Source organism: Scomber japonicus, chromosome 22, assembly GCF_027409825.1.
Source record: "Scomber japonicus isolate fScoJap1 chromosome 22, fScoJap1.pri, whole genome shotgun sequence".
In the NCBI taxonomy this organism is placed as follows: Eukaryota; Metazoa; Chordata; class Actinopteri; order Scombriformes; family Scombridae; genus Scomber; species Scomber japonicus.
The window spans coordinates 8,267,612-8,339,700 of record NC_070599.1 but is presented as its reverse complement, the minus strand read 5'-3'; the positions used below and the strand labels follow the sequence as shown (position 1 = coordinate 8,339,700).

At 40.0% G+C, this 72,089-nt stretch overlaps 3 protein-coding genes across 3 annotated transcripts in view; all 3 read left to right on the top strand.

The window, feature by feature from the left end:
* fgf11a (fibroblast growth factor 11a) overlaps positions 1-25,967 on the top strand; it is an 82,272-nt gene extending 56,305 nt beyond the window's left edge. Inside the window, exons 3-5 of the mRNA XM_053343000.1 lie at positions 1-66; positions 23,518-23,716; positions 25,825-25,967. The exon at positions 1-66 is cut by the window's left edge and continues 38 nt beyond it. Coding sequence (XP_053198975.1) covers positions 1-66; positions 23,518-23,716; positions 25,825-25,967 — 408 coding nt within the window. The remainder of the gene's footprint in view (positions 67-23,517; positions 23,717-25,824) is intronic.
* An 11,642-nt stretch (positions 25,968-37,609) lies between these two features.
* On the top strand, positions 37,610-64,414 carry chrnb1 (cholinergic receptor, nicotinic, beta 1 (muscle)). The gene is made up of 11 exons (XM_053343366.1): positions 37,610-37,670; positions 41,500-41,633; positions 44,445-44,489; positions 45,149-45,258; positions 49,000-49,108; positions 49,225-49,369; positions 49,668-49,853; positions 54,049-54,272; positions 59,804-59,979; positions 63,839-63,986; positions 64,268-64,414. Exons 1-11 carry the CDS (start codon positions 37,610-37,612, stop codon positions 64,412-64,414), a joined length of 1,485 nt encoding a protein of 494 aa, XP_053199341.1.
* Positions 64,415-68,555: 4,141 nt separating this feature from the next.
* chrnb1l (cholinergic receptor, nicotinic, beta 1 (muscle) like) overlaps positions 68,556-72,089 on the top strand; it is a 12,817-nt gene continuing 9,283 nt past the window's right edge. The window contains exons 1-4 of the mRNA XM_053343005.1: positions 68,556-68,646; positions 71,095-71,228; positions 71,507-71,551; positions 71,999-72,089. The exon at positions 71,999-72,089 is cut by the window's right edge and continues 19 nt beyond it. Coding sequence (XP_053198980.1) covers positions 68,556-68,646; positions 71,095-71,228; positions 71,507-71,551; positions 71,999-72,089 — 361 coding nt within the window. The remainder of the gene's footprint in view (positions 68,647-71,094; positions 71,229-71,506; positions 71,552-71,998) is intronic.

Genomic DNA, 72,089 nt, shown 5'->3' with positions numbered 1-72,089 from the left:
GCCATCCAGAGCACCAAGACAGGGCTCTACGTTGCCATGAACAGCGAGGGCTACCTCTACACTTCGGTATGTTCAGCATGAAACACATTATTTATTATATATTCTGATATTAGACTAAGATCTGTACTGTAACCTATACATACATACACAATGTAATTTAAATAAGATTGCAAACAATAGAAAAAATGATGACAAAGCTGCTCTAAAGTTTTTAATTCAAGTGTGATAAGCTTGATTTAGATTAAACCAGACAAATTGATGTACTGTATCAGATTGCCTTCATTATTCTTTATTCACAATAAATGTGTTTTATGATATTAAGTTTTTATGGCATAGAAATGATCAGCATTTAAAGAAAATCTGAATTTACAAACACACTGAATTAGTCTTCCACCTCATTAAAGATGAAGAAAATGCTGTAAAAGCAAATTTTTCAGTTCACCACATAATAGCATAACAGAACAAACTCAAAGGTTGAAATGATGAAACTTGTTATTTTAATGAAATACGTTGCTTTCAAATAGTTAATTGTCTCTACTTGTATGCCTGGTTGGTCAAATTTACCACATCTCTACATTTGAATAGGCACAAATACTTTTCATCTTACCACATATGCATTTATTTATTGAACATCATACAAACAACTTGATACAATATAACACAGTATGTGAGATATGTGCTGGATAAGATCTCACTATGTTAATCTCACTAATTGTCTTGTTGGAGCTTTCAGTCTGCTCATTTATTGTTATACATTTAAGTATATTTTAATACAGTTTTAACATCAGTCAGTGTACTGTAACAATTGTTTTTAAGTGTGTTTTGGTGACATCCGAAACTCTATGTAAAATCCGTAAGTGTCTGTACATGAAACTCTTCCACGGTCTCTGCGCTATCTCATGGAAGAGCTCACATAGTGCTTCCTGCCAGTTGTTTGGCGTTGAGAGAAGCAGCAGAGCCTCGCCACAGATTTGAGAGGTAGATGGAAAATAGATGAAGAGACAGAGGGATGGATCAGAGTGCACTCGATCAGGATGCGTAGAAAAGCTCTTTTTTTTCCCACCCTTTTTTTTTTTTTTTCCTCCTGGCACACCGGCAAAGTGTGGGAGATCTTGTTTGAAGTGCATCGGTGCGCTCACTTCAAAGTCCACCTAATGCTGCATGCATGCATACTGCCAGTATCGAGGAGAAGAGATTTGAGTTTTCCTATCAGGTGGAACAATGAAAATCAGAACAATGGAGATGCACACCAAATCCTCTCACATCACACAGCATATTACCTAATATCTGTCTTTAATTCTAGCAGCTGCTTACAGAATTCACAATTATTAGAAGTTCAAAGCCCGTCTTTTCCCAGAAATCACATAACATGACCCTAACCCTAACACCTTGGGTTCACCCCAAGTTGCACTTCCAAGTTTAGTTACATCATGTTTGTTGAGAAAAATGTCACAACAATTACAATATAAGAATTCCTAAAAGGTGAATGTACAATCTAAGAGCCTCATTTTCAATCTGCTCCTTGTGAAAATGAATGGTGTAGTTGTAACTGTCAAACTGTAGCCCCAATCCATATTTTTACCTAAATACTGCTACTATAACCCCAACCCAAAAAAAACTAACTTTTCCCCTAATGAGCCCCAGAAAATGGTCCTTGCACATGACTTTTCCAGGGCTTGGAACCCCTCTAGACAGTAAAAACCTTGCACACACACACACATAGACAGATATGGAGGTTATACTTACCCAGGTATTCTCCTGATAGAAGAAAGGTGACCCATTTTCACTAAGGGAAAAAACTACAGGGAGAGAGAGAGAGGGAGAGAGAGAAAGCAAATGTTAGAGAAAATCCCTCTGAGATGAGAAGAGAGGGAGGACAAAGGAGAAAAGGAAGATCCCCTCCCTCCTCCCCACCACCACCACCACCACCACCAACTTACCTTAAACTACCTGCTCTGCTATTGTTCTGCGCAAATGTGAGCGCTGGAGTGAAAGAGAGAGAGAGAGAGAGAGAGAGAGAGAGGCATATTTTGTGCTTGCTGCCTCTAGGGTCCAGAGAGAAGCGGTGTGGAGCGTAACACCCTGTTATGCAACTGTTCACATGTGCAGGGACCGATGCCCCTGCGCCTCCCCTTGAAGGAAGGTTTTTTTTTAAGCTTTATTTAATATAAACATGTACAATCCTCAAATTAGTCCACGTGTCATTTCAGGACATAGATACAAATAGCCTTGTGTTGCAAATTCTCTTATTTCCTGTTGATGTCTGCACAATCTCAGCAGTTAACCGTGGTGGAGACTGCACGGTGGGACTGTGTTGTTTCATTTCTCATGTGCCGTCTTTAAAGATTTATAATGTGGGAGATTTTTGAGATGATGGTTGGTGGATGGTCGGTGGTTCTCGGTTCCGCATTGCAGGGAGATGAGAGAAAGGTAAGAGCAGCAAAAAAAAGGTGACATGAATAGGGTTGAGAGGGGTTGACCATCCATGCACTGCAAGGTGATTAAGGTGAAAGGGTTGTAATGTTAAATTATACTGCTATTCTCATGGTCTGATCAATATTTATAGCCATGGTAGAGGTATGAATCTAGGGATGGTTTTATTGGTTGGTTTTCTACTTTTCTACTGCCACAACTTCTCTTATGGGGATGACTGAAATTTCATCTAGTCACCTAATCTAATTTAATAATGACATCTTCTTTGCAATGGTTCTAAATGTTTCTGTGACCTCGGGTATATCTTAAAGAAATAAAAGCTTATACATAGACACAAGGCAGTGTTTAGCTAGAGGCAATGCCAGGCAGTCTATAGATTGACATGTCATTTTGTACACCTATCCACAGTCCCCAGTGGATAAATCCCAATAACTGTAGTGATACCCTGACTTTTCCTCTAGGACCACTGGTCCGGCAGGTCCAAATTTTCACTTATCCTGTGAAATATCTCAACATCTACTTGATGGATACTTGATGGCAGTAGAATCCTTTACTGTTCCTCTAGTGCCACTGTAAGATTCAATTTTGTGGTTTTGAAAAAAAAGTTTCATTACTATTGGATGGATTGCCATGAAATTTTCAAAAGATATTCATGTAACCCTCAGAGTGAGTTGTAAAAATTTGGGTGATACCATAACTTATACTCTAGTGCCATTATCTGGTTGAATGAATACGAACAGTAACATTTTTATGACCTATCTGCCTCAGTTGTACTTTTGTTTTTGATGTTTTTGATGGCAATTAGCAAATGTTACTAATGCTAATCTAATATGGTGAACATGGAAAACAAAACACGATACCTGCTACACATCAATGTGTTAGCATTGTCATCGTGAGCACGTTAGCATGTTGTTATCAGCATTTAGCACACAGAGCTGCTAGCATGGCCTTGTACGGAAAGGCACTTTCTGATACTGATGATGTATTCTTTTTTTTTATTGTTAAATTTTGTGACAAGTATATGAGACCTCAATCGGTTAACATAGCCTCAGGTCTTTTAAGCAATTCTTAGTCAAGGTCAGTAATGCCAATAGAGAAATTCTGTGTCCTCCACGGGGAGGTCAAAGGTCAGTGGGAGCTATAGAGCAGCAGTCCTGAACTGTAGCTGGTAGAGATTTAGCTTCTTGCTCACTGATGCAGGAAAGGTTTGAAAGAGGGTCCACTGGTAGAAATCCAGTTTGGAGTCTTTATGACTGTGATTAAAAGTACCCACGATCACACATCCGATACACAATAAATATCTATGTGCATGGCGTTTGATTACTTTAGTTGGCACTGTGGTGTCTCCCCCTGCAAACACAGCATGAATTATTGATCACATACAAGTGCGGTAAATCCCCAACTGTCCTCTCTGGCTTCACTTAACCAGACAACACACTCAAACCTCTAGACGCGTTACACACAGAGGCAGTGAAAGCAGCTCCTGTGAGGACAAAGGCACAAAAAAAAATAAACATGAATTATTTCAGCTAAAGACAAATGGACTATTTTTTGCCTCTCTTGAGCATTGATTCACCTACCTTTAGTGAAGAATTCGGCTGCAAAAATATCCCACTTTAGCCCTGAGACATATATAAGTATCACCCAAGTAACACTTTGGTGCTTGTTTTAGCACTCAGGAGAGATGGAGGCAGAGGAAGAAGAGACCAAATTTTATGTGTTAGCACAAAAGTACTCCAAGTAACATCTTAAACTCATTGTGGATTTGTGAGTTGTTTTGGGCTAGATAAATAAGAAGGGATTTAAAGGCTGAATGATGGAGCAAATGTCCTTTTGTCCTTACATGAGCCTCTTGATTCGGGAGGATAAGACGACATGATAATAGAGGTGAGAAGGAGAACAGAGGACTGAGTCACTGCAAAGCATCGTTTTTTTGTGCATTTGCATAAGAAATGTGCAGGATGGAAATGGGAGTTTTGGTTCAAATGAAACACCTGCTGACAATGAAGCTTCACCGATTACAATATTAGGAATTTAACATGTCATTCTGCACATGCAATGTAAAGCTCCTTAGTATGCATCCATAAAAACACACACGCACACATGAGAATATCTGTATTCAAGGCAAAGGCTCCTCAGACTCCTTCTAGATAGGGGATAGCAGGGCAATTTGATTGACAGGACAGGCTGGATCTTCCCACTAGTAATAACAAAAAGGGCTGATTGTTGTCACTGTTTCAAGAGGAAGAAGACAAGAAAGAGAAGGGTTGGGGGGGTGATGGGAGGGAAAGGGGGAGTAATGGATGTTGGGAGGAAGAGAGGGAGAGAGAAGGATGGCCTGACAGGCTCAGACTCATAGCGAACATAACGTCTCCGCTGGGAGCAACAACCGCCGCCATGCTCATCTTTCTTTCACCTCCCCTCCCTCCCCCCCTCCTCTCTGTCTCACTTGTACAGCTTTTACTCGCCTGTCAGTCTGTCTTGCTCCCTGTCCAGCCATTTGTGTCTGTTGGCCTCTCTTGTGGTTTGTCTTTTTTCCTCTCCCCACTTTCCCCCCTCCCCTTTGCTTTTTTGTCACTTCGTGAACCTCTTTTATTCAAAAAAAAAAAAAAAAAAAAAAAAAATATATATATATATATATATATATATATATATCCCTGTCTTGATGTGTCCCTTATCGGTTGTCCTTGTCCTAGCTCTGTCCTCTACCCCTCTTATTCTCCCTTTCCCTCTCCCCCTTTGTCCTCCGCCTTCTCGTCCTCAAACCTTTCCCTCTCACAATCAGCTTTCCTCTCTTACTACCCAATCCCTTTTCTCCACTTTTTATTCTCACTTACCTTCCCCCTTTAGAGCCATCTGATTTTTTGAATATCTATTCTTGGACGCAATCCATGTCCTAACCCAATATGAACCGACCGTGATATAGACACAAATGGAGCAGTTTAACATTTCTGCTTGTTGTGAGTACATTTCTGTTCCAGTATATACTTTTTGAATTCTGACTGAAATGACAGTGAATCTCCCCAGATACCAATCTAGTGATGTTAGCTGATGTCTTCTGTGTTAATGCTGGCTCGACAAAACTGTTGTGGTGCCAAAATAGTGACAGCTGTCCCAGGTGAATGTTAATTGTTAGGGCAACATCCAGCAAGTAGAAGACACGTGTAGGTGGCATGCTTTGGGATAACATTATACAGCACAGCTCCAAATATGTGACTCAGATAAATAAGATACAGAGGATAGACATATTAGTATGAGCACCCGTACAGTCAGTGTTGGAAGTGGTGTGACGTTGGTGTTGCTAGGAGACACACTGTCAACCTTTGCGTTATGCTACTGACGTGAGAACATTGACGCATATAACTCAATTTAAGATGTCCCTTAGTAACACTGAATGTTTACCTTGTTAAAATTAGCACTGATTCCCACTTGATGCAAAATGTTCGTCATGTTATTGCAACTCCTGCACACTCATGATGCATCTGTCCCATATAATAGAAAGGAGGCATTCTAATCAAGCCCCCAGAAACAGCGCTAGGCTTTGAAGCCAATTTGACATAGTAGCCAAACTGTGTATTACAACATGACGTGATGCTATCGGGCCCAAAAATACTTCTCCCCCATCAATTTACATTGTGAAAGAGAGGTCTATAAATCAGTAGATACATTTTTCTGAGCGTCACAAACTCATTCAAGTTAGCTGGAGAGCTAACCGGAAGTAGCCTGCTAGGCTAGCTGAAGTCGCTGGTACGCTTGTTCTATGGGCCCAATGATGTGGAAGCTATGCTGAAGAGGATGAACATTTTTTGGCTTCATGTGCCACTAAGTAGCTTTCATAGGGATGAACAAGACCGCACCTCTGACACTATCCTGTTCTCTTTATACATCCATGGTTCTAGCTAGTGGCTAGCATTAGCTGTCTCTCTTTCATGGCTCCAGTTGTGTTGATGACAAGTGAGTATACTTTTTCCACAGCATGATGATATTGCAGCACAAAAACTCCCAATCTCTGTACATAATCAGTATTTCTGTATTAATGGGAGATGTGACACCTGTGTTCTGTAACCAAGCCCTTAAACTTGAGCTTAGCCAGACGGAGACACCATGTTCATTAGTGAGTTCTGCAATGTATTCATTATTTAAAAGAAGGTCTGCTTTTATAATTATGCTGCTGGAGGTTTGAAACACTCAGCTCTACTCACAGGTTCCCATACAGATGTCCATCTTATACATTTACACTTGAGTGAAAATAATGATCACTAATAACTGATGCCTGACTCTGTGATGTTAATATGCAAGAGCAGAAACATTTGCATCACAGCGCCGGATAGTCCAGCTGTATGAAGAGAGAGGCCAGATGGGCTGTGTGTATCCATCTGTCTTTAAATATCCCACCAATACACACCCTCCTACCCCCCCCCCCCCCCCTTGCCTTTACCTCTGTAGTACCTTTATACTCTCAGTCACTATGCATCCCTCTTTATTCTCTTTTCACCATGACTTACTCACTTACAAATCCCAAAACGTAAATACTGAGAAAGCATTAAGATGCAAATAAGAATCATCTGGGGTCTATCAGTCGTGGATCCATTTTATCTGCAGGAATTTAGGGGAAAATAAAGGGGTGTTGCGTTTTGTTATTATGCAGGAACAGGGAGCAGGTTTATGCAGGGGGCTGCACAGTGTTCCTGGAGCACAGGGACATTCGGGAGTTGCTCAGCAGAGGTTAATGGCGGGGGGAAACTCCTTGTCATGGCTCCATTGTCTGAGGCGCTGGGACCCGCTTACCTGTGGGCACTTCCTGAAAATTGCTTTCTGATAAAAATAGTGCTCAGCCGCGGACCTGGCCCACTTTATTAGTCGTGTGCTCTGGAAAAGCCTCCCGGGTAGAGAGATGGCAGTCGAGAGGGAGGGAGGAGGGATGTGGTGTGGATGATGGGGATGGGGGGGGGTTGCAGTATTTTGAGATGTAGTCAAAGGCACACACACACATACATACACACACACACACACAATAAAACCTATACACACACACTCTCACACTGCACACACAACACAGACACACGCAACAAAAAAAATGAACCTGTACAAACACATTCCCTAGTGCAATTTAGCCACCCTCCACATCCTCACAAACACACATGTGCAGCCAGGTATAAACAATCTGACAGAGGCAGGCAGACATAATTGGGCCGGACTCCGATACCCAGGACCAGCTCTGGACAAACTCTCCGCAGTTAACAGGGGAAAGTTGGGCAAAGTAAAACTTTACTCCACTGGATGACATTGTGGATCTACACTCAGAGGATAACAAAGAACACAGCCCCAGTTGCAGCCCAGTATTGAGTGGTGGGGTAGAAGTGAGGGGGAAAATAGCCCCATTTTCTGCCTCTTTTCACATGCAGTTTCAGGCGAGACAACATAGCTACTCAACAGTATATCAAAAATATGAGGGGCTTGAAAAGGTGCAAAGGGTAAAAATGTTCTATACTTAATAAACACAGTTGGTGAGAGAAGTTTAAAGGCAAAAATCAGACCTGTAACAATGTCTGTCTGAACAAGTTAGATGAAAGACAAATTCTCCCAGCCTTTTCTCCTGGCCCTTGAGTTTCGTTTCTCTCTCATCATCTTTTCTTAAAAACTTGGTCGTAGCATCATTAAATATAGCTCATTCATTTCAATGGAATTACCACATCATTTCGCTTTTCTGAATTGAATCCAACACTGAGCCGTAAATTCATGGAGTCCTGACAGCATTAACCTTTGAGCGTGCAGAGAACTCAAAATGAAGCAAGCTATCATCATCCTTTTTTGGCTAGTATAGTTTATACGCTGTGTTGCACCGTAACCACTTTAATTTAACCTCTTTCGGAGTATAAACTGCTTCCATAACTGATAAAAGGTTTGCAGACAGTTATTAGAGAAGAACTGTTGGTATAAATATATAAATAACTTGGTAGCCTCGATTAAACTTGTGTGAACTTACTTGTCTCATTTGTAGCAAAAAGTAAAGCAAGCTTGAACTTGCATTTAGCAGGCAATTAGTAAGCTCATTAGCTTGTAGTGTTTTTTTTCTTTAGTAATAATACTTTTCATTGACTGGCATTATGTGCAACCCCAAAAACAAAGTGCCAGAGGGACTAAACAGCACACATGTCCCTGTGGGGCCACTGTGGGCAGAAAATGTAGCCCAGCCTATAGGGTGGATGCTGGCTGTCCCAGTGGGGCATGCTGCATGCCCACAATGGGCCCCAGTGGGTGTGGATTGGACAGACAATACTGATTTAAAATACTATAAAACCAATTTCTTTTTATAAAACAGAACAATGGCTACATAGAACCACATTAGAACACAATAAGTACATAATAAATCAGTTTCCTCAGAGGCACCAGTGGATGTCTGCCATTTATCTTCTGGTCCTTCTGGTCTTTCCACTGTCCCAGTCTGTAGCATTGTTTTAATTGAAGCTTCCACTTCGGATGCTGTGGCTTGGCTGCTTTTTGTCACAGCAAGTGAGAAAGAAAACAACAATTGAAATGTAAATGTAAAAAACAAAACAAAGATTACCCAAATGTCAAGTATACACTTGTGTTTTCCCGACTGTTTCCACCTCAGGGAGTTTCCCACAGCACCAAGACTCTTTTGAGGAACTCAGGAAGTAAACCTGCATTTTGACTGGAGGATTTTGAGATTGTGTAACTTGAGTTCCTGGAGGATATTTCCAGGTGTTGTTTATTACAGTAATGTTAAAAACAAAGTTGGGCTTTGTTTTTGGCAGACAAAGATGGGGGTGGGGGGTTGAGTGAAGGAGCAGCATTGAGAGAAGACAGTGAGTGAATGATTGAAATAATACTTTATATAGAAACAAAGGTATGTAGGTAAATGTATGCTAACGGCAGCAACGATAACAACTGCTTGATAGCAGTCACCTCTGACTGTCATCTTTGAAATGTTGAATTATTATGTGCCATTCTGTTGCTTTTGACACAATAAGCTATAACATGTTATATATAGACTGTATTGTCACAGTAATAAGCATAGCAAGCATAGGATTTACTATTGCAATTTGACAAGTTGTTTGTAAGCTCTGACTCTATGTCCATGCATCAAAACTGCTACTAGGTATGTCAAAAAAAGTAATTACAGAATCAGAAATACATCACATCACCTCAACTCTACAGAAGAAGTAAGTTTTCATTTACACAACACAACACATGATTCATTTCAGCCTTCATTTCTTTGTAATTGTTCTGGCTTTCACTATCTTAGTAAACAGTAATTTTAAGTCCATCTCAACTGAGTCATCAATCTTCCTCTTCCTGCTTACATAAATATCTTAGTTTGTTCCAAGATAAAATTCACAAGTTGACATTTGGGTATTGCAGACTTTTTCTATCTTTGTGAATAAACCTCCCAACGTGTACAGATGCAGCCCAAGTGAACAGTGGAACATAGTTTCTTTGCAAGGACAAAAAGGACATTTATCACTCACTTTTTGATTAACATTGACTGCTACAATCCAATGCAAAACTCTCCACTGTGAGTCAGCTACCTTTCTATATAAAAAACCCTCCAAGCAGGTTTGACATCACATCCCAAGCGCAGATGGTCTCGCTAAGGTCTGTCAACCCAATTGTGCAGCATACTCCTATTTATACACTTAACCATCATTTCATACAAACATCATTATGTTCTTCCACAAACTCTTCCACTCAAACAAGTACGACTTTTCTCATCTTAAAAAGAACCTGTACAGTTAATGAACTGTGGTGAATACCAAAACAAGGAAAAGGATCACCTGTATGAGGCACAATCAAACCGTCACTGTGTTCATTCAACAGGAGGCATTTATGCCCAGTCAAACAGTGTTTCAAGTATTCAAGCAGCTTGCTGATGATCTGCACAAATCTTACTCCCAGGCCAGCTGCTTTAGCAGCTGGATTATCCAATTCAGGTCCAGCAATGTTCACTAAAGATCCAAAGGTTAGAATCCCTACCCTGCAGAACACCTCTGCAACTGCTGATGCTGCCCAGCAGGGGGTGTTCAAATGCCCTCCATGCACCACAGGCTCCCACAACAACTAGTATAAGAAGTCTCTTTGCATTATTCTCTCCTTCACCAATATTTTCCACACTGTGAAAACTCCACGGTAGAAAATTGACAAAGTCAGAACTTCAGAGTCCATAAATTTATCAGAAACGGTTGGTCATGCAGTCCTAGACCACAAAACTGTTGCAGAACTATGTGTGCCAGTGGTCTCAACATCATGCCTTTAGGGCCAAACCGCAGTCTCTTAATACACTGAAGGCAGAAAGCAGCACCTCTGCTGACCAAGTGTGTAAGCCCTCATCCTCCTCCTTCCTTTTGAAGAGAGAGAACAGTCTGAGGAATCCAATGCAATTCATCCTAAAAGAAATCAACCAAAAGAGCTTCAATTCATGAAAGCAAGTTTGTAAGAGGGTCCACACAAACATATCTATGCCGTAATGAAGAGGACACTAGATTGTTTATAACAAATGTCTTCCCTCTGTAAGCCATGCTTGGGAAGAGCCATTTCCACTATTTAAGCCAGCTTTTCTCACAGTTCTTTCTAACACAGGTTCTTCACCTAAAAACCCTCCAAAGTACTTTATCCCTCCTTCTTTCCAACTTAGCCTTCCTGGCAGAAAAAAAAAATCTAGCAACTTTTTCCCAACCATCACAGCTTACATTTTCCCAGTTCACCTCATTACAAGGAAATGTATTTAAAAAGGACTTACGTAGAAAATAGAAAGAAGCCCAAGAAGTGACTGTGACTGACTAGTATTCCCAGGTGGGTATTGTTGGAACCAAGTATTTCATGTTGTATGGATGCATTTTGTTGTGTCACTATTAGGTGTGACCAGGTGTCTACCTTCAACTTCATTACTGATCTCACCACGTTATCTTCATGATTATTCATTCCCCGATTGTCTTTAACTTCCATTTATCTTCCCCACTTGTTCCCCCGTACCTCTTATATGCTTGTTGTTCGGTGTTCCTCCCTTGTTTGTTCCCTCCACCTCCCTGCCTTTTCTCTGCACTGTTTGTGACCTCCTCTCAGTTGGGGATCCACTGGGAACTCCTTTTGAGATGCACAGAGGCAGAAATAGGGAACACCTCTGCTCACAAGGCCAACCTAGGAGAGGAGAGAAAGAGGGAGGGAGGGATGGGAGGAATGAGAGAGAGAGGACGTTATGATGCAGGAAGGGAGACGTGAGGAGGAAATGAGAAAGAAATGGGTAAGGGAAGATGTAGGACATGAGGGAGGAGGGAGGATTAAATCTCCACCTAAAATGCTGCAGCTACATTCAGAGCCAACACGATAGCCTTGCTGCATTTTGACAAGAGTTACAGCTGTCCCGTTGAGCCGAGAGGGTAGAGCTCCGTCATGCATTCTGATGAGTACTAACAATCCATAGACACCCGCACACAAGGTCACAGACGCACAATGAGATGCAGAAGCACACATATAGGTGTATTTGTTGGTAAATTTAATATGATAATTAATAGGATTAAAAACAGATTACATGTATGGAAGCAATCCAAGTTTTTACTGCAAATTCCAATAACAGAAGTTGGACTTTACGAACCTCCTGCTGTGGCATTTTGCTGCCTCGTCTTACAGAACTGGTTAATTGGGATGGATGGTCTTTGGTGATATAGAGAGTTACCACATCCATCATCACACTGTTCTATAACAGCGAGCAGTTACTTTCTCTGTGGAGACTGGCAGAGAGAAAGTGTGTGTGTCAGAGAGAGAGTGTATGAGGACACTCTCTGTTCAGGATATTTAGTTCAGAGTTGTTGCGAATAGTAGGTCACAGTATGCAGGACTTTTCACTCAATCTTTTAATTTTCTATTAACACAGGATAGAACACTAGTTATGTTAGCTAAAGAGAGGCAGTAATGTAGCCAATGTAGTCATGGTGACTTTTTGTGTTGTTGCAACAAAGCTAGCATGTATTCATCTACTGTTCTGTGTCACTATGACATTTTTTGGCATGCGCCACTTCCTGTAATGCGCCAACTTCGCCTAATGTGTTAGACATTCGCAGCAGCAGTTTGTAGCATTTTCGGGGACTTCTGGCTTGCGTGGTAACAACATTGTTTTCATTGTGCTATGTAGGACATCAGTGGTTGCCAACCTTTTTGGTATGATATACCCTTGCACAGCCCTGTCACATCGTCATCGACACCTACTGTCATTTTCTAAATGCTCCTATTTGAATTGATTTAAAAGAGGGTGGTGTTTTCATACATTTGAACAGTCAATATTCCGGTTGAATAGTTTTGCAGTTATACCAGGCCAACCAAATATTTTGACCATGTATCTATAACTTTTATCCAACTATTTTAACCGTTTACCCATTTACCCATACTCAAGTACTTTTAGCCAACTGCAAACATTTTACTAGTTTTTCACCATCCACACAGCATCCTCAAGCTAACCTTTTCAACTGTATGTTCCTTAAAAGTTTTCACTCACTTTAATTGCAACATGCAGTGCTTAAGTATTACAACAGTCTCAATGTGTGGATATATTTGGAAGTCCAATCATATGTTTTATTTTCTTCAAATTGAGTTGCTCTTTTCATGCAGTATTGCCACCAATCCTGTAGGTGTCACCTTTTCTAATGGCATCGTCTGCATCTTGTGTCACCTGTTTTCTTCTTATTTTTCATCTTCTAGAGTTTTGATGGATTGGTGATTGGCATTACCGTTAGTGGCATATGTGTATTGCATCACTTAGAACACAAGATACAAACAAAACAGGGTCCTGCTTATCACAACATTGCTTTATAGCATCTCAAGTGATGAAAAGCTACACGGGGCACCTTTAAGTTAAAAATCATAAGCTAAATCTCGTCATGTAGGACTTTAAGACTAAAAGAGAGGCCTCCTGTAAAAGCAAGAAATAGAATTGCATTAAGTTTAATCACACAAAGCAACACAAGTTGGCTGCTTGTCTTTTAAAATTAGTAACCATTTGGCTTCAAAAGCAGCTTCCTCTGCAAAAATGCAAGGGACCTGTCGTTGGTTATTATTCTGTCATAATGCTTAAATATTAGCATGCAGCATCAGAGCTACTTCCACTGAGTCATGAATAATCCTCACATCTACAGTTCTCACAAGTGCTGCGGACTGATTTGGAGTATGCAGGATAACAACAACAACCAGAAGAAGTGAATACAGGAGAAACATGGTATATAAGTCTTCCTTGGCCCCTATTTCTCATTGTATATTGTACACATACTCACATTTATGTGCCCACACACGCACACACAGATACACCTGACAGGTGGCAAACTGGCAATTAGTGCGTTCATTCAACAAAAGCCTTCAACAAAGTCTTCCAGTATGACCTGAGAGGACCGCACACACACAGACACACACGCACACACTCCTCTCCTCTGACCTTCCTCACCCGTCCATCGAATCAGAAACTGCTTGTCTCTTTTTCTTTGAGTCAGCATTCTTGTTTCCTTTCCTACACTCTCCCTCCTTTCTCTTTCTGTGTCTTTCTCCCCCTCTCTCGCAGTCTGATTGCCTCCCACCACCCCTCCTCCCTCGATCTCTCACACACACACACACACACACACACACACACACACACACACACACATATACACACACAAACACAGGCACAGCATCTTCCTCCTGACGTGGCAGCAAAAGCGTGCAGGCACACGTGGCCCGCAAAGGAAGGAGATAGGAGGAAATGTGACGGATGACAGAGAAAGAGAGGTAGAGAGACGGGGAAGGTAGCGGGGGAGGTAAGGCAGGTTATCTCTGGTTCCCTTTGGAAAATCCCCAAATGCACAGCGAGGGTCTGGCAGTCAAGGTGAGAAGCAGAGGACATCCCTCCCTCCCTCCCTCTCTGCTTCTTTCCCCTTGTGCACACGCCTGCACCCTCTCCAGCTGTTCTCATTACGCTGTGTGTGTGTGTGTGTGTGTGTGCCTGTTTTTTTTTCCTGCGTGTGTGTTTGAGCAAAAGGGTTATTTCATGCGTGTGTACTGTTTATTCGCCCTTTTGTGCAGTTGTGTTTACATACATGTGTTTGGATGATTTTCTCCCCTGTTTGCATGCTTGTTTCTTTAACACACACACACTCACAGAGCTGCCTTTTGGTGTAAATGTGCCTCTGTGTGTGTGTTTTCTGGACGCTGGGCGCGTATCAGCCCTGGTCGAGCTCCAGCGCTCCTCAGGGCGTCCCTGTAAATGCCAGAATGTTGGCACAGATGAGGACCCCTCTCCGCCCGAACTGCTAAAAACTTCTTTCTCCTCTTCATCGGACAGCCACTAGCACGGTACAGAAGAGCACAGAGAGGCCAAGAGGTGGAAATCAGACAAAGAAAGGCAGCGGAAAAGACCTTTAAATCCAGCAGTCAGGCTTTTGTTAAGGCCAGTTTGATTGATGGTGAGGTGGAAGTCCAGTTAGATTGTAGAATAAATGCTCCCAGAGGAGGAATATGCCATTTTTGTTAACTCTGTGAGTCCAATATTGAATATGTGTTCTTGTCCTCTTTATTCCAAACCAGTCATTTCAGAGTTCATTTTTGGATTTCAAAACAGTCCCACCTCATCACGTGTTCTGCAGCTCTTGACCGTATCACATGATCTTCATCATCTGACAGAGTTTGCATTGTCCATAGATTGTAGGTGTTCTTTTTGTTCATGTTGGCTTAAAAGTTCAAGAAGCCAATCCTGGTCCAGTATTTAACTAGCACCATGTAGAAGCTTGACGCCTCCAGGGTACAAACACTGAGAATGGACTTTTCAGTGAAGCAGGAGACTTTCTTTTTTCTTTTTTTTTTGTAAGGTAGGAGTAGATGTCCTAGATTTTATGGATAGGAGTAGATTTAAGAACATCTAACTTTTTTTAATGGAAAAACCACATCAGACACAAATAAGCAGAGTAGTTTTATATATCTTATATATCAGCTATATACCTGGAAGGGGTCATTAAGGGTGAAGGTTCATTCTTGACCTGAGATACCTCAAAGTCTCACCTCATACCTGCTCTGGAGCTTTTTATCATACCCACACTTAGTTTTCTATGCTATGATTGCTATTTCCCTTAATAGGACAGAACACCAAATGTAAAAGTTCTTATAAATATTTAATAAACACCTGTGATGACTTACGTCCATGGGATCTCATCTAGAATACATCCCAATACTAAGCATTTGCCGGTAAGGGAAGTTCTCTGGGAAATACCTCAGATAATTTGACTTAAAAGACATAAACATGTCATTTAAAGCAAAGACTGCGAAACATAACAGCTAATTTACAAGTATTATTATTGCTTTCTGATGCTGCTAAAGAACAAGTCAACCACATTAAAGAACCAAAACCTACAATGTCTAGATTTCAACTTTGCTAGCATGTGTGCAGCTGTCAATCTTAAGGAGATGCATTTACTTGAGACTCTTTTCAGTTCAGAGTTAGAGAGTATATCTGGCACCAGCATAATGTGGTGGGGATGACTCACAGTAAACTATAGTGCCCATGTTCATAGAAACAACATTTCAATTACAGTATTTGTACCTGTAACATATGTACAGAATAGGGTCCAAAATTAGTATGTGGCCCCTAAAATGAGCTTGAACGTGAATAATAGTACATTTTCCAACTTATAGATCTACAGCAGACTCACACACAGCTACAGTGAAAATGAAATGTCCCTTTTTCAGAGTAAAGCATCTTTGTCAGTGATCTCTGGAAAAGCACTGCTTACCAGCTGTGTAACTAGTCAACCAGAGAAACATTGCTTTGAAAACAGACTACTCTCTGTTGCTGCTGCTGCTGTGGGACTTGACAAAGCTGCTCTGAATGTCAGAGGTTGTTTATCACTTAATGGTTGTAGATGTTGATGTGTTTCTACCACTGGAGCCGGCCAGTTTATCCACCAGAGAACACAACGCTGGCTCAGAAAATGAAAAGTTTTAACTCTGTCGGCTGCTGTGAGTTTTCTTCTTCTAGTGATTTATTCACTTTATTCAGGGCTGATGATACAACAAAGACGCTACATGTTGTCCACGCATAAATTAATAAATGATAATTACTCCTATCTTCAGACAATTATCGTACGAGCTCCTGTGATGCTTCCTCAGCTGTTTGTCCTCAATTAAAGTTGTTTTTTCCCGCTCATTTGCTCAGATAATAATCAGCTTTGCTAGTAAACAAGCTTTTATAAGGCTAACCTTGCTCTGAGTGCTTTTAGTGCTGATTCTTATCCTTTTGACAAGAGTTGCTTCTGCAGGTAAATATTTAATCATTGACTGTACAGGGACAAAAAAAAATGCCCCACTTTACTTTCACTTTCAGGTTTATCCTCAACCAAAATCCTGTATTCCCCACCGCTTTGTGTCCGTGTACAAAATTGTAGCTCAGAGCTTCATTAACTGACGATTTATCACAAAGTAACACGCTTAGCTGATACAGATAATTACTTATATTAGATCTTCTGATGTTCTGAAGCTATGATAATAAACTCTTTACATAGAATTACATCATCTCATCCACAAAATCTCTTCTCGGAGCCATTAAAGTAATTTTTTTTTCAACTTCTGCCTCCAGTATGACTCCAAAAAGCTTTTTTTTATGAAAGAAAACATCAATCCAATATTCTTTTATCATCCGAGGCACCCCCCCCCTTAACTCTTTTTTTTATTTTTTTATGCAAGTTTCTTTTTTTATTGGATAATGAAGCAGAGAGACAGGAGGGGACAGGATGGAGAGAAGGAGGCCGAAGATGCGATCTGACAGACGGTCGGTTGACAGACTTGAACTCGAAAAGCAAAATTTTGGCCTCGTGACCTTTGTCATCATGCATCTCATCCACAAGCCAGAGAGCACATTTGCCCTTGCAAAGATGATTTAGGGAGACGAAATTCAATTCAGTGTAATAGATCTTTCTTTAAAAGTTGCGGTCAATCAATACTCGTATATTAACAGTGGATCAGATTTCACAGTTCTCCTCAAATCTGGAGGGTTTTTGTGTTTGTTTGTTTTGGCTCGTAATTCTACTGTTTCAGCTCTGTCTCACTGCTCTCATCAGCATCATTTTCAATTGTAGCAGGCAGCCCCAAAAAAAACAACCAACCCAAAAACCCATCTGTCAATCAAGCATGAACACATCTTCAACAACTTCTTTCTAATTATCTTGCAAAACAAAACTTTTTGTACTTTTCTGTTCCCAACTTTTCCTCCCATGCTGTTTAGAAGATGATGACATGCTGTTTCACTGGTCCCACTGAAGATTGAATCATAGTAATTTATCAGTGTTAAAACATTCTTAACTCTACTGAATAAATGACGTTCATTCTAAGTTATTAATCATTTTTTTCTGCAGTCAATTTTTCTTCCATCGGAGTCAAGTTTTAAAATATTTAATGTCAAAAAACTGGCAGAAATCCATTCAACATGCCTTATGGGTGCAGTTAAAGCACTGAGTATAGATAACATGTTATACAAAAAGACAGCTCTGTTATCAAAATGTATAATAAGTCCAAAATGCTAAATATACATGATGCATACATACTGGTTAGGTTAGAAAGCATGAACAAATTTCACAATCAAATACACAACTTTTAAAGAAATATTGTACCACTTGTCACTAAATATCTAAGGTTCATTAATATAAGGTTCCTTGCATATATTGTACAAGCAACTGGATTTCAGCTGACAGTACTGGACAGCAGATGTTTAATATTTTCATCATTTCAATACACATTTATTTGTCAGCTAAACATTTCTGTAGTTGCCTGCATTGCCACGAGTTTGGTTTCATAAGACTGAATACTGTTTGTGTATGTGTTGGGGGATTTTAAGAGTAAAAAAAAATTAAAATATAAATTACTGTAAGAGTGTTTGCTGTTATCTCTGAAAGATGGCTTTTGCTTCTACTAAGCTGAGCCACATTCATCTGTGCAGCCCTGACCAGGCTATGCATGCATAAGTAACCATATTGCTGATACTGTGCTGGAAGTCACAAAGAGAGCTCATACTGTACCGGCCTATCAAACTCTAGTTTGTTTGAATTAAGCCATCCAATCTCCTAGTGTTCATTTAGACTTGTTACACCCGTGACAGGGAAGCTAGTATTGATCAGAAGCTGCTGACACATGAAAATGCAAACATAATCTACTGAAAGCTGTAAAAAATTGAACACATCTCATGTATTTCACTTGTCATTTACAATACAAACACACACACACACACACACGTACACACATATGAACCTGCTGGTACTGTACATACATCCTATCGATGGTGTGAAGTACATTCGTCCTCTGGGACACGGTCGATAAGTGTCTGCAACTTAAAGCCGCTGGATTAACCTGTGGTTGCCCGATCGCAGCTTGTAAATCGTTTTAAGTTCTTCACGCTCGGTTGCGTCGCTGCGCCGCGCGTCCACTCCAAAGCTAATCCAGGTTTTTTTTTTTTTTTTTTTTTTTTTCTGGTCTAATGCCTATTGACTTTTCACAGAGGTCTTACATAGAATCAATTCCCCAGCTGAGCGCACGGGAGGCTCAATGGTTAACGGCAGCTGTTTGCCCGCCAACAGGACTGAATAATGTCTTTAGGTGTCAACGGATGGAAATGAGACATGGACGTGTGTGTGTGTCATTACTGTAGAGTACCACACTTTCTCTCTTCTTTTCCTCATCTCGCATGTCGCCTTCTCCCCTTTCACCCTGCCCTCTTTCTTTCTCCTCTTTTACCTCTCCTTCCTTTCATCTCGTCCCCTCCTCTTTTCTTTTTCTTCTCCATCCCTCTCTCTCTATTCCTCTCTTCTGTCTGTGGGGAGTGAGTGATGAGGGAGGCGACCGATCCATCCGTCACTGTTGATGTTGCCAGTGTGTGTGTGTGTGTGTATATATTTATGTGTGTGTGTGCATGCGTGTCATCTGGCGCCGGGTGGCCTCCCACTGATGTAAGAGGGATCCGTCATGTCTCTCTGTCACAACAGCAGACACGCATGAGTGGATGTACACACACCTCAACACACAAACACACACACACACACACACACACACACATGGTCCTGTTGTCTCCTCTAACACTCCTCTTTGTATGTAACAGAAGATTTTAGTCGTCTCTGTGTCAAAAAGTGTTTGGTTCATGGTTACATTTTATTGATTCTGACTTGATCTGGTTAGTAAGTGTCTGACTTTGTTTATCTGTGACTTTGTTGTCTCTTTTATTTCTCTCTATCTCTACATGACCATATTATTGATGCCTCTTTTTTCCCCAGCTATTTGAATGTAACACTGCTGTCCTAATGAAGTAAAATGCAATAACTGTAAATCAAGACCAATATTTCTAACTTAAAAAAGCTAAAAATATGATTTGAAGCAGTAAATAGGCTCTGGTGTGGTCCAGTTTATATCTGCCCCTGCATCCTAAATCATATAATACAACATGATGGCATGTTTCAGCCAATATCTGCTGAAAATATCACCAACAACATGCATTTTGGTGCATAGAGAGAGAGAAAACCCTTTATGTGGATTTGTGGCTGCTTTACTACTTGAGTGTTTTTCAGCGTGCTAAAAGAAGCCAGTCGTGGAGAGATGAGTATTATGGAGTGGCAAACAGACACAAGTTAATTTTGGAGAATCAGCAGCAGCAGCAGCAGCAGGAGCAGCAGGAGGAGAAGTGACAGGAGACTCAGGCCGCCTGTGTGTTTGGAGCAACCCCTGCTGCTCAAAAGAGGAACTGCAGCGTTGATGTTAAAATCCACTTTGTTTTTATTTTTTCCAGATGAGGGAAATTAGGTTTATTGGACTAAGGTGACACATAGCTCTACTCTCTCCTCTGTGTTTGATAAAGAGGAAGAGATGAAATCAGCTTGAAGTCTCTCAAAGTGAGCAGCAGATGTACACGTGTCCCCTGTGTATATGCGTCGTGTGAATAATGCGTCTCTTTAAATTGACTGCTTAACAGTGTGTTATCCTATAAAGCAACATTGCTGATGGCTTCCTGAGAGTGTGTGACTAAGCATGTGTAGCTGGCTTCTGGCTAAGATAAGCGATGAAGGGCTTATTCAATTTAAATGAATGTAATATCATTTAAATGTACTATACAGTATTTATAAAGGAGTCAGAGTGTGTTTCTTTTTTCAATTATCTATAAGTGCCAGATGGGGGGGGGGGGGGGGAAAGTAGGATTATTAAAAATTGACATCATATTTAGATGCTTCTTCTGACAGACGTTGAATTGAATGGTGCAAAAAGAAGTAACCACCACACTAAGCATCACACAGTTAAATGACATCAAAAATTAAAGATGGGGTTTTCAAGGCAGGATCATAAATTAATGATTCTGTACAAACAGAGCTGATTGCTGCTCATGTTTGTTGCTTGTTGCCTCATGATGTTGCTGACTGGATTCATGTTTTACCAGCTCTGAACATGTAAGATTTAGATTTGAAATGTGATACACAGTAAGACATCGTCAGCCGTCTCGTGTATAGATGTAGCTCATTTTTAAAACTAGTGTCTTAAAGTGTCTATTTTCCACACCAGTGTTTCACGGGACACATACTTGTAATGGAAGAGTTTATACTTGACCAAATCTGGTGGAGCTTGTGATTGTTAGGACTTTGTGTTCGGCTGCTGTCACCCTGCAGACGCTCAGATGAGATGACAGATGAGGAAACGGCTCGGCTCAGAAAAATAACGGATTAAACATCAGATGGAGGCATCAGGAGTTTGAGAGGAGGCTTTGACACGCTGATGGGGTACAAATGCTGGTGAAAAAAAAAAGAAAAAAGAATCCAGTGTGCAGTGTGCAGTGTAATTTGATGGATTAGATTATGTGTATTACGTATAGGCGCATAGGATTTTGTAGATTTTTAAAAAAGCTGTTAAAAGACAGACAAGGGACAGAAAAAATAGTACTTGGCTGTGATGGAATATTGTGTTGTTCTCCTGTGCTGTCAGCAGTGTGACTGAGTGTCAATATGAGATGCTGTGTATCAGGATGTTCTAACATAGAAGAAGAAGAAAGTTTTAATATTTAAGTTGCACCTACTCTTTAAAATCATTTAGGGCAAAAAAAAAGCATTTTCTTGGACAATAGTTATTTTTCTGATCAGTTTTTTAAATTAATTAGTTTATAATTTACTAGTTTCCCTTCCATCGCCCTTCTAACCCTTGACATGATGAGCCAAGGCAGAGTGCCAAATAAAAAAGAAAAACAAACAAACAAAAACAAACACACCCAAACAAGTCAACACAGGCTTCACAGATTTCATCATAAACAAATATTATACTGACACAACGGAATTGCATCATTTTGCTGATTTCTTCCATCATCCATGATGATATCCACAGAAATAGCCAAGCAAATACATAACGTGTGTGTGTGTGTGTGTGTGTGTGTGACCAAAGAGTGTACATATGGTATACACCTGGACCATACTTTTAAACTTGTTTTTTATGCCAATGTGACTCAGATTAGATTTTCTTTCCAAACTTGATGATGCTAGTTTTGTTAAATAAAGAATAATCATATTTTTTACAGTGTTAATATCTCTTAAAAAGCAGGATCAACTTTCTGTCTTTGACCTTTGGACCTTGTGTCCTGTCAGTTTAAAAAGAACATAAAAACTTGACCAGTGAAGTTCTACTTTGCCTCAATCCAACCAGCGGTGGTCTCACAGCATGGTAACGACTAATTGAACCCACCTTCTCTGCATGCGGTTGGTCGTGGATCAGTGATGATACATCCTCAACACACACTCATTCAGGAAAAAATCCACACACACACACACACACACACTCACACTTCTTACACATTACAGCCAGACTCAGTTTAATTCACATAATTAATCGATTCATGAACTTTAGTTTGTCTGTCTGGTGGTTTTGTGTGTGTGTGTATGTGTGTGTGTGTGCTGATGATCACACAGAGCTGGATACAGTACAAAGCAGGCTTTAATCCTGTAAAGTTTCCCCCAGATCCACACACACACACACACTATATAAAGGATAAGACACAATACACAGCAGTGCAAACACAGTTAATGATAGCAATCTGATTACACCTTCCAAGAGGCTCCAGACCTTTGGATTCATTCTGTGCTATTAGAGTGAAGTTAATGGGTAGGCGAGGAAATGAATGGTTGCCTAAGTGAATGGACGTGTAATTAAAGAATGGGCGATACAGTCAATGTAATTAGCTTGTTTATGTGTGCTACGGTGGTTATAAGGCGGGCTGTATCCCTGCGCCTGCGCTGGCAGACATGCACACAGAGAGAGAGAGAGGAAGAAATAGAAGATGGAAAAAGCAGCAGGAGGAGGAGAAGAGGAGAGCGCCTGAAAGAGAGAGAAAAAGAGAGAGAGCAAAGTCCTTATTCAGGCCTTTCCTGCTCACCCGTCACATCAAGGCTCCAAATCAATCCTGCAAATTGGTTTGTTCCTCGACAAGGTTACCAAATGACGGAGGGATGGAGGGAATGAAGTGAAGAAGGAGGAGAGGCGGAATATGAGATAGAGAGGGAATATGTGAGAGCTGTAACGAGAGAGAGATAGAGGAAGGAGGGCTGGGGGGTGGGTGGGCGGGGGTGTCCCGGTGTTGACGTATTGTCTAATGCAGAGCTATGCACGGTCTCTGTGTGTGTGTGTGTGTGTGTGTGTGTGTGTGTACCGAAGGCCGCCAGCAGGGTCGTTAAACTATGGGAGAGGGTGAAGGATCCGCTTGATTGTTGTTTGTTACAGGTAAACCGAACCAACTGAATTATGGCATCCTGGCTCAGGAACTACTTTGTCCATGTGGTAAATAGGCGTGTGTGCATGTTGGAATGAGTTTGTCGGTGTGGGTGCGGGTACGTGCGTGCGTGTGTGTGTGTTACAGATGCTCTTGTAACCCTGTCAAAATGAAATGTGGGGCCCATTTCCTCCCATTCCCAGCTGAGCCGGTGGAATTGGGGAGTAAATATATAAATAATAGAAACGGATAAAAAATGGCAGACTCTTCAAATGTGTTATTCTACACCTCTCACTTGATCTCTCTGTGTGTGTGTTTGTGTGTGTGTGTGTGTCTTTCAGGAACACTTCACGCCAGAGTGTAAGTTTAAGGAGAGTGTGTTTGAGAACTACTACGTCACCTACTCGTCCATCCTGTACAGACAGACCCAGTCGGGGCGGGCCTGGTACATCGGCATCAACCGGGACGGACAGGTCATGAAGGGGAACCGTGTCAAGAAGACAAAGGGGGCCGCGCACTTCCTGCCCAAACTCATTGAAGGTACTACAGATTAATATATACTGTACATGCTGTTCCAGAGGCAGAGGCTAGTAAGTCCATTTCCAAAAAGCACAACAACTATCAAATGTTCTCTTCTGTGGAATAAGTTTATATTGTAGGGACAACTTTTTTGGAGTCTGCTTAAAGGACAAGTTCATAGTTTTTTAAGTGTGTTTTAAAACAACAGAGATTGTCACAACCTGGCTCAAAGTTAGGACAAAATATAGAGAACACACATGACTTTTTAAACTATGAAAATGTGTGAATGTGTGTAGGTGTAAGAAATAAAAAAAACTAAATAACCCAAGCTCTAACAAACCAAGCAACTCAGAGAGGAGAGAGAGGGACTGAATGATCAGACCCCTAGTTGTGAAGTAGTGTTCACACCAGTTCAGGTGTTGGCCATCTCTCCTAATGAACCACTTCCCAGATCCCAAGCAACCAATAAGAAATAGGCCTTGTAGCCTTCACGAGTTGTCCATATGAACACCCAAAGAGGGGCTTTGGCACTAAAAAAACTATAATGTTGAAAGAGATCTACTTTATTTGACTCATTTGGACAACTGAAACTTGATATTAGCTTCAGATCAATTTTTAAATAGTTATTGTACAGACAAAGGCTTGTGGACTTTGGCCCCCATCACTAACATTGTATTATGAAGGGAACTTCTATAGCCAGTATGAATGAATGTTTATTTAAGCACCTGACTGTTGTTCTTAGACAGATTCCAAACATATAGAATGTAGAACAATGCTTCCTTTATTCTGATAGTGATTGTAACCAAGCATGTTCTTGCTATCATAGGATGTCTGGAACAATAAATGTCAAATGTCATTCAACTTTTTAAATGTGTATTGTATGTACAGTATTGTGTTATGTTAACACCATCGGCAAAACAGACATTGGCTTGACGAAACAATCACACCACAAGACAGCTATTCTGGAGCTTTCTATTGTATTATATGATTTTCTTCATTGTAAAGAGTTGACCAGTTTTAATGGAATGACAACTTCATCCCAGAAAGCTCTAGAACAGTTACTAGTGGATCTTGCTGTAGTTAAGTATTCTTACAGTACATATAATCTCACATTAGCTGTCTGATATTAATTACATAAGCACATTGACAACATCAGTACTGACTATAGTTAATGCAGATCAGTTTGACATTAGAAACTCCTATTAATTTAGCTAACACTGAATGCACCTCATTAGCTGCTTGTTACAAAAAGAAGAAAACTTGTAGGGGACAAAGATGCAAACCTTATAAGTCACTTAAAACATGCTAAAACATGTTAACCCTAACCTCTTTGCATGCCCCCCCCCCCCCCGAACATTAGTTGTAAGCTACTGAGCTCCTTTAACTACAGTGGTGGGAAGCTAGAAGCTATTAACACTATATACTAATATAAATTCTCTGTCAGCTACACTCAGAAACAAGATGAGGAACTGAGTATATAGTTTTGTCATAACAGGAATTTAGGGGCGCTTTCTTGCTAGGAGCCCTAATATGCAGATGTTCAAGCCCCCTCTGAGGTCTATCTATTCAGGTGACTATTTCTAGCGCTGAGCCATATGATAATTTTATAATAGGCATATTCTTTTGATCTACTGGTTACATAAAAAATTTTGATTAGTGCACCTTTAAAATAAAAAAAGCCCTACATTCATTTTTCATTCATTTCCACCACTAGGCTATTCTTTCTATTAACTTACATTGTTAAGGTCATACATATTCACATTGTTGAAGTTACTCTTTGGACTTTGGCGACTTCAGTTTGCCGCATCAAAAAAAAAGTCACGATGACTGACAGAAATACCGAATAAACAGCTGAAAGCAACATCTAGACTTCATTAATTTCTATCTAATGCCATAAAAATAATTTTTAAGACCCTACATAATTCACTCACATAAAATTGAACACCTAGAGGCTTTAAATACTCTGGGAAATGTATTTTGTTTATTCATGGGGAAATAAAAAGGATAATAAAAAAGAGGACATTCTCAAAGTGAACCAAAGCAGCAGGGGAGTTCTGTTTATATTTCCTCATCAATCAAACATACAGTTTTGTCATTTAACCCTTTTGTAACCTTCTCCCTCCCTCTAGTGGCCATGTACAGAGAGCCCTCTCTACACGACGTCGCTGAGCAGAGTCCGCCCAGGAAAACGCCCAAGACCTCCAGTGACTCGCCCGTGCTCCAGAACGGCAAGAAAGACCCTCAATCCAAAACCAAAACCTCCTCCTCCTAGCGCCTAGAGACACTGGGGGGGGGGGAGGAGGAGGGGGTGGAGGCCACAGGGGGGGGGCACTGGCCAGCGGACACCTGAGCACGGTTGTATGAAAGACTCAAACTACCACAATGCAACAGGTCTCAAAAAGAAACTTCAAAAAAGGATTTCACTTTGCTCATCCCTCAATGCTGGCTAATTGGAAGGAAATGAAGGAAGCCCCTTTTACCTTCACAGCCCCCTACACCTCCCCCCACCACCACCACCACCACACCCCATATCCACACCAGCCCGCCGCCACCTTCTTATTTAACAACCTCTGTGATTATCAGAGCCTGGGATATAAAAAGCAATAACTCCATGAAGAGGTGAACAGTCGCCTTAGCATCGTATAGCATGTCAGCGTGTTTAAGCAGCTGGAAGGAGAATCCCCCCCACACGCCTTCTAGCCATAATCAGCGGCATCTTTTTTCCAGTCAACCAAATATCCGAGCAAAGTCTTCCTGGTTTCTTACCAACGACGGGTGCAAACGGTCGAATACGGCTCCCTCCGCAGCAGCACACGTGTTCCAAATGGGGTCGAGTTTTTATTTCCCCAAAGGGTTCCACGCTAATGTTAGCCCGACGTAGAGCCATGCTAATGCAAGGCTTGTCACAGAGACCCTTGCAGACTTTTTTGTTCTGCAGCCATCTGCTCGGTCCACATCTTCTGTGTGTGTCAGCAACTTTGTGAGATGGCCTGGATACTTGTCAAGCCCTGTTTTGTGTGTATATGTGTGTGTGTGTGTGTGCATTTATGCGTGTGTGTGTGTGTGTGTTCCCTTCTTCTTCCGTTCACCTTTGGCACGATTTGATTAGTTTGTGACACGGACTCAATTTTCCACTCGGCGGCACAAGAAAACCCCTCCCGTCCCTTCTCTGGCTCTGTTAATGGAGTCTGGGGCTGATCAGAATCTTTCGACCCTTAAACGAGGGGCCAAGAGCTCCCTCGGCACACTGCGTAACCATACACACACACACACACACACACAAAATCATTATTACACTGACATTTACACACACGCGTTGAGGTGTGTGTACTCTGTGTGCACACATTTCAGCGCCCTGATATACATGAGCGACGACCGCTGAAAATAATCTCGCGACTTACCACACTTAACACAATGACACGCATTAACACACTCACAAAAACACACACATACACACAGATGCAGTCGTGGCGGTATGAGTGTGTGTGTGAGTGTGTGTGAGTGTGTGTGTGCAGGTTTATGATGAGGATATCATCAGTGAGATGGGGTACTGATGGAGCCTGAGTGTGAAGCTTGTGATTGCAGTGCAATAGCTTTTGTTCACTGTGGCTGGCCATGCACTGCATAAACCCTGAGGCCCACACATCATCTGTGGACCTTCTTTAACTCAATGTGGTTTTCTTGACTAAAAAAAAATAAAGACAACAATGTGTTTTTTTTTTAATCATTGCATTCAAAATGTGCTAAATCCATGTATGAGTTTATGAATATGATAACAGTGTCTGCAGACTCCATGCTACCCCATTACTGTCAACATACTGTATTCTTGTCATTGATTTGTATGCCTTTTGTGTCATTTTTAAAGGGGCACTCCACTGATTTTAGCAACAAAGTCTATTCATTAGTCAAGAGGAGCAATACACACACTATACCTGTGAAATTAATTGTATAATATCTTCTATAGATCAGCTTTCCTCAAGTGACATCATTTAGGTCATCTCAGATTGGGACTGAAGATATTAAAGTGTAACAGGAAGTGAGTGCAACAAACTATGTGAACAGGTCTAGAACTTACCAATGACTGAGAGAGAGATGACATTCATGACTAAATAAGTAATAATAAAAATCTTTAAAACAACTTTATTCATTTAGGTCTGATTCAAGTGTTGCAAAATTCTGACTGGTGGAAGTATGTGATGTCACAATTTTCCAACTTAGTCCCGCCCACTTCAAATCAGAACAACAACAAACAAAAAACTAATATAGAAATGTATCATGTAAAATAAGCAATGCTGTTCTATATTTGGCACAGAATGATGTTTTCAACGCTGTCTCTTTCTCTCTTCCCACTGGGCACTGCACATTTACATGCAACACATGGCATTCATAGACACAGACGATGTACCCAGTCAAAGAGAGAGAGAGGGAGAGAGAAATGTCTTAATAAATTCCATTTTAAAATCGTGAAACTCATAACTTCACCAAAGCTTTATTCAAAGTAAATGGCCTGGGTTCAGTATCAGAACTAAGACTTGGATCTGTACAAAGAAAGTAAGGTCATATAAAAGCCACTGTGGAATTATTATGGAAAGCGTTTTTTGGAATTTGATCCAGGCTAAGGATTAAAATCAAGATATCTCAGCCTGTGCTACATTTCTTTTTCAAAATCAGCCTTTTGAAAGTCTCCCAACTTTATAAAAATGCATAAAAAATCACTGGAGTGTCCCTTTAAGTCCTTATTTACCAACGGTTCTGACAATATAGAAGCTTTATTGATGCCATGTGTAACATTTGACATGTTTTCATGAATCATCACTGTTCAGAATGATCAGTTTCTTTTACTGAGCAGCTTCATTGAAGGATATAGGAATAAAAATGTAAAAAATGTTTATACAATGCCACAGAATTGGGTTAGTGTGCTTATATAAAAGTGTTATTGGATTAGAATACAGTAAATCTCTGATAATTCATAGGTTATGAGCTGTTTTGTTAAGAGCAGAGACAACAAACCAATGTCACATAGAAACAATGAAGTCAGGAAATCAGTCTGACATAATGAGGATGATTATAAAACTGAAAGGATAGTTTTGTCATACTAATATTTACAGTATTTCACTCCTCCACATTCAGAAGAGATTTCCTCCCGTTCCCATTTTGTTATTTCCACTCAACACGAAAAGCAATCATTTTTCATATCAAACTTTCATGGTACAATATGCCAGGCCAGGTAATTGTTTCTGCCTAATGTTTATGTATTGCGGGGAAACGAGGGAGACCTGTGTGCTCAGGAGGTAGAGGCAATGCTAGATTGATGATCGGAGCTCAGAGAGAGGAATGCACCAAAGAAAGGAAAAACAGAGGAGGAGGAGGACACTAAAGAAAAAAAAAGTAGTAGTGATGAGCTTGAACAAAGAGAGTTTTAAGAGGGATTTATGGTAATGCGGATAGCTTTTCCCCTGAACACATGCATTTACACACACTTCTCCTTCTATGCATAATCCTCTTCTCCCCTGTAACCCCGTGGTTGTAAATAATAATAGTCGATAACCTGCGCAGAATAGAGGCGAGCCGCTCAGCAAAATAATCTGCTACCTGAGAGATACGGTAACGTTTTACCTCTGATTTCCCGAGGAGAGACCGAGGGAGTGGTGAAGCGATGGCTCAAAGGAATGGAGAAGATGTATTTTTAAGAGGGAAAGAAAATCAAGAAGAAAGAGGATTAACAAATATACTAAATGCGGGACAGGAAACATTTAGTTCATTGAATGCAACTCATTAGCGAGTTATTCCCATTATCTCTAGATTTATTCTACACAAGCTACACTTAAAACACCACTTTAAGAACAAAAGACCTTAATTAAATTGTTAAATAGACCTTGAGGTTGATGTGTTTGACCAGTCACCCCCTATGGATCAGTAAATCCACAATGTTTGACTATTCTTCTCAAAGTAATTACACAAATGTTTAATTAAACAGGGCTCCTGCTAGACCAGAATTAAGACTGGTATGACTGTAGATAGACAGATAGCGTTAGATGGGAGGAGAGGAGGATAACTGAAAGATTTATGGAGGAAAACAAACATAGCCATGACTCCTTTGACTATATTTTAAAGGGCTGGGAAATCTACGTTGCAATATTTTTTTAATGTATGTGGCATGTTTGTTGATTTTTGGAATGTAAACGGAAAAAGAAGGAGAGGTGTTGAGGAGCATTAAGGGCTAAAATTGTAGTTAGGGTTAGGTTCCACTTTAAAGTGGACTATGTAAAAGATGAAATAAAGTAGGTTTGCTTTAAAGGGGCACTCCACCAAAAGATTCTGTAAAGCTGCATTGTGGGAAATGTAGGATCCAGCGTTTTTAGGGGTGTGGCTTATGTTACAACCTAAAAAGTCAGTATATCTCGGCTTCTGCTGCTTCGATTTTGACCATTCTTCTTTATTTCAGTTTCTCCTCGGCTCCTTTACCATATTTAGGCGTAATCCTAAATCGCTGGAGTGCCCCTTTAATTTAGTGACAGTTAATATTAGAGAAATAGACGATAAGCGAGTATAGAAAACCCTCAAAATGAATGCAATATAATTTTCTGTTGATGCATATGCCTATACACATGCAAAAAAAAGAAAAAAGAGAAAAGAATAGCACAGAGGACTTTTTTTTGTTATTGTTGCAAAGTTTATAGGGCTACGAACATCTCCTCATTTCCTGCCAAGATTTGACTAAACTAAGCCACCAGGAGCTCTTTTCTCTTTTAGGGATCCATGCAGGCAGGCAAGCAGTCAACACTGACATTTAGTGAGCGATGATTTCATATCTCAGTTTACTATTGAGATATTCATACTGCATACTGTGTGTGTGTCAGTCATCAGTATCTCACCTTTTCCACTGGAATATGCAAAGAAAATAACTTTTAAATTCCAGTTTGCAGACTGTTATTTGAATCGTCACCCTCGCTAATGTTCTGTTAGTGCATCTGGCAAAATGTTCTGTTATTTGTTTCAGCCACATCTGTAATGTAATTATTGTATTTTTACCAGAAGCTGTTAACAGATATTTTGTAATCAGATGAATCCTTATAGATGTTATACTTGGGCAACATGGGGGAGTGAAGAATTTTAAAAGAGGAAGCGTGGAAAACGTGTATCCCACTCTGTTTATTGATTTCACTTTTACGGTTGCAGAAAGGTAGAGAGGCAAAAAAAATCATTTATAGAGCGTGGAAGGTTTGCATGTTTGCATGTGTGTGTGTGTGTGGGTGTGTGTCGCTGATCCATGTGTGTGTTTTGCTGTGTTTTTCTTTTTCCTTTTTTTTTCCCTCTCTCTCTCTTTTTTGGCTGTAAGTCCTTTGTGAAGTCTGAAATCAGCTCCTCTGTTCCAGCCTGTCTGCTCTCCGGCCTTCAGGCTTCACTTCAAACGATTCTGTGTGAATTACAGGATGTAAAGATTGCCATTTATCTGAGCGGCCGTCTATCTGAGCACATGTTTGATTAGTGATACACACACACACACACACACACCATGGATGAATTTACTGCTTTGAAGTCACTGATAAATGTCTCTGAATTCAGCTCTAAAGGTTAAATATGGGCCCTTTGGAGTGCTTGGCATCTCCATTTCTTTGGAGTATATGAAAAAAGATGGGAGAGGTGTGACTGTATATATATATGTGTGTGTGTGTGTGTGTGTGTGTGTGTGTGTGTGTGTGTGTGTGTTGATATCAAAGGGGTTAAATTATGTATATCTGATTCAACTGCACGCTTCACACGATCACACACACACACACACACACACTTCTCCCCTTGGGGACTCCCTTCCCTCCCATTACTCCCGAGTCAGGGCCCTCCCTGCTTACTGAGCGAATTACAACTGCAGAGAGGGTCATCCGGGGTTGTGAAGGACTCGGAGAGAGAGCGAGAGAGACGGAGAGAAAAAGAGAAAGAGAGAGGTATGTGTCACATAATGTAGTGTAGCTAACTCATGCCCTCACAGCCTCGCTTTGAAGCTTCACTTCCTCTCTCTCCGATCCCTTTTGCAAACACAACTTCCCTTTCACCTGGAGGCAGTATGTATGTGCGAGTGTCTGTGTGTGTGTGTGTGTGTGTGTGTGTGTGTGTGTATATAATATGTGTGTACGTGTTGGTATATGTGTGTTTTCAAGCTCTTACTCATCAGCTTTGGTCTTTTGTGTGTAATATTGTGCAATTGTGAATTATCTCTGTACGTCCATTATGTGTATCCAAGAAGAGAGGGAGTGAAGTAGAGAGGGAGAGAGGAAAATAGAGGATAAATCAGAGGCCAAATCAATGAGCACGGAGTCCTTGGGCAGAAAGCAATAAACTCCATTAACAAGGTGCAGCCACATTATCTGGGTGGGTGTGAAAAAAGGATTAATATTGATATAGAAACCAACTGCGTGTTTTATTAGAGTTTTTATTTTTCTAACACTTTGCCCTTTTTGTGAGCTGGGTTTGCTATTTAAGTGTGTGTGTGTGTGTGTGTGAGTGCATTACTTTGAGGTGGAGTCCCTTCACCACATCTGCAATGCAGCAGAAAACACAAAAAAGAGAGGGAGGAAGAGAGAGGCTCACGTGCTCCGACAAAAGAGTGACGCCGTCCTCGAACGGGTTTGCCTCTTTTTTTTTTTTTTTTTTTTTTTTAGCTACTTAATAAAACTTTAACATTGGAAGCTAGCGCCCAAGTAGCTCACACGACATCCTGTTAAGTATTAACCGAGATTAACCTGGTGTGCAAAAATCAGCTTTTTTTTTTTTTAAAGGAACACCCACAATCCCTGGACACATCTGCATTGCACACACACACGCACACTTACACACACATACACGCAGCACCCTGCACCAAGCCAACGCAGATGTGGCTAAATGGGGTGACCTTTACAAACAGATCATGTAGTGTATGGACTTCACCTCCCACAAGCTAATGCACCACCCATATTTTAGTGGTGACTTCACACTGTAACCTATGCTGAAAAAAATGTGTTATGTTTATACTTTTTTTTCCAAGTGTATTTAGATTTTTTTTAAAGTATGGATTGTGTTTTGGGGTATTCTCAGTGGAATTACTGTGCTTGTTAATGAAATATGAGGAAATCTGTGGCCCTGAGTATTGGTATCCATTGTATCGCCCTTTATGAATCACTGTTCATGTGTTGTTTGTTGATTTGCTGTGTTTATTTTGCTGTTTTTAAAAATGCATATCTGTGTCTATAATTCTCATAATGGGGGATATGGAACAATAGAGCTCAATCTACAAAAAAAAGAGGAAAAACTAAATATGCCAAGACTAAAAAAAGGGTCTCACTCTGTTTAACCCCTTTCCTCCTGATCCCCAAGAATCCTCTGGCACTCACCTGTCAATCACAGACCGACTTGACTGACCTCCGACCTTTGACCTCTTAACGGGATTTTAATCGTCTCACCGGCAGCATGTGGACTGCTCATTCACTGTCTGTCCCTCCCTCAATCACGCGCTCAAACATCACACACGCTAACACACCTACTTTTGTGTGTGCGCGTGTGTGTGAGAGTCTGTGATCAACCTTTTAAGGATTTTTTTGCCTTTTTATTTATTTTTTTTAGCTCTTCTTTGTACTGCATGGACGATCCAAGTTATTGTGACAAAGTCTTCCAGAAAAGATTTTAAGGAAATTACCATAATCTTTACTTCTTGTCTTCCAAATGCAAAAAGAGTGCTTCAGTCTTCCAGCTATCAAAGCCACAATGACACTATTTTTGTATTCAAATGGGGCAAAAAATATATCTATATATAAATATATATAAATATATCCATGCAAATGTGGTCGGGGTGCAATAACTCCCCCTGTTGCTGGCACGGTGGAATAACACAACTACTATACACCACCCAAAGCTGATCATCAGACCCTTGGGTCACCTGGAGAAAGGAGCTGAGAAGGACAACAAAGAGTCGTTGGTTTTGCGGCTTTGAAACTCCTGGGCTGAGGCGAGAATCACAGGCAGGCGGGACTACAAGCATGCATGCGCCAATCATTTACTGGACACCTTCAAAGAAACAGTCTTTACCCAATATTTACTCTTTAACCCCTTTAACCTCTCAACCTCCCCCCATCCTCAACACTCTATAATCCCAAACTCTTGTCTCTGCATTTGCAATATGATCTGTATTTATTTCTATAATAACTTACACAAAGTCAAGGGAGACGTATTATTGGATATAATTGAATAAAACAAACTAATATATTTGTATGATTGTAAAGCTGGTCTCTTGAGTGTTTTCTTCAGTGTTTTGATATCATTCCTACTATCTACATTTATACATTAAAAATTGGGCTTTTTAAAAACCTTTTATTTTATAGCATCTAGTACTGACCCAAGCAAATACAATATGTTATATTAAAATATGTGTACTTTTTCCCTGGGGCAGTTTTCCATGGTTTGGGCTAATTTGGTTCAATTAGTCAGGATCAAGGAAAAAATTATACATTTTTGCCTTTTAGAGCTCATTCATTTCACACTAGCTTTTGATACAAACCAACTACTACAAATTTAAAATCCACTGGCTGGTCTTCTTTGCCTTCTCACCACTAATAGACCACACCAAACAGGTGAGTTGGTTTTAAACGATCACCACCTTTCCAAAGGTGAGGTGGTACGCTGGCCATTACAAAGAACAGCAAGATCGTTCAAATGGAGACAGCATCTTTTAGAAGGTGTTTGTCAAATTTGTTGTGGTAGAATTAGTTGTGTAAAGAATGAAAAAAAAGATTCAAAAACTTGCCAACTTTCTCAGCTCCACATACATGGCCCATCACTACATGAATGTTTCAAAAATTGTCCCTCCTAGTTCAGATTTTGGGAAAGTTGGTGGGACAGGATTAACTATATGAAAGAACTTAGAGCATACCGTTACCGTCCTTGTGTAGCCATTACGCTCAGTTTTAATCAGGTACGATAATTTGCAGACGATCTTGCACAATTTCCTTCATAACTTCTACGGATAACTTAAAGTATTGGTATTGCGGCAGAAAGATAAACAGCAGGTGGATGAATTTATGCTAACACGGCAATTTGTGCTACCAACTGTCACCAAAGGGTTGGTCTGCTTTGCTGTCCCACCCCACAGAGATAACAGGTTCAGTACCCATACATGTTTGCCTGATCACAAACCTTTGGTTCTAAAGTGTACTTTGATGACTTTCAACTGAAGTTCGTAAAGACAATTCCAGTTAAAAACTTTTGGAAACTCAGATAAGATCAAGTTTATCTCTGTGAGGTAATTAGGAGAATAAATAAAAAAGAAAGTGATTACACTGATGCATTTCAATATAATTAAAGTGAGAAAGAAAGTGGGATCCTTGACACTGTCTTGGAATAAAACATAATGATCGCCAAAGTGTGTTTACAGTGGCAGCATTCACTTTTTAAATGTAATCTTGTTACTATAATCTTGTTATGTGTCATCTGCTACGTCCTACCTATGAAAATAACAATCATGACAAAACATCAAATCCAATTTAAGTTAACTACTTACTTTTGAATTAAAGTGTGATGTATTGTGGTTGCTCTGGGGAGAGATTCCTGACTTTGAATGGCTGCCAACAGGAGCTTTATTCACTCCCTCCTGACCACCAATTTGATGTGTGACTTGACACGGGCTGCTAGCTGTTAATAGTTAGCTTCTATGGTAATTAAATTGGCGGCAGACCAAATGGCAGTGACAGTGGATCATAAATTACAGTGGCGTGGATGGCCAATGAATGTGTGTGAGAGCACAGTGGCATGAAGAGATGAGTAAAGGGATGTAGGGAGGATAGAGATGTTTTACTGCAGGAGCCTTCAGAAAATACAGCAGTGGTGGCAGTTTCAGGGTTTGATCATTTTAGTGTTATACTGTGGAAATAATGGCCGCTGTATCACCTCTATATGTCCAGTAATTTGTTGACAGGAATATAGCCAGGGTATTTTTTATGATTAAATCAAGTTTTATATCACAGCAGACAAAACAACAGTATACACATTGTGTGATATACCTTTTTTTAAGTGTTACCTTTTCCATCAATGTTGAGGAGTAACAGCCAATCAATCTCCATCAATCTTAGCTATGTTCTTGAAAAAACTGCTGCTACATTCCAGCTGATTTATAGAAGAAACTGGAAAGTTAAGAGCCTTTTGTATTTGTAGAGGTGAGAAACCACCGTATGCATGAAAAGTAGCCAATGTACATCCACTGTATGTGGCAATAATATTGGTGATTTCCCCCATAGAATACGCCAAATATGGAAGGTCTCCACATTTGCACAGCAGGGTTCAATATGAATTTCTACCAGCAAAGATCACACCATTTACTGTACAATTTTTTTTACTGGAATCAGATGTTTCAGGTGAATGAAGGTAGGGGTATTCTCATAGTTGGACATCCTGCAAAAAAAGAAACAACACAGCCAATACATTTTCAATTAAGACCATATTTACCTTAATACTGGGATTGACTTTCTTCACGTTGTATTTGTAGTTTGTTGTTGCAATCACAGTGAGGCATTCAAGATGAGCATAGACATCAGTCGGGACATCACTTTCTGTGCAAATGGTTTCATCTCAAGCAGCAGGGACAACTGCACGAGGACGTCATAGAGCGATTCATCGCAGGATGGATTTCATCTACAAGTAATCGGTGAGTGCTAGTTTTTTAAAATGTTCTCTCAGTTGGATTTTGGTGCTGGTCCTGATTGAAACACCACCGCGCTACTGGTTATAAGCTACCATGCGAGCCACCAATTAAAGCTTGTCGAGCCACATGTGGCTCACGGGATTCGCAATGAGTATCTCTGCCTGAATGATTGGAGGTGGAATGGAGTGAAGATCAAGTTGTGGTTGAAATAAGAATTTAACTAAAAGGGATGAACCATGGATTGAATCATGATTGATAATAGGTGTAGAATGGTAGGTGTTATGGCTACCATGTCTCGATGAAGCATCAAGCAGATGAGGAAGCAGAAAAGCAGATTTGGGGGCAATGGAATAAACAAAGACAAAAGGAGAGCGAAAAGAAGTTAGACCCACCTACGTAGGTTGAAATACAGAGCTGTAGTGAACCAGGAAACATCTGTAAAAAAAAACCTCTCATTGACATTTGTAATAAAGCATATAATTATAAATCCAACCTTGGAATGTTGTTCTTATGAGTAGACTATGGCCTATTGTTCAATTGATATGTTTAGATAAGGATGATAGACAATATTGTTGTTTAATCAATATTTCTGTTTTTAGCAGTCTTCAATGAACACCATTTCCCATAAGTCTATGGCTTTGGAAGAAAAAAAACTAATCTCAAGTAAACATTTTACTTTGTAGCCTGAAAGATGTGACTGGCGATCCCAGATATTTTCAGGTATTGATCTGTACTGTATTGTTGTGTTTTTATGAAAATGTGGTTACATTTAGAGCTGGTTTAACTGTAAGTAACATTCTAATATTCTTATGTCACTCTCCTATCACTAAATATTTGTGAAACTAAACCTTTACTCATTTTGCTGGTACCCCTACAAGACCTGTTGCTGGTACCACAACCATAGCTTGAGAACCACTGGGTAAATAAACTGTCATTGGCCAGAGTCAGGCCTGGTCCACACTCACAGAGGGGGTGTACAGTCACACACACACACACACACACACACACACACACACACACACACACACACACACACACACACACACACACACACACACACACCCTCCCCTCCCTCCACAAGGTAATTGGAGCAGACACCAGTTGGCCTGACTGACAGACAGCAACAGTTCAAACTGACCATACCAAAACTTACACTGAAGAGTTCCCCTGAGCTGCATCAGGAAAGGAAAAGAGGTTAAGAAAGACATTGGATTAACCCATTGAGGATCTGTTTTTAGTTTTTGTGGGTCGCTATGAAAAGCGCGGATCTGTTCCTGCTGGCATGTTGTTTATGCAGCCTGAGTGCAATGGGAGGTAAGACACAACCTGACACAATATGTCCATGTAACACAGCTATAGTAGTCTTGTAATACGTCTTCTATGGACACTATACTAATACCATGTGTAGTATATGCTAAATGGAATGGAACATATCTTTTAAGGCCAGTAATTACAAGATTAACACTGAAACTTATGAAAGGATTACCATATTCAGAATTATTATTGTGTCTCTGAGACGTAAGCTCCTATAGAACTACTACTACTACAATAGTAATGTCTTTTTGCTGGACAAGGTGTAGAGCTTGACTATACATAATCCATAGTGTTTGGTATGCAACACAGGCCTGACCCAAGTGCCTTAACCTAAACTGCTTTATTTAATTTACATGCCTGCACATGCTTTCCTTACTGAATGCCTTCCCGCACAGCCTCATTGATAAAATGGGATTAGAAAATTATGATATATTAGGTGTCACAGCACTATATATATCACAGATAGGCAACAACAAATACCACTAACATGGTGGAATGGTAAGTGAGAGGAAAAAGGAACGAAACAGTGCCGAGATAGAAGAGTTAGATGAGAAGATTGATACTGCTCTCAACATCATAAGAAACACTGAAGCCATAAACAATCATTAGTGGTTAAATAACATCTATTTCTGCAGAGAACTCAATGGCTTTCTTTACCTCTTGTGATTGATTTGATAACTGACCACTGGTTTCTGTATAAGAGTGGTGCACTTAAACCACTTTGAGGAAGAAGAAGCTCATATTGAAATGTATTGTTGTCAGTTTGAATTTTAAAATCATTGCTTATAACTGCTCAGCAAATGTGCACTCACTTGTGTTGAGTGATGATTTCATGTGGGAAAAGAACTGAAGGTATACTTTAAGTGCATTGTTCAAGCATAAAGACTTATATCTTCTTCTCCGAGGGTGACATCAGGAGTGCAAAGATTATAATGACTGTTCATATTTGCCTCTGTGTTTTCCACTATTGTAATCTTACCCTATATGATATGTAAAAGTGTTCCAGCTCGACTATCTGGGAAGGTGGTAGTTAAGATGTATTTACAGTACGCTCTTTTATGCATATGTATATAACTCAGGCAAAACAAAAACAAACAAAAAAACTCGAAAATGGACAAAAATTAATTCATAATAAATCAAACAAAGGCATGTGTTTATGGCAGCATGGTCTCCACTCTGTCTCCAGTGCCAAAACCCCAACTGACTTAATAGTCAGGGTGTCCAATTCACACCTTGACTGCTCCAGCAGCACCATAGCAAATAAGGAGGACCTACACATGAACCTTAATACATGGCAATCACAAGACATGCTTCATCTCATTTACAAGCTCATTCACACATCTAAACAGCTCAAAAAAAGGTACATTACCCCTAATATATGACTCCACAAGGCATTAAACAAGCAAAAGAAACATTCTTAAATAAACAGGGGAAGCCCTCCACTTGGTTTGGCCCAGTGATGTCAGCATTATATCACCAATACTATAACAATCAGGAAATGCTGGGCTGACTCCACCCAATCAATAGTCCTGAATGGAGAGTATGACCAAAGGAACAAACAACTGCACAATATTCAAACCTGCAACATAATAAAGAGAACTGGCAGTGATTTATTGCAACTCATATTTGGTGTAAACTGTAACATAATGCTTACATAACACAAACAAACCCAGGATAGTAAGTGTTGCATTGGTAAATTATAGCAAAAAGAATGCATAAATAATATAATATGATGTAATGGATAAGATGAACATGTAAGGGACAAGTGGTGAGTAGAGTTTTCACCCACTTTGTCTCATAATGTACTTGAGTCTGACTTATTTACCAAGTCATCTGCACTTGGCCGAGAGAAGAAAAATGCCTAATTCCAGCCCTCCACAGCCACCTCCCACACCCGCCTGTCGGTAACCATGCATCCCCTTGCCTGGCTAATGGGGGTGCCTTGCTGGGTGATTGTTGTCGTTTATTCCTGTCAGGTCAGATCCTACTGGGGCCACGGTTATGCCAAACGTGATAAATGCTGCATCACCGGAGCTGCTGATTATTAATGCTTCTAACCTTCCAACACTGAGGATGTAGTGAGTGGAAATAAAACCAGAGTTAGGTATGAAATGTGATGGAATACAAGGATTTGGTTTTTGGTTGGTTACAGTAGTAAAGTCTTTAGATTCAGACAATACACAGGCATCTGTTTAGGGGTTTAGAGTGCTTTATGTTAATAAGAACAAAGGTACCTTTTAAAGCTACTTTTAATTGATTGAATCTCCCATGTTATCTGTTAAATCATCATGCATCCTCAATTTATGTTGCAGGGAATATATAGATGGCTATGATAAAAAGTAGAATTTTCGATTGATATGAAAGGCTGATAACATGTTTTCTTATTTGTCCATTGAATGCCATGCCACATCATTGCTCTTAAACAAAAAGTCAGAATCAACTTCTGTTACCAAGACACTAAAAATCCTCCCACAAGGCACCTGCACTCCACTTTCTTTCCTCTTAACACTCATTTTAAGTTCAAGTGTACCTGTTGCTTTGTGTGTGTGGGCTTTGCAGTCAGCGTGAGTGGGCTGAGAGGTGCATGGTTTGATTTTGTCTTGTCAGTTTCCAACCAGTTACCACAAGAGCTGAAGGAGTGGGAGGATGTCACATTGAAGATGTAGGTGTGAATTTCCAGAGGTTTTTTTTTTTTATCTCTTATTCTTCTAACTTACCTTCAGCTGGCCTGGATGTCTTCTTCTGGGTTGCTTTGGTATACTTTAGTTCTTGCACTTGTGCCACTTGAGTTGGAGGGTTTGTGCATATTTGAATGCACAACACTCTGTACTCACCAATCAGTTAGCTGCATCCTCACTTGTCACATAAGAGATGAGTGTTGCATAGATGACCTTTGCATACATTTCATAAGTAGACAAAAAGGGAAAAAACAGACAACATTATAAATGGGCATTTGCTGTAAATTGGTTCAAAATTGTCACCACTTAACTGTTATTACTGCTGATGATGGGCGATGCAAGCATGGTATATATGCGGCTGCCACCCAGGCGGGGAGTTCCGGTCCTCTGTAATGAGGCAGACGCGGAAGTAACATAGAACTGCATTCTAGCAAAAGGCCACCAGGGTGCGACCATTTTGGTGTCAAAAGGACTTCCGTCTCAATACAAGTCAATGGAGAATTCACCAACTTCTCACTTGATTTCTAACCTCAGTAAACATTTTCAAAATGTGTTTATGGTCTCAATCGCTAGTTTAAAGCCTTCTTCAATGCAGTATGATGTTCATTTGTGAAATTTTGGCCTCCCTGATTTTATATTTGATGATAAAGCAGGGTATGCATTGGGGCGTGGCTACATCGTAATTGACAGGTTGATTGACCAATGTCCTCGAGATCCAGCCCTCGCAACCTATCGTAACCTCCCCGCTCCGCCGTTGTCTCTGCCCATGGCCCTGCCTCATGCCCATATAAGTAGAATCCATGTTTTTAATTTTCCCAGCATGCACCTGAAATTTTCAAGATGGCGCTGCCCAGATTCGAAACTATTGGCTTCCGAGCAGCAGTCCACAAACCAATGGGTAACGTCACGGATGTTACGTCCATTTCTTTTATACAGTCTATGCTGCCACCAAGCAGCACCTCTTACAGCAAAAAAATGAATGAATGATGCAATGGCAGTCTAAAATGGCCCATGATTTTCCAAATTTCTGAATAAAAATGGCTTTCTGTAACTGTTTTTTTCATATTCCATTGTGAACAAAAGTAAAATAACTTGAAACGTGACGTATTAACTGAACTTTGTTACATAAGCTCTTTCTTTCTGTCATTCAGGTGCCTCTGACATGGAGAAGGTTGTGTTTAAGAAGATCTTCCAAAACTACAATGTGAAGGTTCGCCCTGCGTCTACCCCTGAAAAGAGGGTGGTGGTTCGTGTGGGTATGGTCCTCTCTTCCTTTGTTGGACTGGTGAGAGACAAAGCGCACAACAAGAATATAACATAATAGTGCCACATATGTGAAAATATATGAGAAAACAGAGACATATCTATGACTCCCAACAGCTACACAGCAAATTATATCTAATAAGATAGAAGTTCAGCATTGGATGTCAAGCAACTTATACATATCATATAAGGGTTGATGTCCTACCAGGTTGAAATAGTCTTACTGAGTATATTTGAATGGGCAATCCAATATATCATTACCCCCTATATCTCAGATTCAGATGCAAAAACAGTCATCAACTCTTATGGTTTAAACATCAAAGAAGGAACTCCTGCTGTATTACTTCATTTTTATTTCCATCATGAATCTTCTATAATATTTAAAGTAATGCACAAGCTAATTAGATAGTACTGTAGCCCTAGGGTAGTCTGGCAAGCTTGTTGGCTTACTTCAACCTAAAAATTACTTTAAACAGACAAATGTATAGCAGATAGGTTCATTCACATTTTTGAAGGGTTTCATCGAGCAGTGAGAACATGAAACCTCCTGGGATGCCTGCCTGTATTTCACTTTCCACTCTCATCTCATCTCATTACATTTTACTAGGCTTCAATCTACTGTACTGTCACTTAGCCAGAAACATTAGGCTTTTACCTCAGGTTTGCATCTGATAAATACATATTTGAAAATCAAGAACACACACCAAGTTACTTGATCTGTTCCTAAATTTCTCTTTGGCTCTCTTCTCCCATGTACACACACATATATATCTATAGTGGGCATGCTCCTTATTCCTCCACTCAAGGTCAGTCTCACTCAGGAGAGGAAGTCACATGGGGCCCCTTAAGTTCTGGTGTGGAACGATCTTGAAAACTGTCCCACTAGGGCATTCAGTCCTCCTCTGCCCAGAACTAGTCAGCTGGATAACTGCAGTGATATTATTAACACTCACCCCCAAGAGGGATATCATTTGATGAATTTAAACAGTTACAGGAAGTATCAGTAAGTGATAGGTCAGTGATCAGATAGGCATCTGTGTGTGTTTGTGTGAGAGCGAGTGAGAGAGATGGTTTAAGTAAACTTCTCTCACCCCCACCCCCCCTCCCCTCCTCCTCTCTGTCCCTGTCCCAGCTGTCTCTCTGACATTCCTCCCGGCGTTTTAAATAGCAGGCCCGGCTCAGGGAAGCTCCACCCTCCTGCTGGAGACAATCACACGTGCACAGACATGAACACACACACACAGACACATGCACACTCACAATCACGCGTACATTTATTCGCTACCTGGAGATTTACTCATGCATAAGCCTTCGTCATGAACTCTGTTGAGGAAGTAGCTGGCCGGTTGTCGTCCATTGCTGCCATACCAGCTAGTGTTTCAAATGACTATCAGCTGTTTTTATATGCTGGTTTTGAACTACTATAGTAGAGGCTGTATTTCTAGCATGAAGCCCTAATGTTTGATGTAAGTTGTGTCATATTGTAATAGTAGAAGCTGAACAAAAGGACTGAAATCTAGATTAAAGGTTTGAGACAAAAAATGTGTTGCAAAATTAAACTAGAACACCATCAGCTTAGATAAAGCAATTTATTGGTTGCTCTGTTGTAACAAGGCAAAGGCTACTTTAGCATAGCAACATTTTTGACTTGGTCTCTGGTTTATTTCCACAATTGAAAAGAAATTGCTGAGAGTTGATAAAGAAGATTGATACCACTCTAATATCTGTGCATTGAGTTAGATCCAAGAGATTATTAGCTTGGCCTAAAGACTGGAAACATGGAGAAACACCTAGCTTAGCCAAAAGTCAAAAATAATCTTCAACATCTCTAAAACTTACTAATTAACACATCAGGTTGTACTGTCATTACTGTGAGGCTGCCAGTAAACCAGCACCCATAGCTCCTGGCTGTGCTTCACCAAGACATAGTGACAACATGTAACACTCTGTTAAACCAGCACTGAAGACAAAACCACCACTCCTGAGAACGCAATATTTTTGATTTTTCTTCACTGTTGGACACTATTTGGTGCCCTCAAATATTCCCACAATGGAATGAAAAAAGTGCCATGCGTAGGGGTTCAATAGCATTTTATCAAATTCAAATCCAGAATTCACTCATCAAATTTTATTATGTAAGCTCAGTTTAGCTGTGTGGTTATTAAAGTGAATTGAATTTGCGAGCAAAAAGGCTGAAATAGCAACAATTCAAAGATATCTAATCATTTTTTGTTGGCAGAAACTCAGCTTTAAAGGACACAACAAGCAGCCTAATTAAAGGATGAATTCACACATTCTCATTTTAAGTCATTATTAAAACAACAGTCAGGAGCCCAAATGAATAATGCGCTTACAATATAAGTTGAAGCCAAAAGCCTGTTTTTTGTTCAACAATATATTCAAAAGTTTATCTGAAGCTTCAAATGAGTCAAATCATGCAGAACAGTCATTTTAGTGCTAAAGTCCCTCTTTTTGTTTTAACTATACTTCCACCACAGCGAAACAGAGAAACACTGTCTGAGGAAAACACAAAAAGAGAATGTGTGGATTTTGGCCCCCATCACTTACATGAAAAATGCATTTGAGGTGGATCTTTTAATAGCCAGTACAATCACAAGGCATTGCTGCAGGGAGGAAAACCTCTTTCAGGGTTCATACAGGCACCTGACTGTCTTGAAAAAACAAAAGAAATGACAGTGAGACGTGAGTGGAAGTGGGTGTGATTTCAGACACTGACTTTTATAGCCTTTTATTAACATTGTGTGTACCAATAATCATGACTTTGACAGAGGCAACAGTATAACACAGATACTTCTTTCTATTTTCCCTTCAGAATATGAAAAATGAAGAAATGAGCACAATTGTTGTCATGAATCTGGTAAGTGTGTCTCTAAAGTACTTTTTACTGCATGCAAGTTGCACAGAGATGACAAACTGGTGTAAATTAAAGTAAAAGTCCTGTCTTCACAACACACAATGAATGATCTATGTACAGCCTTTTGAAGGGATGTGACAACTTGCTGCTGCATTAAAACAGAATGTTGAATAATGGATCATCCGTGTACACATTCTTCATTAAAGCAGAGTGCTTTAAGTGAATTACTTCCTATAATTTCACATCATCTTGACCAACTCAACCATGTCTCCAGCTCCAGTGGAAGTAACTTTATTAACATAACACCTCCTTCTTCATGTACAGCTCAGTGCCAATACACACTACACAAATAACCAGGCAAGAATGCTCCGAAGAGTCATAATAACACAGAGCATATGCAAAATGAAAAATTATGCAAATTGTGTTTTATTATGCAGGGACAAATGCAAAGGGAAATCATCCACGTGGAATCTAATTACAGCAGTGGGAATGTGAAAAAAATAAACTGATAAAATGACAAATTGGTTACATTTGTAAATTCAAAGTTTCATTTTCTGTTTGTCTCTTGTCTCAGCTGTTTTTTATGTACTTTTATGTAATCCCCACATTCATGCATGGATAAATAAACACCTTACTTTGTTTAAAAAATTATTTTTGAACAGGAATGGACAGATCATCGATTGACATGGAAACCCAAGGAACATGATGGGATTGAGGTGATGCGTTTACCTGCTGCGAAGGTTTGGCTGCCTGACATTGTCCTCATCAATAAGTAAGCACACACACACACAGCACTCACATTGGCATGAATTAATCAGTACCACATATTTCAGTGGATAAACACTTTTCTCCATTTTTCAAACTTTTAGTTTTTTATAGGATTCATCTCAAGGGGCATTTGATTATCACCATCTGAACATATTGTTTAGATTAGATATAGATCCACTCTGCAAACCCTTGTCACCTCTCTAAGACTGAGCTCCTTGTCATTCTAGCCAGTCCGTCTATACAACAACAGATCCAGTTTGACTTGAATTTGGGCATCATAATCGTTGACCAATTAACCTTTAAAGTCTGTGTAAAGTAAGAATAAATATGTGTTCTGAGTTTGACATACCACAGAAAAGGGTGTTGTTAACCAACCTGCCAAATTTGAATGATTAAAAAAATCGCCAAATATATGAAATTAGGCTTCAAAGTCTGCTTAAAAAGCAGCCACTTTCCGTGCTCCCAAACACTGTGGGAGTGCCCGCCGAGTTCGCTAAAACCCCGCCCCCTACCAAGTATCACCTGTTAATCAAAGTCACCACCTCTACCCGAAACATGGACGCTACGTCTGAGAGCTTCCTGCTGCTAACTCAGCTGCTAGTTCGGCAGCTAACTCGGCGGCTCACTCAGCGGCTAACTCAGCGGCTAATTCAGCTAACTGGCTAACTGTAGACTGTAGTAGTAGTAGTAGTGTGCATTTATACCTCTACAGCAGCAGGGGCGGGTTTATGCTAATCATTTTCAGACCCGCCCACTAAATCCTGAACACAGAAATCTTGAAACACAATTCAAATCTAAAATGCTTTTTATACCTTTTTTAGAAATACATTTTTGACCTATTTAATGTGTTTAGAAGAAAATGTCTGAATTCACTTTACACAGTCTTTAAGGTGGCCTCTGTAGCACATCAAAGTTACACTGGTTACAGTGCCAGTGGATTGTGGATTGCAGCAGCTTACATAACTGGAAAGAGTTAGTATCCAATGGACATTAAAGGAGACATATTATGCTTTTTGTGGTGGTCTGTTAATGATATATACTGCTGATGTGGGATATCTGTGATAAACATGATAAATAGTTATAGAACTTGAGATTAAGGTATGTAAAAATGATCCCTGCAAGACAAAAGCCAGGGTTTCTAACTTCCCTATACAATTAGCTTGGTATGTTTATTCTACCTTGCTGAGGACCTCATTCCAAAGGCTTTGTAGCTATGGTTGTTGCTAAGGTTTTTCCATGGTGTTTTTGGGTTGCTGACTCACTGTTTTGGATCAGATACAGGCTCAAACATATACAGATGTATTTGAGAAGTTTACATTGTGAGAAAGACAGGATAAAGAAGTTCTAACCTACTAATATAGTGTGTTTCATGGTTTATTGACATAGTGTCGGAGCTGGTGGATGAGAGGCAGCTTTTAAAGTGGGCTCCCTATCGTGGGCCTTAAAGAGACAGAAGCTAAAATGGCCTGTTTAAGACAGAGGCTGAACTCGGGCTGCATTAAAGAGCCAGTAAAAGGAGTTTTTTCAACTATAAATCATGCAACATTCCAGTAGAGATCCAGATTAAAAATATAGACCTGGAAGCATGCTTAATATGTCTCCTTTAAGGTTAAACACCCAGTATAGATACAGTAAATTACAGTACAGTACCTGCAAACTTCATGTCGCAGCATTAAATTAAAAAATGTAGATAGCAAGAACACTAAGTGTAGTCTTTTTTCTTTTACCCCTCGCACATACACACACTCCCATTAGCACCACTGTAAATATCCCCACTGCTCCATTCATCAACACTTTATAGGCAATTAAGCGGCATGGCTAGCTTATAACGGAGCTGTTGGCACCGCTTCGCTACTTCAGACTAGGAGTTGCTCACTTGGAACCACACACATACACACAAATATGTCCACACACACCAAATGCAAAAGTGTGTATACCCTTTTCTGTGTGTGTGTACAATCAATGCTGTTCTTTTTTAGCACAGGCGGCACCTTCACAGGGACAGGATTTTAAGAGAACCAGCTTTAAGGACACAGTCTTCTCCCTGTTAAACTGCCAGAACCATAAAAGCGAAACACTGTGCCCTGACAGACGGCTGAATCTGTGTCTAATTGACTTGATGTCTTTGTTGTGTATTGTGTTATGAGCTGCTTAATGGCCAAAAACAGCTTTGTATACATTCAGTGTTAGTGCTGCACTTGGAAGAATCCTGTGAAATGTGTCAATTTCCTTCATTTCATCCATGCCAATTAAAATGTTTTAGTGGGGTGGTGTAGTACGGGCCTGCAGCCAAATGTTGTTGTACTCTATTGCTATGGTGAGACAATGAAATTAGCAATGTGACTGGAATAATCAGACAACACATAGTCATTCAGATGTAACTCATTCTGACCAGAGATGAATGCAGAATGAGTCATCAAACATTTGAAAGGATGGAACTTTTATATGATGTGTATAACTGAGTCGGCATCATAAGGCTTTTATATTGCTACAATCTGCTAATAAAGGCTTCACTTTTAAACTGGGCCCACAAAGCAAAGCTTTACCGAAGATCAAGAAACACTATAACCCTTAACTGTACAACTAAACATGTCCTCCAAACTAAAAAAGAAAATACATTGTTTGTCATAGCCTTTGAAAACAAATATGAGTAACCCATTTGGTAGGAAAACATTATTTGTCATTGCCAAAAACAGTTTGAAATGACAAAAGAAATTTGTTTTTTAGGTGATTGAACAAATGACTAATGCTTTGACACTAGCAATGACTTTGCTAGTGTCAAAGCTCAGTTCAACAATACACTTAGATCTGATCTGATACCATAAGATAAGATGCAATATGATATGATAGAATGCGTACGATATGATACCATACAGTATGATGCGATACGATACGATATGATATGATATGATACAATATTATACAGTACGATACAATATCATGCAATATCATACAGTATGACACGATATGATACAATCATACAGTATGATACGATACGATATGATACTATACATTACAATGAGCTATCAGTCCCATGCAATATGATGTGACACAATGCAAGACGTGACAATAGGAGATTACACAATATGATATGATGCAAGACAAGATGAACCAATATGTTACGAGAGAATGTGATTTGAGATGATACACTACCATACGATACAATACAATGTGAGACGAGAAGAGTACTAAACAATAAGATAAGATGATACAAGATGACGATGTGATGATGCATTATCGTATGACATGATAAGTGGCAAGATGATACAATAGGTTACGAGACAATATGATATGAGACAAGACGATGTGTTACAATATGACAAGATATGATACAATATGAGACCAAACTACAGCACTATTCCATCCCATACAGTACCTGTCCACAGTTCCTCAGTTTACTTTAAAACTCATGACTTAATTCATGACTTTTTATGTATTATTAATCTAGAGCCTATCCCAGCATACACTTGGTGGAAGTCAGGTATGCACCCATCACAGACCAAATATATCTCCTCATATCTCCAATCCTTTCTCCTCCATGTGTTTGTACTGTGGGATGAAACTGTCAGCAAACACACCACAACCTCAGACCACGTACACTGAGATAGGAAGTTCAGGTTGACATGTATATCATTCAGTTTAGCCCTCCCAGTCTCTCCGGCAAAAACTGGCCAAAGTCTATGCAACTGTACAGTGTGTTATTTACAATGATGACCCAATATGTTATCTCAATTTCTATTTGCAGTAACGATGGGGTGTTTGATGTGGCCCTTCATGTTCATGTTCAGGTTTATTATAATGGAAGAATAACCTGGACTCCCCCTGCACTCTACATGAGCTCTTGTGGAGTTAAGGTGACAATACAAATATTAACTAGAAAATGTTTGATTCTTCTTTTTACTTAACTTTGTTTGCTTTTTTAATTTTTCCTTAAAGCTCTCCTCCTCTCATCTTTTTTTTCTCTGTCTAGGTAACTTATTTCCCATTTGACTGGCAGAATTGCACCATGCAGTTCCGCTCCTACACCTATGACTCAACAGAGATCGATATACAGTATGCACTGGACGCGAAAGGCAAAGAGATCCGGGAAATCCAATTGGACGAGGCTTTCAGCGGTGAGGTGCATCCTCTTTCTTTGCATTTTTCCTCACAACATAAGTGAGGGGAGTCAAGGAATGAGGAAGAGATGCTAGATGCTTTCTTTAGAAAAGTTAAGAAAGCATGAAGTGGGAATTGGGGTGCTTTCCATCCTGCTAATCATGGCTAGTTACTTAGTGGGGATATATTCCTTGATGTGCCTCTCCAAAGTATGTTTTTGGTTTTTAATTACCTCTGACTTTCTGTTGAAATTGTAATTTTGCTGATCTTAATTAAAATCTTTTCTAAATGCGTAATATGGGAATGTTTCTCCAGAGAGTGGCGAGTGGTACATCAGACACAGGCCGAGCAAGAAGAACATGAATGATGATCAGTATGAAGACATGACCTTCTACCTGATCATTGAGAGGAAGCCTCTGTACTACATCATCAATATCATCCTCCCTTGCATCCTCATCACCATCATTGCCATCTTTAACTTCTACCTGCCTCCGGATGCAGGTATACAAATGCCACGGAATAATACAGCATGTGAATGTCTATAAGTCAAATATTTTGTGCTTTCATGTTACTGAATAGGGTCAGTCCTACACAACTCAAAAGTAAGCACAATTAGGAAGTTTAAGATCAATGCACTCATATAAAAGCTCTAGATAAAATGACATTCACATTTACACAATGTCTTCATTGTGAAGGTTTTCAGGTTTTTTGTAAAATTATTTATCTCAGAGTGTATAGGACAAGTTTGGAGGTCCGATGGAATATGCTCCATTATTATCCTATACCAACCAGAAATTGTGGGAGCCTTAAAGGAGTTTGAGTTTTTTTTTTTATCTTTATAATATTTGGAGTTGTAATGCCCTGGTTTGGTTACAGACTGTATTCCCACTTCAAAGGAAGAGATACCCTTCATCCTGATGCTTGAAACCTGATCCTAAGACATCTGGCAGAAAGTCTGGGTTATTAATGATTAGATTGACCCTGATTGTCCTTCAATAAGTTGTACTCCCCTCCAAGCCCTAATTGTCTTAATTGTTATTGGGTTATCGCAGCAATCTTAGACTCATTTCAGATTTCCTAGCAAAACTAAATTTCACATATAAATAAATATCACTTAACTGATATTTATTTACATCTGACGGTCTGAAATATGCTGACCACCCACCTCACTTGGGAGCTACAAAATTTTCCAGATGACCTGCAAAGACTTTGGATATGACTTTGAAGTCAACTTTAAGCAACAAGATGGGTCTGTAGGAGGTGCCAAATTTATGGACACATCCCTTATTTGAGAACTAAAGAAATGTTGGCCTCTTGTACTTAAGGGGGCAGGATGCCAGTATCAAATGATTCGTTTAGCATGTCTAAAAAGGGATGTGTTAACAAATCTCTGAATTCCTTATAAAATGTGGTAAAGAGTGAAGTGCACCTCATCTTTAGAAATTGGAGCACTAAGGTGGGACTTCTCATCAGTGGCTATGTTAAGAAGATTGTGCTTGGAAAAAAATTCCATTATTGTTTGTGCACCTTCCTTGATAAACATCTTTGGAAATGTCATTAACCACTGTAGGGTTAGTGGTACGGGTCTCTGTTCCACCCACAACTGAGGCAATGGTGTGAGAATCTGCTACTTTTATGTTAAATATGCAAAATATTTCCCTGATTTATCTCCATGTTCAAGCAGTGTTTGCTTTGTGAATCTTAATTGGTCTGTGGCAGTTTGTGTTAATAGTGAGTTTAATGTGCAGCGAATGGACGTGATTTATTTCAATTTGGAGCCAGTGGGTTTTCTAATATATTCCTTCTCTGCTGTAGTATGTCTCACCTCTAATACCTTCTGTTGCTCTGCAGTTTTGCGTCTCTTGCTGGCTATGTAAAAAATTATAAACCCCCTCACATAGGCCTCAGAGGTTTCCCAGAGCAAAGATGGGCTAATGGCTGAAGGGAGAGTAGGGAGGAAGAGAGGCTTTGAATTCTGATATAAAATAATCTATGAATTTGTGATCTTTTTAAAATGAAACAGTTCATCCTCCAGTGCCAAGATGTGAATAACAGCATTGTCCCTTCGCTTTTTTAGGTTCAGTATCTAAGTACACAGCTGCATGATCATAGTTAATTCCACTTATGTGGGTGAGAAAAGAAAGTTTATTCTTTATCTGCAGTGAGTGTTCTTCACACATCCACATAACCCAATTCTTCGCAAAGACCAGCTATAAGTTTTGTCTGTAGAGAGGCAGACAAGGGACCACTGGGAAATCTATCAATCAACGGGCTCACAAGGCAATTAAAATCGCCTCCCATAATAATATTCTGTGTCGACAAATCAGCCAACATCGACACTGCATCTGTGAGAAAGTTAAGGGGGTGATCTGGAGGGCAATACACGTTTAGTATATCATATTCCTCTCCATGAATAACAGCCTTGATAAGCACAAATTGCCTATAGCTGTCCTTGATACAATCTACATAGCCAATCCCCTGCTCTTGGTAGTGAAGGAGGAAAAATACACTTGTTCAAAATCACACTGTTGCAGTTTTAGACGTTCTATATCTGTCAAATATGTCTCTTATAAAAGTAAGCTATATCAAAGTTTTCATTTTCCTTTTTCAAAGCTAACAGTACATTTTTCCTCTTAATTGGTGAGTGGCTTCCCTTAAGTTACCAAACATAGTATCTTAATGTAGTCATGAAAACTTTAGATTCCTTGTACATTGGAGCCTGTCTGTTAGTCTCTCTGTGTCTAGAGGCCTTGGGTGCCCTCTGTTTGTCACCGTAGTTATGGAAACCGATGAGGATGGGCTGACGTTGCTGGTTTAGGATTTAGGGACTAGTCTGTGGTGTGCTTTCTTGATGTTAACCTGCCAGCCTTGGTCTATTGGTAAACAAAATCCTACCTTCTATACCTTCTGGCAGTCCAATAATATGTATACTTTTCCTTGATCTCCTTGTCAAGTGCTTTACTCCACTGGTAGGCCTGTTCAGAAGCCACCTCTGCCCCTGAAATTCATTTACTAACCTCATTGGCTTGCTTTCCACAGTTTTGCGGTTCCAATGCCTGAGCCTGAAACATCTGGGATACAGGGTTCAGCTTTTCATCAATTACTTTTAATATATTATCTGTCATTTGAATAGCTTGACGAGGGATAGGGTTTAATGCACTGGTCTTGCTAGTAGGTGCTAGCTCTTCTGCACCTGGTGGGAGGTTCGGAGAGCTCAAGCAGCAATGTAGACCATCCTCTCTATGCCATCATCTTGAATCCTCCAGCCCTATATTTTTACTATCCAGTCCAACATGTAATAGTGAACTTAATGTTTTCATTACCCTGATTTAGTCCTAGTAACTGAAGGAAGTTTCAGTTTCACTGATTACATTTACAGTCCCTGCTACACTATATCTAAATGTCTTCACGGCAATGCTTCCCAATTAATTTGAGAGTAGATATGGAATATGTGTGGTAGTAGTCGTAGCTGTTGTGCTGTAAAAAGTCTCCTTGAACTTTCTTGAAATTCAGGGCAATGGAGTTAGTGAAGGAAATCCCCCAGTTTTGGCTGTTTTCCCCCAAGGGAGCATGTACCGCTCTAATTCACATCAATTTCTCATTGCGTACCAACTCTAACCAGTCTGTGGTAAACACAGTTTGTAAGTGACCACTGAATACACCAGGGAGGCCTTGCTCTATTGGCCAGTCAGCTTCACTTAGAATGTGAAATGAATTTTCTATTAGAGTCATTACTGCTGAATTGCATGGGCCAGCTGCTGCTAAAATAGTTGATCTCAGTCAGTTGAAGGAGGAACAAACCTTGTTCTGCTAAAACTAGATGAGCTCTAACAAGGTCCCAGAAGAATACAAAACAAAAGCTAGTACTGAACACCATCTTCAATGAAAATGAACTAAACAAAAGCAGGAGGATAGCAATTAGAGCCCTTGGTGGCCTTTTTATGTTTTCCCAAAAAATACAACAGCAATAATGTAAAGAATGGATTAAACACTGTGTGTCTGTCTGCCTTAATCAATCTGCAAATGTCCAACTAACTAACTCACCACCCACATTAGTAAGAAAGGACACAGCTACTTCCAACACCGAAGGTCAAGTCATCATTTACATGGGTTTACAGATACATTCAAAAATGAAAAGCCAGTTCACAATAGTACATCTACTGTTTAGTATGATTTCCACTGTGTGGAAGCTGGTCCTGGATGCTACTATATCGAAGTTTGGTGTAACGTTAGTGGCTCTATCCTGCTTGGATTTGGGCAGTTTACACTCCAGCAACCCCAGCCAAGCTCATTATCCTAGATAGAGGGATGTTTGCCAAAAAACAGTGGCTTGTCCTCATCCTAAAAGCATTTCCTCTTGTAAGACTAAAAGTGAAATATGCTGTTTGAAAATGAAAACACTAAAGGATAAATAATCTTGAATGTCCAAGTACATAAGCTTAGCAGCCAAACAGAGTTATGTTAAAATGTATATACTGCAATACAACAAAGTTTTTTCATAATGTGCATGTCTTCTACAGGTCTGTCAACTGGTGAGGATTTTTGACATGTAGCTGGAAAATTTGGGAAGAAAATCTATGTGTTATTATTGACTAATCTGCATTGTGCACCATGTGAAAGCTCGGTAAGCATAGTGACAGTAGCTGGTAGCTAGTGGGATGTGGCTATTGTAACATTCAATATGTTTCTCTACCAGGAGAGAAGATGGGTCTGTCCATCAACGTCTTGCTCACCCTCACTGTGTTCCTGCTGCTGCTGGCTGACAAAATTCCTGAAACCTCATTGGGCGTTCCTATCATCGTCAATTACATCATGTTCACCATGATCCTCGTCACCTTTTCTGTCATCCTCAGCGTGGTCGTGCTCAACCTGCACCACCGCTCCTCCAACACCCACCAGATGCCCATGTGGGTCCGCAAGGTGAGTGTAGTGCCTCTGTGGGCCAAAGTGCAAAATGTCATGTCATGTGCTATGGTTGTACTTGTACATGTGCATACCCTTGTTGCAGATTAATATTTAAACTGTAAGGATGGATGAACAATGTCAATTTGTTTTATGTGATTTTCTTTCAACTTAATGTGTTGCTGGGATCTCTGGCTCTGAAAACAAGCAGGGTGGCATTTTTGTCTGTTTGTCTGCATGTCATCGAAAATATTCAGGAGTTAAATGTCAAAATGTACTCATGCCACATATTAATAAGGAGGTAGGGTTCTGGCTTTTGTTGGAAGGGAGGGTGATGAAAAGGTTGTAGGAGGGGTATGAACTGCCCAGTACAATGCTGCTGACTCTGTGGATGCAACTCTTATACAAAGTGTCCTGGATGGCAGGGCGAGGGGCTTCGGTGATGCACTCCACAGTTTTTAGAACCCTCTCCATCTGTTGTGTGGTCCCCAGAGGTGCATCACTCAAACCATGTGGAGATGCAGCTTGTAAACACCCTCTCAATAGTGCTTCAGTAGAAGATGGTGAGGGTAAGGTTGGGGAGGCCTGTGTACTTCAGGCCTTGCAGGAAATAGTGGTGCTGTTGTGCCTCCTTGCCCGTAAATGTGACATTTCTTAATAAACTTATTCACACACAAATTAACCTACTAATGTATGTAAGACTAAAATTAATTAAAACTGAAACCCAACATTTATTTCGTGGGTAAGCAACATTTCATTCCCTCAATGTAACACATTGTAGCCTCGAAATAATTAGTTTAACATAATTTTTGTGTTAATTTTGGAAATTGAAGCAGCAGTCATTCAGGCAGTCTAGTGAACTACGTCAACACTGAACGTCATGTTATACTATTAACCTTCATTAGAGGCTGTTGCCCTCACTATACATTATGTGAAATTAATTACAGGCCTGTGTTATGCTATGCTTTCAGGGTACATCCACCTTAGGCTCACCAATAACTGTCAAAAGGTCATTTGGATGTTTTTGGGCATTTTTGCCTTTATTTGAAAGTGGCTGGCATAGGAAACAAGAGAGAGAGAGAAGGGAATGACATGCAGCTAAGGACCAGGGACACTGCCATTATGTGGCATGTGCAGTAACCACTTGGATACCAAAACACTCCCATTTGAATGGTTTAATGGAACTGAGCTGTAAAGGCCCATTTATGCTCAACGTACATATGAAAATGTATCTGTTCTTTTCAAACAATGTTACCATCACTGCTCTCATACTTTCATGCGTCCATGGATGTTAACCAATACATCCACCAGGGGGCAGCACATAGTCAAAAGTTTATGAAAACAACAAACTCAAAAACAAACATGGCGACTGTGGAGGAGATATTGATAATGTTCCTCTTGCATAAAAGACAAAAACGATATGTTTAAAGTTTCTAACCAACTTGCACAACCTTTCTTCAAAAAGTTCCACCATTGTTATTTCTTCTTCGTGTCTCACTCGTGCTACGTATTCTTACAGTCTATGGTATCGAGTAGTGATAGCAACACTGCCCCCCCCCCCCCCCCCCATGGTTTCCGGTGGCACTGCTCCGTTTGGTCCGTATTTGTAAGCTTTATGGAAACATGCAGAAATACGGACGAAATGAACGCAGAGCACAGACAGAAGGCTCCGTCTGTATCCGTGTTTAACGTTGAGCATAAATGGGCCTTTACTGGATTCATGGGGAAAACAAACATTATAGACCGTCTTTTTTTCTTTCTTACTCTATAGACGATTGATAACATTATGAAATGTGGGAAGGAACAATAAGCAAAAAGCTACACTAATCAAGGTATTTACATCAACAACATATATCAAATGACTGTAAAATATTATGTAATGTGTATTGTATTGGATCCCTGTTAACTTCTGCTTTAGTAGTCACCTATCTGCAGTTCAGCAGCCACAGCCCACTTAGCCCTGCTGAATATTGAAGCATCCTTCAACTCTTTTTTTTTAATATTTGGTTTTACAGCCCACTAATGAATTTCTTATATCCAGTCTCTGGTTGGTAACTTGGGCGGTGGTGGTGTGCTGTGAGGCTGAGGGCTGAGTTATCTCTCCTCAGGCTGCTCTGGTAGCTTTCAGTACCTCCTTCTGCTCCATCACCATGTCTCTCAGCTCCTTCAGCTCAGCCATGATGTTATTTTGGCTGCTCTTGGTGCTGTGATCATTTCATTGTGTATAAAGGTCATGTCTGCTAAAGTCCTGCAAAGACAGAGCAGCAACACTAGCTGAATGATATCAGCCACGCTTGTAGAATAAGGTCTTTGTAGCTGAAGTGGTGCTCTCTGTTGTGCAGCTTCCTCTTTTATATTCACCACTCATGGTGTGCCAAGCTGTGGGAAATCTAACAGGTGTTGAATGTCAGTGAGAATAATTCAAGTGTATCTTAAAACCAGCAAAGGCTCGAAATGTAGGCCACAGTGCTAATCGCCTTGCTTTTATCCTAAAAGCTCATTTCATGTCATTAAAAAAAAATCACATAGCAAGTCATTCTGGACTGAAGAAAATTGTCTATTTAATTAAATTATTCTGCAATTCCTTAATCAGCTCATATTTGAGCAGGTGTCACAAATGGAATTATCCAAAGCTGAGGCAAGGGTGACGTGTCCTGGAGTAGTTTGGCTAAACATTAATTAATGTCAGTCAGATGGGCTCATCTGGATTTGGATTTAGAAATATTGAGGTTATAAGTATAAGTCTCAAAAGACCAAAATACATTTTCAGTCAGTTAAATGCTGAATTATGTTGTTTGTCATTTTTTCCAATGCTGTTTCAAACCCTTCCTCATAATGCCAAGAATAATAGTTATGAAGGAAAATTCGGAATCCTTTATTCATTTATTGTTCAAATTCTACTTGAATCAGCCTTTGAAATATCCATCAAATGTAGGTGTTCTTTTACTCCCTTCAAAAAACATCTTTAGAAGAACCACAGCTTTGAGTTTAATGCAGAGCAGGATTAAATGGATAGAATACACAAGGCAGACTGTATTTTTCGGGGGGAAACAAACAAAATGACTTTTAACTGCCACATGATTGTTATACTTATCAATTTAGTTGGAAATATATTTTAGCTATCTATTTATATTTTAGTACTCGTGCAATTTGTTAGTTATTAATTTACATATATTATACATTTCATTTATATGCATTTTTACATTAGATTTTGAATGTGTCTTTATTTATTCTGATTCAAATATTTAAATGGAAAACATGTATTTACAGTTTGCTTACTGCCTTTTCATGACTTTCGATGAGATGAGGTCCTCGTTGATGTCATTGAAATCCAGGGAGGTCGTAAATCCATTCTCAGTTGCCAACAGGGCAAAGGCTTTCAGTTGTTTTACTGTCTCCATATTTTCTCAGTGATGCCGAAAAATCCCAAATGTTTTGACAGGTAGTCACAAATTACGCCGTCAATTTTGTTCCACTTTACAGGGCCAGATGATTAATGTTGTCTGGGTCCAGAGGTTCTATGTAAAAAATGTTTAGCTCACGTTCTCTGGCTGGAGTGGCCTGCTCTTATTCTATTGTCTTGTCCTGTGATGTTGATGTTGTTGTAGATATCATCAGTTGTCCGTCGTTGATGCTTGTGGTGCTTTTTTTTTGGAGTGGTTGTAGAAGAATCATCCTCCGTATCTGGCAAAGTTGTGACCCGCTGCTGCGCTACTTCTGATATAATGTTAGGGCTAAAATCACCTGCCTCTGCTGTTGAATCTTCAGGTGCAAAATCTCTTTCTGGCTGTACTTGGGGCTGGCTTGTGGGCATGGAAATTACATGGCCTGAGAGAAACTTGTGCCCCTCTCTGTCATGTTCCTCCTTCCTCTCCATTCTTCTTTTATTGCACTGTGCTGAACCTGAAAGCACCCTGAAAAGCCACTAGTCTATATGTCGCTGCTTCTATCATACAAGGATGATCTCAATAATTTAGTATATAAACATTAAAATAAAATCTCATACAAGATTTTTATGGTTTAAAATATGTTACCCAATATTCAATGTAGGCAGTTGATGTTTGGACCAACTAGTGCCAATGAGGCCCAAGGCTAGGCGTGTCCAAAATATTCCATAAACACACATTCCACACATGATTCCAATGAACCAATCAGTTGTCTTAAGACATTTGATGAAGCCTGTTGTGCTCCTGCTTGGTTGGAATGAAACTCTGCAGTCAAGCAGTCCTTTGTGGAATAGTTTGGACATTCCTGCTCAGCATATACCTTTTAATACCTGTGTGTACTGTAGATCCGGCCATATCTCTTACTGATGTTTAGCAGTTAATACCATCTTCAGTGACATCCATGAAGCCATTATCATGTGGCTGAACACTTTATGTTTGGTACCATACTTCTTATCCTATCTTATAATGACACACACACTACATCACCACAATGCCCTGCAGCTTTGTTTTTTTTCATTGGCTGTGATCATGTGACTGTGTGTGACTCACTGGTCTGCGGTTCCCACACAGAGACGACAGTTTATAGGAAACGTGACAGGTGTTGTTGCAGACTTAGAAACAGGAGAGCAGGGAAAACAAGGTCAGAGGTGGTCACATAAGAACATAGACATTACTTGCTTCTGAATGAATTCAAGTCAAGCCTATTCACCTCACATTACTGCCACTATTGCAGCCACGGTACAATATGTTCCCTGCTACTGGGCTATTATTGACATCAATCTGTCAATACATGCAGACAGGCTAAGTACTCATTTCAAAATGATATAAAAGCACTTCAAACTGCAGATAAAAGGGCCATTTACAGAGGCAAACAGCATTTATGATATTGATCAAGACTCACATTTGGCCCACTGATTTGCTGTTTTATCTTCACGTCGGAGTCCTCTTTGAAAGGCAGCCTCAGCTCTTAAAGCCAAAGAGCAGTAACACGGTAATATTAAAAGAGAAGACACTTAATTTCCCTAATGTTTTATCCAACATTTATGTATATTTTATTAATTTTTCTACTATAATTCCTGTCCTTTTCTGAGAAGCTCCACTGAAGCATCCAGAGATTACAAACCATGCTCAAGGACACCTTGAGAGTAGACGTTGAGGAATTGGAGAGCATTACCCATTTGGTTTTCCCCACCCACATCATTCAGCAGCAACTGTTCTCAAAGGTCATCTCACTGCTAAATTCAGCATTTTGAGTCATTTCTCACCCTTAATAGGCAAATACAGGGCAAGTACATTTCAGCTGAACCATAAATCATGAAACCAAGAATCTAAACAAATGGATTTTTAATACCAGGAAAGACGATGGATTTCGGAGGTCTGTGAGAGGAAACCAGCTATTGACTGAAAGTGGAAAGTACAGTTAAATAACCCTCTGTTCTGTTATGTGGCTTTGAATGAACAAATAATTGCAAATTTATACATTTCCATTTTTAAACTCACAGCAGCTCAACTGTGCATTCAAGTCAAATGAGAGATGAGCACAGAAGCTGAAATTGACTTTGCTGCTCTTCACCTGCTCTTCACCTCTTCCTGTCTTCTTAGATCTTCATCCACATGCTGCCTCCTTACCTGGGCATGCTGCGGCCCAAAGTGGAGACCCCCCTGTCCTTAGAGATCCTGCCCCGCCGGGTGAAAAAAGTGGTCGCCATCAGCAAAGCTTCTGATGAATACTTCATTCGAAAGCCTGATTGCTCCGTCTTGTTCCCCAAGCCCAACAGGTGAGGTCAGGTCCTGCTCTGGGGGTCAAGGGTCTCACTGTACTGAAGGCATACATATTTGTGCATGTGCTTGTGTGCATATATATTTTGGTCAGCAAGCATGTGTCTTCATTAAGTGTGTTGAATGAATCCATATTAACCCTTCAGTTAGTTACTTACTTGCTAACAGTTCAACTTTGCTGACCTTTTCATGTTAAAAACACATTTAACATTTTTTAAATTCAACATGCTTAAAAATGTATTCCCATCATCAAAATTTCAATCATATTTAGTTAGTGTAATCTATTGTAAACTGGGATGTATCATGGTATTTTTGAATAAGATGGGTACATTATTGAGGATATCACCTACATTTAAACCATGTTGTTGCACAATGTCAAACAGAGAAATACATTTCTACAGAAAACACATTGTATATGAGTAATATGTAAGATATAAGGTGTGTCATCTTTTATACAATGCTCCACTGAATGGATAGAACCATTTGTTTTTTGCTGTAAAAGATGTATTGCAAAAAAGCACCACACATAAAAGTTTGATTTCAGTCCCATATCCACTTGTGATACATTATCCCAATCTGACTAAAATGTAAGTTTTTGTAGTGTAGTGTTAGATTGTACTATGTCATTGAATTCAAAAGTGTATTTATAATGTCCTGTGTTTTTAGTATACATAGACTTTCTATGTAGACTATAAAATGACCAGCAGTTACCTTTTTTTCCACAGTATTTGTCTCCCCTTTACATTAATAAAAATCTACAGGCACACAGTGGTTATTATAAAGAGACAGAATCTTAAGTTTTTATTTAAGTTGCACATCTTCTAATGTGTCCTCTGTGTAAATATCACAGTGTCATTTCTTATAAGCTTCAAGAGTAAGTACTGTGCACACTGACAAAATTTAGGCTGTCAATTTTTATCCTCATTTCTACATCGCAAGGTTGTTTGAGAAATATAAGTTTAGATATTAGCTCTTTAATTTCTGACCTTTGACTGTGAAAGTGGAATTACTCTGCTAAATTTTGAGCCACGCAGTATTTAAAATTGTGGGCATATCACGTAATTAAAATAACAAAACGAAGCAATTTCTGCTCAGGTTGAGCGGCCTTTAAAAACGGCATAAAGACCTTAGAACCCAAACACCTCCAGTGAAACGCAGACTGATGAGTTTCATCAAAAGTTTTTCAGAGCGCTGCCCCTGAAGCTGTTGAGTAAGGAGCTGGATTCTGGCCAACGTTGGCACACAACACAGCGACAAACTGTTCTATCAGTCTAACACTAGCCTCCTCAGTTTGTACACAGGAAATAGTTGACCTTGCTTGGGTTCATTTACATGGAACTGTATGTCCTGTATGTCAGCTACTAAGTGACATTCTTAACTAGCCTGCCTCCCATGCTGCTCTATTATTCTACACCAAAAATCTTTCCCCTCCCTCTCTATCCTTCACCTCCTCTGAGAAGTGAAATATGTCTACAGGGAGAGAGTGGAGGCGGCAGAGAATCGTTGCTAAAATAATAATGACCCGCACAAATCGACTCTGACACATTAGAGCGGGACGCTGAGTGTCTGGGTGAAAGAACGGGTGACGAAAGAGGAGGAGGGGGACTCTATTAGAGCAATTTGATGAGACAGCAGTATCTCTCTTGAGCCCACACATACACACACCTTCTTAATTGGGTTTAGTGCATGTCTTGGCACCAGACGCAGCCAGTTTTAGTTGAATTAGTCTCCTGAATAGTCATTTACTTCTCGCTGATGAAGTGTTACTTTGAGCCACGAAGGAGGGAAAAGGGAGGAGGGGTGAAGAGGCCAAAGAGTGTCTCTGTCACTCTTTCTCTCTCTCTTTCTTTACTTCCCTCTCTTATCTGTCTTTCTGTATCTGATGAGGCTCCACCTCTCTTAGGTCGCAGCCTCTTCACCTGCCACACTCACAGAAGCAGCAGCCATGGCAGCACTGCATTGTAAACCCCCCAAATTTCTGCACTGAATACCAAGCAGCTCTCTGCCCTGCCCTGATTGCCAGGTTACACTCTGTTTGTGTTTCCCACCTAAAAACACAGTGCCACACTGCCATCTGGTGTTAAGATGTGGGACCTGCAATTCATCTTCTCAGTTTTTTATTTTTTATTTTAGGTCCTTAAAAATATAAATGAAAGAGGTGTTTCATATTTTATGTGTTTCATATCAAAACAGTTGTTTAGGAAAAGCAGATTGCTGCTGTTCAGCAAAGATGATTATGTTAGTTGTGTGTCTAAGGTCATAGCAGAAGATGTGTTTTTAAAACTTTGTGAAAGGGGGATACAGCTTAAAATGCAAAATTCATGCACGTTATCTCTTGTGCAAATATCATTTTCATGTTGTATGTGCTAGTACACACAGAAGAGGCAATACCTTATAGCTAATGTGTATTGTGTGTGCACGTGTAGTATGTATGTATGCCCTGTAATTTCATTATTAGTGTTCTGGTTTAAACTTTGGCCATCTGCACTTGCTGTACTTATACTCGTGTTGTTTTTCTTTACAAACAGATCATCATTATTATTATTACTGACATTTTAGATACACTCATTTTGATTTGACCTTTAAATAAAGCTTTCTAGATAATCTTCAGGCTGGCTTGTTTACAACTTGTCTGACTAGTGACCTACAATGTCACCCTGTTCCCAGATCTCATCACTTAGTTTGGTGAGACAAGGCTTTCTATAACTGCTAACCCCTGTTGCAATAAAATAGAATTATTCTTTAATTTCAGAGGCAATGTCATTCCTCAACAAAGCATTGTTCACAGTCATGTCCTGCTGTCAGAGTCGTGCCGTACCACTACTTAAAGATGTGGAAGTATTAGAACTCTGTATTCATGTCTATCCCGGAATCAGCCAAAGGAAATCCATGTGTTATTGCTCAAGGACATGTTGTGCAACTTTGCATAGAAATACATCAGGGAAAATCCAAGCAGAAAAATCCAATGAGTTATGTTTCAACTTTTCTCAATAGTTGCGTATTAAGACAGTTGAGCTGCTCAGAGGGGTATAATTTAATTGGCCAGCTGCCATGTGTGAATGCAATGAGGAAGGAACTAAATGATAAGAAAAATATATCTGGTATGTTAAAAAGAAGTGCAAGTCAAAAAATGTTAAAATTATTCTCTACTACATGGTACTTTGGCAGCACTGTGTGGCAGTTGAAAATTAGTAATTTTGCAAGTTTCTTCTTCTCTACAAAAAAGATAGCAGATAAACACTCTGAACTAAATGCAAAATTCCTCACCTTCCATTTTTGTGACTTGCCAATTTCTTTCTTTATTGTGATTTTATTAAATAAGGAAAACTAATTTCATGATACCACTCGACAGAAATAGAAAGCAACCTGCTCCCCAACTTCCCCTAGCAACTACTTGTACTGATGGTTGGTAACTGAGGGCGACAAGTAAACACAAAAACATGCTTACACACACACACACACACACACATACACACACACTGAGGGTTTGTCAGCCAGAGCAGCCCAATCAGCAGATGCAGAGCGGTAGTACCACACTGGCAGAGTGAGCCCGGGGAGCTCCTCTGACCTTCTCTTTATTCCTCTCTGAATGACAGAAGAGAGCAAAGGAGACATGCAGGCTGGCTCATAAACACTTTCCTATTTTACAGCTTTTAATTAGTCCGAACAGACATCTGCTCTCATGTTGCTACATTCCACAAGCTTGTGCATTTGTTAAGTTTGGGTGTTGACACTAAATGTGCATTTGCTCCTTTGTCTAGATCAACATTTATTTGTGATATTAATATATTTGCAGTATGTGTACTGTTCTGCTATTATTTCATTGGTTCCCTCTCACGTTTGTGTGTTGCTGTGCAGGTTCCACCCGGAGGGAATGTGTACTGACCTAAGAAAGTTTATCGATGGACCCAGTAGCTACCTAACGCTACCTGATGAGCTCAAGTCAGCCATAGAGGCCATCACGTATATCGCCGAAGCCCTGCAGGCTGAGAAGGACTATACAGCTGTAAGTTTGTATGTTTTGTTATATGATCTGTTTGCATTCCTGTTCATTGGTTCTTTTTTCACTTTGTTTCTCACTTTTGCCCCTTTTTTCTATTCCTTTCCTCCCTTTACCACTATACCTCTTCCTGTACCTCTGCCTATTATTTCCCCTCTCCATCTTCTCCTCCTTTCATTCCTTTCCATTTTATTTTCACTTCCATCTATCCATCTTTCACCTTCTTCCCATCTATCCTCCAACCACCCATCCCACTACTCCTCTACCCTAATAACCTCCTCACCCAGCTGAAAGAGGACTGGCAGTACGTTGCCATGGTGGTGGACCGCATGTTCCTCTGGATCTTCGTTGTCTTCACCACTGTGGGCACCTTGGCTATCTTCGCCGATGCCAGCTTCAACCACACACCTACCGACCCTTTCAAATCCCCCTGAGACATCGGGACATTTGGTTTTTCTTGAGCCATCATCTTCTTGGTGTACCACCTAGGGAAATGGGGAAGAAAAAGTCACTGTATTATACTACCAAAGGTTATGCTAAGTGTAGCTCAACAAAGGCCCATGCCAAGAATTTTGAAATGTTTGCCTGTATATACACTTATGCAAAAGATGGGAATACACTTAATGCTCCTCCTTGTTTTCTGTCAACTTATGTCTTGGGAAAGGAAACAGTACAAGTGTAATCATAGTGATAAGATGAATGTTCGTTTTCTCTGACTGGAAAACTCCAAAGAACCTTGAGATGTTGGTCTTTATTCATTTGCATCATCAGGTTTAAACAGTGTAAATTCTTGAAGTACATATTGACAATATTCCATTGTAGTGTTTCAAATACAGCACCTTCATTCATGTTTATATGGAGGGAAAATCAACATTTTAACTCTTGTGCAACCAGTTCTTTCCACCACGGTTTTTTAAGAGCAAAGTTGACAAATTTGACATACAAGGTCAGTTTTTGGACTAACTATTGAGCAGAAGGACATCTATCTTTTATTCTACCTACACATAAAGCAGAACACGTGTTTGACCATTTGAGGTTTGTCAGATAGAATGCCTTCAAGAATTCCTGCAAGCATTCAAACTTAATTTGCAAAGTAAATGCAAATGAATGAACATCTTGAGCTTTCTCGGCTGAATGAGCAACAGTGCTTAAGAAATTCTCGGCCTCTGTACTGTTGCCTTAATTATATGGAAATTAAATATTTGAGCAGATCTCTTGACACTCTGCCTGTGTTTGTCATATTTGCCATTACACTGTTGAAAAAGCTGAAAACTACATCTGCTGTATGTGTGCAAGTACATTGATTATTGCATGTAGTATACCAATCTAGGCAATGTTACGTGTGAATCTAGTGTTCTCCTTGTTTTTTTAACTGTTCTTACCACAGTATCAGTCTGAAGTGTGGATCCGGCATTGGATATTCATATGTGGTGTTAACAAATAAACACCGAGACAAACCAGATGCTATAATGAGCAAGTTGTATGCCTTTCATTTCCCCGTGTCAGAATGTGCCAGAGTGTGGCACATGCTTTGTGGATATTTCCGCGACCGTAGTAATCCTCTTTGTATTTCCAGCACTGGCCTATGTGTGCATTTGCATGAAGGCTATTCTTATGTCGGAGTGCGGTGCAGCACGCCAACTCAATTCACCAGCTGCACCAATAGCCTGTGGAATTCTCATTATATACTGTTGGAGACCTGTGCCTCTCACTTTCTCGCAGACACCACATGCTTTTTTTGAATCTCCCCCATGACACCAACACACACCTGCCCTTTTAATCTCATGCTTCCATTTAGTTAGTAGTTTTTAAAATAAAGATCTGAGGGGAGAATATCAAAGGCTCCATCTGTTGTCAGAATGCTGCCTTGAGAGTTGTGACCCTCGCTTTGTCACCTGCCCACCCGACTATTAATAACCTTCCACACACACAAACACACTGGCGCTGGTTCCTGGACACTGCAGCATGGGCTTCCCTGATATTTGTAGTATGTGTAAATACATTCATGCATACATGCGCTGTGAGTGCCATCAGCTGAAGCATTTGAAGCCTGAGAGTCTGCAGTCACTCTCAACGGCCCACTGTGGCGACAGAGTTGATAGTGCTTCAATATCACAGACCTGCCTGCTGAATTATCGCAGCACTACTGTTTGACACGCACTCATTTCTATCCTCAGCTCATGATCTAACACTTGAAAATGTGGTATTGAGAACACAGACAGTCTAACCAGTTCACAGAAACACACAGGGACCACTCAGACTGATGTATTTACACTGGGAGTAGTGAGAAGGAGGGCATGTCAAACATGTTTTCCCTCTCTGATCTATCAACCTGTTTCTGATTTATCGCCTGTTTGTGCTTTTGAGCTGGAAACCCTGACCAGCAGGAGGGAGAGAGGGTAAGTATGAACTGAGATACAACAGAAAGGAGGTAATAGAAAGTGAAAAGTAGAGACAGAAAATGTACGTGATGAAAGGGAGGTTTTCTTATCTTGTGTAACAGGAGAAATTACTTCATGACCTTTGAAATACAGACATCACCCGCAAGAAAAACAATCTGAAGGATCCAAGAAGCAGCTGTACCCAGAGTTCATTCCTCGGCCTTTACCTCATTGATCATAACACTTGTTCACTGACTCAGACATCATGTCTCAGAATTTCAGTTACCATCTCTATGGCAACAACATCCATCTCTATTTTTATGTCCTCTTCGACATAGTTAAACTCAATATCAGCAAGACTGAGGTGTTTTTTCTCGGTTGAAACCCCTATACGACCTCTCTATCACTATTGGCCACAACTTGCTACTCCTGTCAAGAAGTTTGGTGTAATTCTAGACTGCCTCTTTCAATTCCATTCCTGCAGGTATGCACTATACAAAATCTGTTGAATAAGAGCCTTCATCATCAGACACTTTGCTCACCTGTTTGTACAGGTTTTTATTCCGCTTCATCTTCGTCTGGGAGCTGCTGGAACTTCTGAAGCACTCCAATCTCCTCCTACAACTCATTCAGAATGCTGAATAAAACTCACCTTTGTCCTCATGTTCCTGACATCCATCATTTATTCCACATCATTTATTACTTACATACAGACATACTTGTACATTAACTTCAATGGCTGAATGAAGTCTTCTCGGCTCCTCTATCTGCTCACACAGGCCATAACCTCATCTCATCATCACTAAAATGTAAATTATTGCCCTCAACATTTCTTGGAATGAAAGACTCATTTTACTATTGCACCACATACATTTAAGATTTCATCACAATTTAATTAATTTGTTGTGGGACCTTTGTCATTCCCCCATCTCAGTTTCCCCCTCCATTTCCTCATTCATTTCTCTACTGTTGACTATCCAGTAAGTGCATGAAAAGCCATTAAATGCCTGAAGCCATACACCTTTTAATGATAATATAATCTTTTTTGCATTGTACAGCCAGAGTTGTTTCAGTCTGTGTTGCTTCAACCCATTCATCTCAGTGTCCACAGGATTGATCCATTGGACATTGTCACAACCATTGCCATTGGTTCACCTCATCCTGTCCTCTCTGATGCGGTCTGCCACAGTGTCTGTCTCAATTCCACCACTGGGAGGCACCATAATTGTAAACCTTACAATTCTATACACGGTGGCTTACGTACATATTTGGATTTTGTCCACGCTGTTTTCAAGAGAACTGAAATCCGCAAACTATTTAAAGATCAGTACTGTTAAATTATATTGATTTTGTTCAAATGGTTTTAATAACTAGACCCATTTTAATAAAAGATTAATATATAATAATGATTCCATCATTTTTCCAACAGCCTCTATAGCAGAATCAAGGTAGCGCAAAGGGAATGACTGCCACTGCACCAAAGCAGGGAGGGTGGATACAAATGTGTGAAGGGATGGGAGAGCTTGAGGAATAGTGATTTAACAGCAAAGAATAATAGGAGGAAATGTTCATTTAAGAATAAAGAAGGCATTAAAAGTGAGATGGGCAAGAAATGCCATTAATCACTTAAGCTCCAAACCACCATCAATATTTTGTAGTCCACAGATAAAGTCAACCCCCCCAATCAATTCCTCGGTCCAGTCCACCCTCTTGCTCGCTTTCCCAAAAATATCCCCATTGTCATAACCCATAGCCTATTGCCATTCCTTCACCCCATCCCACCCCCTCAACTTCCTCTTCCTCCCACCCACCGTCCTCCCAGTCCCAGCCTCAGATTGGTGAACACCAACAGGTGCCTTCCCCACAGGCTTCCCAGTACAAACACATTCCGCCCTCTCGTCACTCCCAGCACGCGCACCCAATCACGCCGTGGTTTCACCCATGGAGCCATGGCCACAAAGAGACGAAGAGAAAGGAGAGAGAGCTGTTAGCTGAACAGTGTGTGCTGCTGAAGGTGCCAACCTGCTGTAATCCAACCAGAGGTGTAAATCTATTTACTTGAGGTAGAAAGGTGTGTGTGTGAGTTTTTGGATACGCTCATCCATCCCAGGTGAAGGTGCAGAGGGATCAAAGTGCGTGCTTACTGTGGAGAGGAGGGCCTCTGGTTGGCACAGGAAAAGTATAAGAAGATGTCATGACTGTCATGATTGGAAAAATTAACAAGATTAATGTGAGGATGAACACGTTTATCATCATATGCAGCTGCCTTTGCCTGGCTTTCACTGGTAAGGACATTTTAACAACTGCTGGTGTGTGTTTGTGGAGATGACTTAATGACCTCGTGATTGCACTGTTAATAGTTTTATATCAGCTGATACTATTTCCAAAAGTATTAAAATAACATTTGAGTTGTTTGAATATTACGTTTTCAAGCTTGAATTGGAATTTGTATGTAAGGTTACTGGTAACATTTTTATAAACACTGAAACAGCAGAAGTATTTTTCCTGTGTCATTTAAATGAAGACATATGGTATATGTTGAAATGTACAAGGAAATGGATAGAGAGGAAGAGAGGGAGCAAAAGAAAAACAAAAGTGTTTTACTGCTGTTGACTTTGACCTTCGACCTCATATCAGACTTGGAAACAAATAGTTGCCCTTTACTTGTTGACGACCAGCGGTGCAGTGTTCTCATTCCTCCGTCTGTACTAACACTTAATACCTGTTTACTGTAGTAATGCCAAGAAGTGAATCTTTTCTACCTTCATTTTCACAGGTGCACTTAGGCATTGAGGCATTTTTGTACTAAAGTCAAATATGATCAGATAACCAGACTCTGTAAGTTCGGCTGAATTGGTATTGATTCTAGTTCCTCTGTTTTTGTAAGAAAAAAAAATCATGATTACAATCGATTTGCGATGAGAAATCCTTACCTGGACCCAGCTGAAAGGCTTTGACTTTGACCCCCTGATTCCACCGTGTGATTTGAAAGCAATGCACCGGCTGGTGACCTCCTTTGAGGTTGCGGTGTATTGTTCCTTTCCCTCTGTAAGTCCTGCTGCCAGTGTGATTTTACAACTACATTTCCTCGGAAAGGAGAGAGAGAGCAGGAGTGGGAGAAATAAATGGAAATCCAAATGGAAGCATATGATCTTCCTATGTCCTAAAGATATTGATCCACTTGAAAAGCAAGAAAACCTGACTACACTGCTCTAGAACATATAATGAATCATATTAACACATCATTGCGTGATAATCAGAGCCTATTTTTGTCGCTGATGGAGCTGGTATCCCAGTCATCCCTTTGATCTCATTCCCTTGCTGCATATCAATTACATTAGCTCAGTCACCTTTGCTACCCATCGTACACCTCATCCTTTCTGTCCTTCTTTGTCTCTTCCACATGTTGGTTTGTCACATATTTGGAATGTAGATCAGTGTATCGTCAGTCAGTACTGAGACACATTTTTGGAGATCTGTGTCAATACGCTGAGTGCTTACTTCTGTTTAATGTTAAATTCCACAAATTTAATTTCACTGTTCTTGAATAACACTTTTTTTCTTGTCACCTTTGCATAGGATGGGAAAATATACATGCAAAATCTCCTTCAGCGACAGTATTTATTTCCAGATCAAAAAGTAATAATATCTATGACACTAACAGAATGCGTATCAGAAGACAGTGCACCAGTCCATCCATGCTGGGATGGCTACACATGGCTACACGGAGTATATTTTTAGCATGGGTCATCCCTGAAGGAATTGAACTCCTAACCACTGCAAGTCTGGCTTACTGATCCACCGAGAACAAACGTGCTGTGGTCTTGGTGTCAGTGACTTTAAAGCTGCCGATTGACGTGCTCTGGTTGCATTGTACTTTATCTCATTCTTCCAGCTTTGGTCTTTCCAATTAACTCTTTACATCCCCTGGTTTTGTCCATTCTCTTTTATCAATCAAAAATAAAAGGTAAAAGAATGGGAAACTATTGCACACCTTAAAAAAAAGAAAATTAAATATTAGCTCCAGACATAAGATAAAACATACTCTGCTTTAAATAATAGTTTTTGTCTAATTGTTTTTCCCTACAAAAACAGTTCAAGTATGTCATTAAAAGTGTTGTTCATGATTTTTGTTTTCAAGTCTAACTGCTGGACACAAGATATCTCTTACTTCATTGTAAAAGTTCATTCTCAGTGTTTGTGCACTGGAGGTTTCAAGTTTCCACATCACATTTGTTTAAGTTGCATACTGGACCACATTTGGCTCCAGACAAGTGTGATGTCACAAATCATGCTCATAGGTGTGCCACTTGTACTGATTTAAGGTGAACACAGAGAAATGTTCAGCCTTCAGTTGATGAATGTGAAAACAAACTCTGCACAATGAAGCTCAAACTTTACTATTAGGTAACAAGAAGAAAAACATATTTCTGACTACAGGGGCTCTTTAAAGCACTCTTTCAGACACGTAGACTGCTGCAACACTATGAAGTCCATTATAAACTAATCAACAAATTTTAAACTAAATGTGTTTTTAAGTCTGATAAAAGTAAGTAAAACTAGGAATTTCATGTATGCCTTATTTTTTGTAAGAGTGTGTAAAATTTAGTCTCAAGCCAGTAATCATTTTATTATATTACCTTAATTGGATGATGGTGTGGTGGCTTTTGTTACTTAAATTTCTCATTCTATGTTCCATGTTATTTTCTGTGTCTTGGCATCCGTGATTTTAGGAGCCTCAGAAATTGAGCGGAAGCTCCATCAGAAGATATTTCAAAACTACAATTTGAAAGTCAGGCCAGCACGATACTGGGAGGAGAGAGTGATGGTCCGTGTGGGGATGACTCTCTCCCAGCTAGTCAGCTTGGTAAACACACACACACACACACACACACACACACACACACACACACACACACACACATACATACACACCAGCAGCATGCACATACACACTCACACATACAAACACCTCCATATGAAGTTATCACATCAAGGGTGCTTCATGATCATCCATACATACCCAATTAGTTTCCACTAAGAGTAACAACTCTGTCATGCACAACAAAGACATTGTGGCATTATATATTTTGTCACCTTTCTCTCTCTCTTTCTTTCTCTTTTTGTCTCTCTATCCCACAACAGAATGAGAAAAATGGCGAGATGACAACCAACGTGTTCATGAATCTGGTATATGGATGAGAACATTCATCTTCATCACTGAGGCTCGCTCTACTGCTCTACTCTGACTTCTTCTGCTCTCTCCACACTGCTCTGTCGCTCTAATCTCAAATGGACTTGTCACTTTTTATAAACGCAAATTATTTCTCTATCTCTCTTCTTTCTCTCTGACTCACTCTTTCGCTTGTGTCCCTTGCCCTCACTAATTAGAGTTCAGGATGGCTAGAGTGTTTGTGACAGTAATGTGCAAGTGTGTGTATGATAGTGTGTCCACATCAGTTGGATTTAAATGGCTTATCAAAGACAGGAGAAACAAGGATGTAAATGACACAGACATCAGGGCACCGTGGTAATGATTTCACCTCTCGCCTGTTCCTGCTGTCTATATACTTTCTTTCTTTTTTTCTGCCTTTCTCCTTCCTTCCTTCCTTCCTTCCTTCCTTCCTTCCTTTCTAGGCATGGACAGACTACAGGTTGTCATGGAACCCAGAGGAATATGACAACATTGATGTTTTGAGGATACCTCCCAACAAGGTGTGGCGTCCTG

What these genes read in the sequence shown, in the direction of transcription:
- chrnb1 (XM_053343366.1), top strand. Translation starts at nt 37,610, where the DNA reads ATGAAAAGCGCGGATCTGTTCCTGCTGGCATGTTGTTTATGCAGCCTG. An exon ending in TCTCTTCCTTTGTTGGACTG is followed by an intron (nt 41,634 to 44,444) that starts GTGAGAGACAAA and finishes TTTTCCCTTCAG; the next exon opens with AATATGAAAAATGAAGAAAT. An exon ending in GACATTGTCCTCATCAATAA is followed by an intron (nt 45,259 to 48,999) that starts GTAAGCACACAC and finishes TTCTATTTGCAG; the next exon opens with TAACGATGGGGTGTTTGATG.